The sequence below is a fragment of the Meriones unguiculatus genome, chromosome X, assembly GCF_030254825.1.
Source record: "Meriones unguiculatus strain TT.TT164.6M chromosome X, Bangor_MerUng_6.1, whole genome shotgun sequence".
NCBI classification, from domain to species: Eukaryota; Metazoa; Chordata; class Mammalia; order Rodentia; family Muridae; genus Meriones; species Meriones unguiculatus.
The window spans coordinates 24163053-24235141 of record NC_083369.1 but is presented as its reverse complement, the minus strand read 5'-3'; positions in this window follow the sequence as shown (position 1 = coordinate 24235141).

Sequence of the window (72089 nt, the reverse complement as noted above, 5' to 3'; positions counted from 1 at the left end):
GGTCTGGCATATAGTAAGCATGGAATAACTGTTAGCTACCATTAGTATACATGTTCTCAAGGATATTAGATTGTGTCTTTGGGGCTGGGGTTACAGCTTAGCCATAGAGTGCTTGCCTGCTATACTTGAGGCCCTAAGTTCTGTTCTCAGCATTGAAAACAACATCACAAAAATGTCATTGTTTGTACATGGCTGTCTCATCAAACTGAAAAATCATCAGAACACAACTGCAGATGCATTTGAAAGGACATTTAGAATTGCCTCAAGCTTCAAGAAATGTCTGCTGTGGAGACATTCTGAGGGGTGCAGAGCCTTACACAGGAACTTCCTTGCTGTGGTCCCTTCCCCCAAGACTGAGAACACCCTGGGGGTGCTCCTTTCCTTGACTCACCCCATTCCTCGCAGGCCACAGTATCTTTGGTACTCTGGCATTGAGGTTGGAGGAGGAGGGGCTGAGCTCTGGGTCTCTGAATAGCCTGCTCTCTTGTCAAGTCGTAGGAGATGGCATTAGTACCAGATCAGTGAAGCCCCAGCTGCTCTGACCTGCTCCCTTCTCACCGTGGGTGGAGGAGGGTGGCAGCCTTAAAGTAGACTCAGAGGAAGAGAGGGTTTGCCAGTGGGGAAGATCTACAGGGAGGGGCCCAGGCTCGAAGGAGTACTAAAGCTGGCTGCTGGGAGGCAGCAGGGAAGACTGGCCAGAGGAAAAGGGAGACAAGGCCAACTTGTAAATTGGACCTGAGAAAGCAGTGGAGGCTGGGATCAGGGCTGGATCAGCTCCAGAGCCCTGGGACAGAAATAGGCCGGGCTACTGGGTTTCCAGATCAGTCTTGTTCTGTCTGCCTGGCTCAGTCACTCACAAACAAGGAGCCAAATGGACACTGGAGAAGGCAGTGGTCAGCTCCTTGCTGTGCAGGAAGACAGAACAGTGTAAGGCCCCAATGCCAGTACCTTCTGTCTCCTCACCCTGCCTTGCCTTAATGGGACTTATTACCACTTGCTGCTGTTAGGGATTTATTGAGCATCTGCTTTCTCTGAAAAGAACACTCCTCAAAGACAGGGCTTTATCACTTTTCTTCATTGCCTCAGGTACCTCAAGGCCTTAGAGTAGTGTCTGCTGCAGAGCAGGTGCTTAACAAGGCATTTCTTTCTCCTCCCCTCCTCCTCTTCTTTTTCTTTATGTTTTTTGTTTTGTTTTTTGTTTTTTGTTTTTTTTTTTTTTTTGAGACAAGGTAATCCTGGCTTTCCTGAAACTCACTCTGTAGAGCAGGCTGGCCTTGAACTCACAGAGATGTCCCTGCCTCCTGAGTGCTGGGGTTAAAGTTGTACACCACCATCACCTGGATTCTTCTTTCTTTCTTTCTTTCTTTCTTTCTTTCTTTCTTTCTTTCTTTCTTTCTTTCTTTCTTTCCTTCCTTCCTTCTCTAGACATGGTCTCATGTAGCCCAACTCAACACTATGTAACTGGTGATGACACTGAACCCTCAACTTTCCTGCCTTCATCTCCAGAGTTCTGGGATTACAAGTGTGCACCAGACCTGGTATATGTGAAACCAGAGATCAAGCCCAGGGCCTTTCTCATGCAAGACAATCGCTCTAAAAACTGAGCTACATTCCCAGCCTCACAAATCTTTGAATACACAAGTGAATTATATACATTCCTGCCCAACCTGGGGATCACAAGATCCACAGTGCAGGAGACACTAGTAATTACCATCATTTTGTTAGATGAAAAAGTGGAGGTACAGAGAAGTTAAAGGATATACTCAATATTACACAGTTAGAAAATGGAACATTTTAATTTTAACCCAGGGGTTACTACTCAAATGTTTCTTCCTCTTCTTCTTCTTCTTCTTCTTCTTCTTCTTCTTCTTCTTCTTCTTCTTCTTCTTCTTCTTCTTCTTCTTTTTCTTTTCATTCTCTAGTGATTATGTGAAAGACGGTGGCTATCTCTGGCAGGTGCTACATGGGCAGCCCTGTGGGCACTTGTACTACAAAGAGACGGTTTTAAGAGAACTTGGCTATGGAATTGGGAGACTTCTCACCACCGTTAGGAACACTTATTTAGGGAGAGATTGCTTGGTGTTTTTGTCACTTGGGGCCTCAGGGACTCCTCACTCTGCTGTGGGAGATCTGCCTGAGCCATTATTAATGGTGAGAACTCAGCCAGTCTCTAGGGTATAAAATGAGCAGAAAAGTCTGGGGACACTGCTTCACCTTAGGCTGGGTGACCACACTGCATGGGGGTGCATCCCTTGGTGACTGGGTCACAGCTCAAATGGGGGAAAGGATGTCACCTAAGGACCTAACTGTGGCAGGAGGCAGAAGGAAGGGAGAAGGCATCAGTTTCTAGAAGGAGGCTAAGGATGGTCACTCCCAGGATCCTTCACTTTCATGGGGTTTTGTATCCTCTCCATGTAACTACTGAGTGATCTAACCTCCTGAGAGAGTGACTATGCCAACCTCTTCTCGACAGAGGGGCTACGGTGGAAGAGAGGCACATGTCCCTTTTCCCATGCTATAAAGGACATTCTGGTCTGCCTGCCCTCCCAGGTAATGAGAAAATGGGCTTTGGACCATGCAGAACATCCCACAACCTCTATACAGAGATCTTTTCTTTTCTTTCCTCCTTTCTTTTTCATTTTCGTTTTTCTTTCTCTCTTTCTTTTTGAATCTAAAGCAGCTGTTTCAGCTAACCAGGTCAAATGTAGTCCCCAGGCCCTCTGAGAGCAGTGCCTGTCACCTTCTCCACTGCTTCCACTTGGTAAATGCCTGGTGCTCTGGGGCATACTACTGCTAAGATGGAATACACACACGTGCGCACACACACACACACACACACACACACACACACACACACGCCCTTCCTTCAGCTTAGCCCTAGAAAGTTCAACTCCCAAGTAAACAGAAGCTTTGGGGTCCTATCTGAGCATTGTGTACTGGACACACTACCAAATAGGGGCTGAGGGGGCATTTCTCTACGCCTTGAAGGGTCCTGGAGAACGAATGGGGCCATATATGGCAGCACACACCTAAAAACCCAGTATTTCAAAGGTAGAGGGCAGTCTAGGCTACATAGCAGGAGCCTTAAAAATAAACGAACAAAAATCAGATATCTCAGGACATGTGGGAGGAGTGCCAGCTAAGACAGAGCCTATCACACTGCGTATCTCCTGATGGAGGCCTCCAGTGGATGGCAGAAAAGGGGTTATTGAGCAACCAGAGAGGGTTTGGATGGTAGGAAGAGTTCTCCTGGAAGACTAGAGGCCTCTCCCTGGACTTAAACAAGTGGCAATCATGATGGTTCTGAATACTTGCTCAGAATCCTGGTTTCCTGGGCCCCAAGAGCCAGGAATGGAGAATTGGAACTTGGGGCCAATGGTTAAGTGGTGACAGGACTGAGGCAGCGCATCAGGATGATCTATACCTCAGTGAGAGGAACCTAGCAGAGGTGAGGGAAGCTCATATACAAATCAGTCCAGGAGGAAGGGTAGGTAGCTGCACCTGAAACATATTAAGGGGTTCCTACAGTGCCATCAGCCCGTTCCTCTGTGTGTTGGCTAGTTTTATGTCAACTGGACACAAGATATAGTTATCTGAGAGGAGGGAACATCAATTAGATAATGCCTCCATAAGGTCTGGCTGCAGGCAAACCTATGAGACATTTGCATAATTAGATTGATGGGGCAGGGCAAGCCCATTGTGGGTGGTGCCATCCCTGGCCTCATAGTTCTGGCTTCTATAAAAATGCAGGCTAGAGCTGAAGAGATGGCTCAGCAGTTAAGAGCACTGGCTACCCTTCTAAAGGTCCTGAGTTCAATTCCCAGCAACCACTTGTGGCTCACAACCATCTATCTATAATAGAATCTGTCCCTCTTCTGCTGTGCATGAAAACAGTGTTCATATACATAAAATAAATAAATCTTAAAAAAAAAAAGAAAGCAGGCTAAGCGGCGCTTATTTTTTTCTTTTTTTCTCCAAGCAGCACCCCTCCATGGCCTCTGCATCAATTCCTATCTCCCCAGTTTCCTGCCCTGCTTGAGTTCCTGCCCTGACTTCCTTTGATGATGAATGGTGATGTGGAAGTGTAAGCCAAATAACCCCTTCCATCCCCAACTTGTTTTCGTCATGCTGTTCCATCACAACAACTAAGGCACCCTGTGTCCCTTGGCCTAGAGAAAAGTATCCTGTGTCATCAGCAAGATCCTAGGGATCCCAACACAACAAGAGAAAAGGAAAATTAAACAGGGCTAGGGAGTATGCTCTCTCCACTGTGGAGTAACTCTGGCACCATGGAGTTCTTGGGGCCAAACCTTCCTGCCAAATGAGCTACAGGTCTGGGCCACTCATCCTGTCACCCTCACGAGACATATAGAAAGAAAGGTAGGTCTATGGTGGCTCAGGCCTCCAGGCCCTCAAAGCTCTGATTGCGACCCAGATGGTATTGTTTTTCTTCTGTGTCCTGAATAAGAAAGACTGGAAAGAGGGGACAAAGACAAAGAGGAGGGCCAGTGAAGTGGAAGGCGGAACTGACCATAGCAGTGTAGCCTCAGGCCCGGCTTTCTCCCACTGACTCCACTTTGCCTTTTCAAAACCCTTGTCCTATAGGTTCTGCCATGTCTCTTTCCTGGCTTCCTCCATTATTGTCTTCTTGTTGCCTCCATTTCTCTGTCTCTTTGTTTCTAGGCCCCATTTGTTCCAGCTCATGATCTTGCTGGCTTTCTTATTCTCAATCTGTCTTTCTTTCCCAGTCTTTGTCTCTCTCACTGGTTCTGCTATCTTCCAGACTCCAGTATGTCTCTCTGTTTCTCTGCTTGTCCCTTTCTCTGACAATGTGCTTGTCTCCCTGTTGCTCACAGCCTCTCTGTGCTTGGAAGACCAGCTCAATTCTGTCCCCTTTTTTGGCTGGTAGTTTCTAGACGCTAGAGTCTGGTTGAAAACTTCCACAGTCTCTTCACGGTAAGGGCACAATACCAAGAGCATATTACCCCACAATGTTCCCACAGATCTCTTGAACCCCACATCACTCAGGTTGTGGCTGGAGGCTGACCTCAAGACCAAGACTTACCTCAACTGCCAGTCACAGTGACAAGGCTCAGCTGTCAGGGAGGCTTCTTCCTTCATCCATGACATGTCCTTGGGCACTGGCAGGAGCTAGGCATCTGGATCTGAAATTTTAGCTTTTTGCTTCCTGGGTGAACATAAGGTAGCAAAGGCAGTGCTCTTAGGGGAGGCTTTTATTTTCTTGTTGGGTCTGGAGCCTCCCATATGCGGCCTGCCGCCAGGCTAGCCTCAGTTCCTTCTCACTCTTATTTTTTCTATGTGTTTGTGTGTGGGGGTATGTATTTATGTGTGCATGCACATGAGTGTGTGAGTGTGGAGAGAGAGAGAGAGAGAGAGAGAGAGAGAGAGAGAGAGAGAGAGAGTGTGTGTGTGTGTGTAGCAGAATGCATATGCAAATCCAGCCAGAGGTCAGTGTCGTATGTCTTCCTCTGTCATCCCTCCCCTTCCCCTTTCTAAGGCAAGGGATCACTATAGAAAGGGCTGACTTAGAAATCACTATATAGACCAGGTTGAACTCAAACTCATAGAGCTCTGTCTACCTCTTACACCTGGGATTAAAGAGATGCACCATCACACCTAGCTTTATTATTTTATTTTTGAGACATTATCTTAGCAGGTTGCCAAGGCTGGCCTTGAATTTTTCATGTGCTCAGGCAGACCTTAAGCTTCTGATTCTCCTGCCTCAGTCTCCTGAGCGGCCTGTCTCTCATGCCTAACTCAGAAGGATTCTGAAGATCAAAGAGAAAGGCAGAAACAGGAAGGTTGTGAGGTTGAGGCCAGCCTGGGCTACATGGAGAGACCCTGTTTCAAAGCAACCAAATAGGAGGGGGTGGTAGAGGAAGAGAAAGAGAATGTCTGAAAGGATGTAAGCATTGAACACTTGGCACAGTGGGCAGGTAAACATTCTTTCCTCCTCCTCCCCAAAGCTTCCTTCATACTTACAGTGACAATGTGAAGGTTGGCCTGACAAGGGAGAGAGAGAGAGAGAGAGAGAGAGAGAGTCTCTTTTTGGCTTCTTCCAGGGTGGGTCAAGCAGGAAGAACTAGCTGGGGTGGATGAGACACTGAGGCTGAGCTGGGTGGGCAGCCCGGGGACGTGGTAGTGCTAGGTAGCCCCATCCGGGAGAATGTATGCTGTACCCCCCACGAGGCTTTGAGTCATAGGCAAACAGTTCTGCAGCGCTGCCTCCTCCCTCAGCTTCCAGCCACAGACACACTTGGAATTTCCAAAGTTTGGTTTTTGCTTTTGCATAACTGTGACTTTCAGAAACACCCACCTCCAGAACTAGCCTAGAAAGGACAATTTCTTTCCTCTGGCATTTGAGATGGGGCTTCAGAGGAAATAAGCCTGTCCTTCCCCATTTCTCTGCAGCCCTGATAAATCTGTCCTGGATAGTAGCTCGAAGGAAAGGAGTGACTGGTCCACAGGGACATCTGCAAATCGGTGACAGAGCTTGCTGAGGATAGTGGCCTATTCCATCTCGTTTGCCGCAGCATATTTGATTGCTCACTTTCCCTGTTCTCTCAACCCTCAGCCTGACCAGGCCATCTGTCTTTTTCTCTCCCATCCTCACTATGAAATGCAGCCTTCACACTACAAGAAGAAGCTGAGTGCTTGAGATGCTCAACAAATAGAAACTTCTAGTGGCTTCTGACCCCACACTTCTAGGTTAGCAATGTGCCGCTAAGATGCATACATGAAGGTCTACCTTCTGTGGGGTAGCTTCTCCCTTGTTCCTTCAGATAGGTGGTACCCATGCCAGACTGGGCGACCAGGAAGGTAGAGCCAGCTTCCTTGAGCTCTGCAGTGTTTCAGAGATTTGGCATTAGTGACCTGATTGGACAAAATTTATAATGAAGCTGAAATCAAACAAAAATTTGGGTAGAAGTGGGACTTGCCAACACCCCTACCCAGGGACATCCTGCCCAGGACAGAGACAGGTACACACCTGCTTAGGGCCTGGATGCACAGCTCTGCTCTGTATCTGAACAAGCTCTCATCTCAGTTCTGCCACATCTCTCTGTTGTGGGACTAGTAGGTGGGACAAAAGTCCATCTGTCCCCTTCTAAGGAACCAGGTGGGAGCTCTTGCCTAGAGTAATGCAGGTGGCATATTCAGGCCATGGCCAAACACTCTGTTGTAGACACAGATGCCTTGTATCGGAGGGGCCAGAGCAGGGTCTGCTATGAGGCACATGTCCAGTGGGACCGCCTTGCCTTGGCATGTGGAGGGAGAATTCTTGGCAAGGCATCAACTTCAGATTAGACATATCTCAGTTACAATCCAAGATGCCCTTGTTGAGTGACCTTGGCCAAGTTACTTATCTTTGTGAAGCCATGGTTTCCTCATCTCTAAAGTCCTCCACCTTCACTATTTTAGGTTCTGGAGGTCCGTGCCTATGAAGTGCACTTTCTTGGTAAACATACTTGAAGAAGGAACTCCCGCAGACACTGGTGTGCAATGGGGTAAAGAGAGGGGAGAAACACATCAAGAAGATTGGGTTGGGTTAGCTGATAAGCAACTCCATCTGTGGACCAGGGAACTCCCACATTAATTAAAACTGACTACAGATCAAAGAGGGACAAGGCCCTTCTACCCACCAAGGATCCTCTGGAGGCAGGGTGATGGGGTACCTATTTAGAGAAGAGAAAACAGGAGATTGATTTTCCTGGCCTTCTGAAGTCTTCAGCGTATCACCTACTCACCCGGTGTCATAGTGAAAGCTAGCCAAAGCATCACCTTTGTATGCAACTTTGCTCTGGCCACATGGCCTGGAGAGTGCAATTACAGGCTCAAGTTCAGGTCGCTGGCTCCTGGGCTGGGCCCTCACTGCTCTCTTGAAGTCCTCACCATCTGCTGACCTAATCTTACATTGATGCTGCATAGGTGTTTTGAGTTCCTGGATACTGTGTAAGGGTGTTGGCCTGACCACTGGGGAGGGAAGGCACATGAGATGAGGAGGCTGGCTCAGGAGAAGAGGCTCTAGGCCTTTCCAGTGCTTCAGGTGAGTGATATGTATGGAGCATCAACCAAAGGCCCTCCAGAGAGGTTTTGGCTTTGTTTTATTTTGTTGAGTCATATTGCCTCTTCAGACCTTACTTTCCCCACATGCAAGGGAAGAAGCCAGGTTAGGCAAGGTGTAAGGACTCTTTTACCTCCTCAGAGCCTGTAGGATGGCCAAAGAGAAGGAGGAGGGACAGATACTGGTGTGGTCCAGGGTAGGGAGTTGGAGAGAACCTTAGTGCTCTTTTCAGCTGGAGTCAGAGTCAGCTTTCCCACTTTCTTCCTATCTCTTACTCTGAACACTCTAATCTCACTCACCCTGAAGCCATTGTGGTCTCTCTGGGAACCATGCTTTTGCTTAGGTTGGGCCTTGGGCCTGTAATACCCATCTTCTTTGCAATTCTAGCAGAAACCATATCATGGATGCTGCAGAGGATTCAGAACTAAAGCAAAGGAAGGGGGCATGTTAGACTATATGTTCTCTACTTCCCTCGAGCCCAAAGTGGACAGGTTCTTGTTTGTTTGTTTGTTTGTTTGTTTGTTTGTTTTACCAGAACTGTATCAAGGAGCCATTGCTGTCCAAAAGATTCTGGGAGTAGAGATCATGAGCACAGAAGACAGCCATGGGCTCTGAGGACCCCTCTGCTGCCACGCATGGGGCTGCTCTGAAAGTCTACCTTTAAGGGTGCCTGTTGGCTCATGCCTCTTGTCCTAGTTTAGTTTTTGTTGCTGTGTTTAGCAACAACAACAACAAAAAAGGCATCTTGGGGAGGAAAAGGTTTATTTTATCTTACAGCTCACAGTCCATCACTGTGTAGCCTAGGCAGGAACTCATGTAAAGCTGGAAGCTGGAGGCAGGAACTGAGGCAGAGGCTTACTGGCTTGCTTTCTATGGCTTGCTCAGCTTATTTTCTTCAACCAGACAGGCTCATCTTTTGAGGGGTAGCACCTGCCACGGGGCTGGGCCCTCCCACATCAATCAGTAATCAACAAAAATGCCCCACAGACTTGCCTACAAGCCAATCTGATGCAGGAATTGTCTCAAGTGTTTTCCCTCTTTCTACATGACTCTGGCTCATGCCACATTGACAAAACCTAAACAGCACAGGTCTCGTGTGGACTGAACATGTGCCCCACCCTTCCAGTTTATAATAATGAAAAGTTATCTTCAATATAATGCTATAGAGAGGTGGTGGGGACCTTTGGGAGATAATTTTGGTTCTAAGGGCATATCCTCAAGAATGGGATTAATGGCCTTATTAAAGGAAGCTGGGAAGCTACTTGGGAGGCAGAGGTAAGGAGAAACTTAAGCTACCAAAAATAACCCGACAAAACAAACAAAATGAAAGACAAGAGGGAGCTTTGCTGTCCTTCCATGTGAGAACAGAACTAGAAGGCACTCTTCTGGACACAGAGAGAACCCATCACTGCACACTGAACCTGCTGACACCTTGATATAGGCTGGACTTTCCAGATTCTAGAACTGTGAGGAGTAAGTATGAATGAATTAGCCACAGCTAATTTTGTTATGGCAGCCCAAATGAAAACAGGCTCTGGGATTCCAACCTACACATATCATCTTCTTAACCATACTGTTTTAGCTTCCTCAAGTCTAGCAGAGCTCCAGTATCCCCATCTGTAAAATGGGTGTAATGTGTCCTAACCTTCAGCTCTCAGATGTATGGAACAGTGCCTGTGTAGAAGTTGCTGGACAGTAATGGCTAGTTTCCTCTGTTTGCCAGCATACTACTGAAAGACATGCTGGCACCTTCAGATCCTTCAGATTCACAAAGCAGGAAGTGTCATTCTTTGCTCGGAAAGCATTTGCAGGGTCTGTCCACTGAGAATTCCTGGAAACCTCCTAGCTAGCTCTGCCTTTTGCTTTCATGGGTCCCTTGGCTTTGACCCTCAGCTTTGTGCAGGCACACCGACAGAGCCCTCATTTGCCCCAACAACATTCCCTCCACCCTTAGGTAACCCAGGCTTGGTAAGCCTGGGGTGGGGTTTCAAAAGGCACCCACCCCCATCTCTCCGAGGCCCCGAGTCTCAGGGAGGAAGCTGGCTCCTTGCCAGAGCTCTTTTCTTGCTGCCTGTCTCTCTTCTTAGTGCAGATGGCTTTTATCCTTGCTTTCTTCCGAGACAGATGGTGCAGGGCCTATGAAATAGGGTGGACTCCTAGCTCTGCCACTTTCTTCCTGGGAGACCCAGATCACATGGCTGGGCTCTCTGGCCCTCACTTTACCCCATCTTTCCCATGGGGAACATGCTAATAGTCCCTCTTGCAGAATTTTGTGACGATCCAAAAGCATTATGCACATGACTGCATGCCGCATAGCAAGCACTTGAGTAATGGCAGTTGTCTCTTTGTAAAAGTGCTTCATGTAATGCCAGGCACATTGTGTGCACTCAGAATATAGTCATTGAGCTGATGTTTGACCTTGAACAAAAATCTAGACACAGATGCCTTTGGCCATAGAGCTTTGTGTGGACTACATAGGATTCCAAAGTTAACCTCCATTTCCTGTCCCATGACAGCCTGACCATTCTCTGCCTTCTCACTGGAGTCCATCAGGAGTAACAGAATTGCCCCTGTGTGTGTGGGAGTGAGGCATGGGGGTGTGCAGAGGGCTTTTCAGAGGGCTAGGTCCTAGGGAGCTTGTGATACCAGGAGAAAACTGCCCTTTGTCAGGCCTCTGCCACTCTCAGATCCCCTGCCCTGTCTCTACTCAAGAATCTTACTTGGGACCAGTTGGATGCCTATGCTAAGAGCTGCACAGTACCTACTACTCCTGTGTCCTCTGTTCCAGATGCCAGTGAAAAGTGCTTTTTCTGGTGGGCTTTGTGCTCAAAAAGAGACTAATCCCCTCAAACAATGTTGCAAGCATGATGGGGAGAGGAAAGGGCCCAGATAGCAGGCTGGTTAAGTTGAAGAAGCAGATGGATAGAGTGACCCTCAGTAATATTTGGTTCCCCAGGGGCTCCTGAAGCTATCTGCTTCACCTTGTCCAGTTTCTGACCACACCTCTATGGAATCCTCTAGAGCATAGGCTACTTTGATAACCTAACTCTAGTCAGCCACATCTTCCAGAGCCCTGTGTAGTAGGGGGAGGAGGCCAGAGCCCTCTCTGTGGTGGGAATGTGTTGGAGGTTAGGAACATGCACAGGCAAATGGTGTCTGTAAAAACATCAGCTGTTGACAGCTCCAGCTGTGGGCCCCAGTAGTGCCCCACAAGCCAAATGTTGGCTTCACCCACCTCTGTCCTGCAGGGGCTGATTTGCACCTCACAGCCTGTTGAAGAGCAACATGAGGCCTCAGGGTGACAGAGGCCCAACAGGGACACCCGATGCAAGCTATTGGAAGTCAACAGGCTCCGTCTTCTGCCTCCAAGACTATCTGGACAGCAGGGGTCACTCCTGGGCAGACAGTGTCCCAAGAAATGTGGGTCCACAGCCTCCCCAGTCAAACCTAGGACAGACAAGTGAATATGGAAGTGGAGCTAGTGTTGTGCCTTCAGGCCTCTCCCAAGATGGGGTGGGTGCCCTGGCCCTGAGTGTGTGTAAACTGTGTCTGCACACCCAGAGGCCATGAAAGCAAGGACAGTTAGAGGGCTTCAGGCCTATGGTTGGGGACTTGGCAAGAAAGCCTCTGGTACTACTACCCTTATCAAATGCCTGAATGTATTATACATGTATAATACATGTCCTTGCTTCAAAATTCAGTGTGCCCAGTCCATGCTCACTTCCAGCCCTTTACTATGGCTGGAATCTGCTTCTTCCAAACTCCCTTAACTGAGTGAGCCCAGCTCAAGGGTCTTGATAAACACCCCTGCATACCCCCCCCCCTTCTAATGCATCCTCGCTGGCCGGCTGGGAACCGCAGACGGTGCTGTGACATGAGCAGAGATAAGGGGGCTCTCACATTTCCCCCGGCTGGGCTCCTGGGCCGCCAGCATTCATGCTGGCTGATTTCAACATGAAAGGGCCTCTTGAGAAGGAGAACCCCCTCCTTTTCCCCCTTCTCCCTGCTAAGCCCCACTCTGCTGCTAACCACTGTCTGAGCCCCCTCCCTCCAGAGAACCCACATGCTCTCGCCTGCCTGCCAAGCCTTCCCCCAGCTTCAGTCTCACCTTGCCCCCTCTGTCATCCAGGATGGGCACTCCCTGCATGGGGACTCAGAACTGCCCCTACCAGGAGCCTACTGCAGAGGAGAAAGAGGGCAACACAGTGTTAGCCAATGACTGGAGGCTGGCCTGGAGACACAGGCCATCTGGCCAACTGTAGGTTAGCATGTTGAACAAATCTCTGCTGGGGGAATCTGACAGTCCTAAAGGGACTCAGAGAGTTCTTTAGTCTGACTCCTCGTAGCTAACTGTCCAGGCCTCCCACAAGGATCTTCCTCAAGTGCTAGAGACAGGTACCTTTTAGAACTCCCCCAAAACATCTGCTGGCTCTGCCAGCAGAGGCCCTCCACAGATCTGCCCTAAATCTTTTATGTGGTAACTTTTTCAACCTTTTATTTTTGAGCTAATTTTATACTTACAGAAAAGGTGTAAAAAATAGAACAGCTCGTCGCCATACACCCCTCACCTGGCTTCCCCTAATATTAAAATCTTACATAACTGTAGTACAATACTTCAATTTCACCTTGCTTCAGTACTACCACCTGAACTGTGGAGTTCACTACCCTTCCCCAGATTGCTACAAACCTTCTCTTTCTGCCACAGATCCCTACTCAGGCTCCTACCACTGTGTTTACATTGCTTCCCAATACCCTTCCGATCTGCAACAGATCTTTGTGGTCTTGAATCTTCTGAAAAGCAGGTGCTCTGAGGGCAAGGATAGTGCAGTTCTCAGCTCACTGGAGAGACTCAGATATCGATATGTCTTATGCCCGCTTGTTTACCTTCATCACTTGGTCAAGCTGTGTCCACCACCAAGTTGCCTTGGGGATGATGTTATCCTGTGCAAACCCTGTTTCTCTTTAAATATTCACTCACTAATTGTCACACCTATCTTAGCACACCTCCTCCCCCTATTTCTGTGTAGTCTAGGTTGGTCTGGAACTTGTGATTTTTCTGCCTTGGCCTTTTGACTGCTTCTGGAATTCAGACACGTGTCATCACATGGATCCCTTTCTTTCTTTCTTTCTCTCTCTCTCTCTCTCTCTCTCTCTCTTTCTTTTTATATCATCTGTGATGGAACATTTCTCTTCTTTCCCATTTGCCCAGTTAGACAATCATTTCTAACAGTATGGACAAACAGGCCTTTGTGATAGCCTGGGTTAAAACAGCCTAGGACCTCTGAGGAGGTAGGGCATCACTGCACTCCCCTGAACTTCCTTCTGAAGAGTACAGTGTGTAAAATGGGAACAAGCAGTTTGGCGAAGCACGTCGAACACAATCTCACCCAGGGCATCGAGGTCAGCATCAGCAACTGAGCATACCTCCCCACTGATCTGCATGCCACCTGTGCTGCTCTTCTCCAGACTTACTCCCCACTTTAATCAGGAGAACACTGTGAGTTTTCAGATCCAAACTAAGTACCCCACCATACTATTCAAAACTGTCAAAGTCACAAAGAGGGAGATCCTGGAAGACCCTCTCAGCCATAGGGAGCCTAAGGAGACACACTGACCAGATGTAATGCAGTGTCCTGGGCATAGAGCTGGAAGAGGTAAAAGTCATTCATCAAGTCACTTAAGAGCCAAGAAGGGTGGAACTGAGTGCAGGGCACCTGCTTCATTAGTGCAGGACCCTCGACTCTACCTCCAGAAATGAAAAAAACAAACAAACAAGCAGAAAAATCAAATAGAGCAACTCGAAGAAAATCTGAAGAAAGTATGGGTTTGGTTAACAATGTCTCAAACATGTGTTAGCAGTGATTCATTAATTGGAGCAAACGTGCCATAGTGATGTGACTCGTTAGCAACAGGGAAAAGTAGGTGCAGGGTACTTGAAGGCTTTCTGTATCCTTGCACCTTTTTTTTTTTATAAATCTAAAACTGAACTGAAATAAAAATAAATTCCTAACAATCCAGTACTATCATTATTTATTTTCTGCTCCAGTTGCTCCCGCCTTAGCTAGGAGGACCTCCTTCAGCTTGGCTCTGCGTCCCTCTCCAGCTCCATCCTCTGTGACTGATTCCTTATTCTCTGGCACTGCAAGATGCTCCAGGCTCATCTCAGCCTTTCGTTGCCCAGCCCCCCAATCCGGCCATTTCTCCAGAAGCCCTGACTCCTTCAGTTAGGGAATGCCATGGGAAACCAAGCAGAAAATGCGTGTGAGGCAGCCCTTGTTGCTGCAGTGTCAAATGTTATTTACTCATGTCCATCCTTCAAGAGCGGTACTTGGTTTACTGTCAGTGTCTCATGATGTTTCGTAGCAGGCTTGGAACACAATCTTATGTAGTTCCCCTAGTCACAGCATTATGCATCTCCTTCGTGCTATAAAATGACCTACTATACCTGTGCACAGCCGTGAGCTGATGCTTCTCCGGGGCAACACATCAACCTGAGAATCTCACATGCTCGTGGTAGCTGCCAATGCTAAGGTAGTTTTAAACCTTTGTTCAAGGTGGGCTATCAGGGTCTGTCCTTCCCAGCTTCCAACTCCCATAGCTCTCTCCCATTTCTGGATCATCTCTCACCCAGTCCTCGTAAATTACTTGCCATTTCTCCAGGTCTCTGCTTATGTTTTTTTTTTTTTTTTTTTTTTTTTTTTATTCGAGGCGTACTTAATCTCTTAGCAGCACAATGGACTTCTATTCATACTCCAAAGCCCACCTCAAAGTGCATCTCTTGTATGAAGTCTTCAAGCAGGGAATTGACAACTACTTCCACAGTGTTCCCAGTTTGGCTTCTTGAGACACAGACTAGAATGTGGAAACAGTGGTTCTTTCTCCCACTTACTTGTCCATGATGTACACAGGCTAGCCTAGTCTAAGTCAGGCACAGAGTAAGTCCTGGCAGTGTATGCTAAATGGATGGGTGAGTTTCCCATTGGCTCCAGACAGCCCTTTGCCATGGGGTTCTTTTGGGGATGCTAAAGATTCCTGTCTGCATCTCGGAAGGAAGAATCATTTGTTCATTTGTTAATGGTTGAGGCAAACACCAATAAGGTGCTTTTGGACAGTCAAAACCACTGGACTCACACCCACTTCCCTGTCTCCTGTCCCCACGGTAAATGGTATTCGGAACCTTTCATCCAGCTCCTCATTTGTCTAAAGCAGAAGCCTGGGAGCCAGCTGCTTGTCTTTCTGTCCCTCACCTCCAGTGACACCACAACAAAATGAGTTCATTGTTCCTGTCTGCAGCTCTGCTGCACTACTTCAAGGCTTTCTCATTGGCCCCTCCGCTTCCAACTCTGTTCTGTTCAAGCCAGAAGTCACCAGGGATCAGAAAGGTCACTCTATGCAGTGACTACAATCTTGTTGTAACTCTGCTTGTATCCTCTGTGGCTCATGGGCTAAAGCTCCACTGTCTTCAAGGCACTGTTCCTGGCTCAGAAGCAAGACAGCACACAGCATGTCCCTGTGGCCTCAGTGTCGGGAATGAGAAAGTGTACAATGTAGCCTTCCTGCTTTCACTCAATGGGTATCATCAGTTTCTACACAGGGCATGGTGTCTATCTTCTGCTCTCAGAACACTCTGAGTGCAAACTTTATTGCTACCTGGTCTGGGGGATGAGGTTTGTCCCAAAAAATTCGTGTTAAAATCTGACTGCCTATGCAGTGTATTGGGAAGTGAGGCCTCTTAAAATGGCTTAATGTTTTTGTTTTTGTTTTTTGTTTTTTTTTTTTTTTTTGTGTGTGTGTGTGTGTGAAACTGGATAATTTTTCATGAAGGCAGAGAGCAGGTTCTTATAAAGTGTCTGCCCCTATGTGTCCCCTCAGTCTTCTGTTCCAGCATGTTTTACCCTTCCATTTTTGTGCTATACATGTAGCAGAATGTGACCCCTGCCAGATAAGGCTGCTCAGTCTTGAAGTTCTTCACATTTATAATTATGAGCTAAATATACCTTTACAAAATTAAAATTACTTTGTTTAGGGTACTAAGTTATAGCATCAGAAAATAGAGTAAGACAACTTTCTTTGTTCCTGAATTTCATGGTTTATATCACAGGGCCCAGAGTACAGTAAGAGACTCATCAGTATCAGTGGCTGAATAAATGAATGGATAACAGATAGGTGGCTAGATGGATAGAGAAAGTGTGTGTGTGTGTGTGTGTGTGTGTGTGTGTGTGTTTGTGTGTATGCATGTGCACACATACACACATGCACATGTGCTGTGAAAGTATACATGAGTAGGCAGATGTATAAATAAATGGATGAGTATGTGGACTGGGGGTTAGATGGAGAGGCAGGAAGAATGGGTATAATAAGCTACAAAAGCATAGATTCTGGTTATTATGGAATAGCAATTAATAATGCTGGAGAAGAAATAGGTTACTGATCACAACAACCTTCAATGTTCCATATTACAAATGAACAAAGAATGGTTCAGAGGTCAGAGGTGACCAAGTCACTTCTCAGCGTGTTTAAATCCAAAGGTCATGTTCTTTCCACAACTTCACATTAAAAATATGTGGGATGCTCCATTATGGCATATTTGGCAACATTATGGCAACTTATGAGTGCAAGTCAAATACAGATTTTATGCCCAAGAGACCTGAAGTAGAGCCTTTTTATTTAACCCTTTTGATCTTTCATCTATCCAAAGTATATCCAGCGTGCCTCTAATGGTTCATCTTCATTGTCAACTTGACTAGATTTGCATTCACCTAGGAAATACACCTCCTGAACATGTTTGTGAGCATATTTCTATGGAGGTTTAACTGATGAGGAAAAACCCAACCCTCAGTGTTTTGGCACTTATCCCAGGGGGTCCCAAACTGAATAAAAAAATGAAGTTAGCTAAGCACCAGCCTTCGTTACTCTCTGATTCCTGTGGGTGAACATGACCAGCTGCCTCATTCCTCTATTGCTGTGCCTTTCCAGCCATGACAGACTATAGCTTCAAACTGTGAGCCAAAGTAAACCTGTAAACCTTTCCTTCCTTAAGCTGTTTTGGCCAGGTATTTTGTTGCAACAATGAAGGAAATAACTAATAAGTCTCTCTCTCTCTCTCTCTCTCTCTCTCTCTCTCTCTCTCTCTCAATCTCCAGGTGGTGAGGGCACATGAATGTGACTTTCAGTCTTGGCTCTACCATGTGCGAACCTTGTGACTTCTCAGTGCCTCAGTTCCTCCATCTGTGGATTAACAACACAGATTTCTCAAGTTCTCTGTACACATTAATTACACAGGCCTATAAATGATTTAGCACACTACCACACACACTGCTGCTGAGTGTCATCTGTCTGGGATTCAGCCACTGTAATGCAGGCGTGGCCAATTCTGTGTGGTCCCCGCCTTTCCCCTCAGGGAACTGAGTGAAGAAGACAAAAGTCACAGACCTCAACATTGAGCCCATGGACTGTGTTATAACGAGAAATAAAACAAAACAAGACAGAAAACTTAGAATGGCTAATCTAATTTAGATAGGATGGTAACACAGGGCAGATTCTTTTTAAGGAAGCACATCTCAGCTGTGGCCTAAAGAACAAGAAACTCCTAATCATGCAGACTTAAGACAGAACATTCCAGGTAGAGAGTGCAGCAAATGCAAAGAGCCTGAGGTGGATCTGAGCTTACTGAGTTCCTAGAACAACTTAGCCACCTGGAGCAGAGAAAAAGTAGGGATATAGATGCATAGAGAATCACAAGCATGGTAAAAGTCAGTTCATGTGGCCCCTTTTCTCTTAGTAGCACAGGAAGCCATTGGAGAGTTTGAAACATAAATGTACCATGAACCTGATCCATAATATTTCAAAGGATGGTAAATTGTAAGGGGCAGGGCAAGAGCAAAGTTCCCTGTGAGGATCCCTTTGCTAAGGTACCAGCAGAAGGTTGTGGATCAAGGTGGCAACAGCAGGGATACAGTGTGGGCTTCATTCTGTTTAAGGGATTCCTCAACTCCTTTCTTGCTTCTGCATCCCATATGCCATCTGCCAACAAACAGCTCATCTCTGTCTTCAGACCTCACCCCCAAACCAACTCTTCTGTCTACCAACACACTGCCCTCCTACCCACAGCCCATTTGTGATGCCTGAGGGATCCAGGCTTGAAGGGACCCTACCATTGGTTCCCATGCCTCTTTGACCCACTAAGATGAGGTCTTTCTGTTCCTTCTGCCCTCATATCACATTCTTCTTTCCCCTTTGTGCTCAGTCACAATGGCCTCTGCAGTCTCTCCGTTGACACCATGCAAGCAACTAGATGTTTTACATGGACAGTGTCTGTCTAAACTGTTCTCTCAGCTAGCTGTGTGGTGCAGGAGTTCTGCCTGTCCTTCCAGAGCTAATTCAAGTGTCACCTTCTCAATGTGACCTTAAATTTAGAATCTCCCCCTCAGTCTCTTTCTTCATGCTTCCCTTTGCTCCCACACAACATTTACCAGAAGTCACCATGTCTTTTATTTGTTGTTGTTGTTCCTCCGTTCACTGCAGTATGAGATTCACAAGAGAGGGTCTATTTGCTTCATGACGTTTGTGAAGCACCTTCCACAGTGTTTCCATATAACAGGTGCTCAACAGAGCTTTGTTGAAAGAATAGATCATCTTGAGCAATCAAAAGAAAAGAGAAAGCCCTGCCTGTGTTGGGAAGCTGGGTGTAATCTTTGGCTCCTCTGGCCAGTTGAAAGCAGACTCATTCCACCAGCCACCAGGGAAAGAGGGTGGCAGTTTGTTATGTGCTGCAAAAAGATGTTGATAGAAATGATAGATGAGCCTTCCCCCGCCTCGTGTGCAAAGTGCCAGCTTCAACCGCCATCTCCCTGTCACGCACAGCCAGCGTGTGCGTGTGGAGCTGCTTTCAACAGGGTGTGCATGTGTTCCCAACGAGGATTTGCCTTCGCTGGTCCCACCAGCGTCTCCAACGGGCATTTGACGTGGGTGGGGGCTGCTTTGAGCTTCTCGCAATGGAGCAGCACCTTCCCCACAGACATATCACTGGCCCTCAACCCCAATACCATCCCCTTCGTGAATGATTGGAGAAGCTTTCTGAGCTCCATCCGGGTCACTGTGGGGACACTGGAGAAGTCTCATCCCTTCCTAAGGGTTTGCCGGGAGGCGCTCAAGCATGTGTGAAATGAAGGTATCTCATAGACAAGGAAGCTCTCCAGGTACAGGGGGCAGATTTTCAGTGTTTGGTCCTCAAATCGGATTGGCTTACCATTTTTTTTTTTTTTTCAGTGGAGAACAAATTAGTTGATCCAAGCTTCCCCTGAGGGAGGCAGGAACCAAGCTGAATATAGAGCTTAGATAAAGGCCTCAGGGGCATGGAGTTCCTGTGCATTTGTTGAGTGTTCCTTGGGGCCTTCTATGAGTGTATTTTCATCGGTTTAACTGAAGAGGGAAGGCCCAACCCTGAATAGATGTCTTTAGCTTAGCAATTTTCACTGTAGTTCTGTGAGCTGAGTACTATTACTATCTATTCATCACTGAGAAAACCAAGACTTAGCACAGTGGAATGATTTAGGGATTGTGCTCATCCCACAGCCTGCATTGTTATTCTGTCACGTGGAGTCAGCCATCCCAGAGGGCAGTCTGGGGGTGTCAGAGAGAGGGGGGGGAATGTGGACAGGCAGACTACTACCACAGGAGCAGCGTCCCAGTAGGAATTCAGACAATGCCGGAAACCCCAAAGTAATTTTCTAACCCTGGGAAAATGACCTATATAGTTTAGCTGGCACGCTCAGTGTGGCAGCTGCTGGAGTGGAGTTGTCAGGACCTCCCTCCACCCTGCAATCCAAGACAACCTGAGTGTGTGACAGAACTGGAGCCACAGTAAAGCAGAAAAGCCCTTAGAGAGCTTCCTGACCCTACTGCTCCTTAAAACCTCCTTGTGGATTAATCAGAGCCTGTTCCCCACCCCAAGCCTGGGACCTACCTCCAGAGGTCCTGATGCTATGGGTTTGAGGCAGCAGCTGCCTTCAGCAATTTCCTCAGCTCTCTACTTAAGTCTGTGCTGATACATTGTGTTCTACTTGTCACAAACCTTCACAGTACCACTTTAGAGTTGGAGAGGTAGAGGCTGGTCAGACACACAGAGACTAGAAAGCACTTGTATCATATCTCCTAAATGGGCTCAGCTGCATAGGAGGAGGCACCAGTACATGAAGCAAGAGAGGGTCTCCATGGCTACAAAGCAGTAAAGAGAAGAGGACTTTGTTTGCGTGAGAGCTAAAAGCATCCATTATTGTGCTGGGAGTCAGTCTAACATGCATCTCCCTCCCATAGCTTGTCTTGCACCGGGAATTGTGTGGAGAGTCTGTGCCAAGAAAACCTCCTTACCTTCCTTGAACACCTTTGGGACCTTCTTCTTTCTGGATCTTACTCATCAACAAAATAGAATGAGATTCAAATGTCTGCCATGCCCAGATATGTACCAACTTTGACATACACAGCTCTTAGAGAAGCTAACATTTGGGGGACTTGGGCTATGATTCTAACTCTGCATTCAACATGTCTACTTTGCCCCTTCCTGCAAGAGGCTCCTGTCAGGTGGAGGGTAATCTGCACACAGGCTTTATCTCTCCATTTCAGGTAGCCATCATTGACAGTATTACAGCGTGCGGCCATATCTTCAGCATCCCTTAGAGTTGCTTCCTCCGCCTTTAGTGCTATGCAGACAGTGAGAGCTCTGAAGTCAGCAAGCTAGCCTGTGCAGGAACAGAGAAAGTGTGGAACTGCCTAGCTGTGATGGGAAAGGAAAAGAGTGTGACGCTGGCATTCAAAGTATTGAGAAGTAGGTCTGTGTGTCTGAAGCCAGGAAGGATATTTCTCTGTGCCATGCATGTTAGGTGTCAGCAGTAATAAGAATAATAGCCACCCATTCTCCAAGGAATCTGTGATCTGTTATATGTCTGGATGATAGAGACAAATTCCACCAACAGCCCTGCAAGTGAGGGAGGTCCATTCTTGAATGTAATACGTTTCACAGATGGAACTGTTGAGGCCAGAAAATAAAGAGGACCTGCGTAGTCACAGAGCCAGGGCCTAAAGGGCTAGGATGGAAACTAGGCAGAGGATTCTTAAGTGCCTGTCCTTTTCATCCCACCCAGAGCCTCCAATAGTAAGATTAAGACTGTACTGCCAGGCATGTGGTATGTGTCTCAGATCACAACACTTGGACACAGAAGTAGGAAGATTGCAAGGTTGAGGCCTGCTTGGGCTACACAGTGATATTCTACTTTAACAGCCACAACAAAAACGAGTAACAATAGCAGCTGTGCAGTGCTTCCCATATGCCAGCCCCTGTCTTTCCCATCAGTATATTTACTTATTTACTCTGAGCAATAATGCTATTAGATGGTTGCTACAACAGGCTGCAGACGAGAGAACTCTAGTTGCATTCATTCAAAAAATCTGCTCCTAGGGACCAGGGTCAGACCTCAGAGCCCATACCCACTCCCACCTCAGTAAAGAGCAGGTGTTGCAGAAAGACTAGACCCAGAAGGAGAAAACCCAATGCTCACAGTCCCTGTGTGCCCTGTGTTCCAGACAGCCTTTCAGGGATATGTGGCATTGGATAAACCTGTCACTGCATTCTCTGAGCTTTGGCTTCCTCCTGAATAATTAGATGGCCAGTCCTGGCAATCTGTAAGCTCCCCCATGCCTCTTGTACGGGACAAAGACCTCAGGGTACCTCTCCTCTGACCTCCACCATCCTTTCCTCTTCCATATGTTATTCAGGAAACACTTAGGCTTGGACCGTGCTGGGGCCGAGGAAATCCAATCTGCTCATGTCCAGCTTGGGAAGCTGATTCCCATGACAGGAGGATGGGAATTAGGGCCCTATCAACCTCCCAATCCATCTTCTTGTTTGTGTATGGGTTTGCAAAACTACCCTCTAGTCTCTCCCAGCCTTACAGTTCTGCTTCCTGGTTCTTTTTCTCCAGCTACCCAGGAACCAAGTTCTCCACTCTGTCTTTAGCTTTGATTCTTTGATTAACCTGGAGCTTGGGGTTAGTAGCTGTCCTGACCACCTAAAATATCCCTTCCCCTGAGCTACTAGTGATAGTAACAGTCACTAGCACACAAGAAAGTACCTATTGCTATGAAGAGAACATTCTGGCCTCATGTCAAAGACCACACTTTTAAACTGAAGAATGGCAAACCCTACCCTGGAGACCAGCTTGGCCTCATCTTTGATATTTTAGCTCTGGGCAAATTTCTCAACCTCACTGAACTCCAACTTCCTCATCTCTATAGTGGAAACAAAACAAAATCAACTAACCAACTAACCAATCAAATATACATTTCTAAACCAGTTAACAACTAGGAAGAGTCAGGTGTGAGAGCAGATGACCATCTCAGAATGTGGAGCATAAAGGGAGATATACTGAAAGAACTTAGCTCCTCCCTGCCCCAGCTGCTATGCTAAGGTTGGAACTCAGGGCCTTGTGCATGCTGAACAAGCAATGAACTACACACTGACTGTGCTATATCACCTTGCAGAAAGTAGCTTTGCTTCCCACATCTGTATGGTCTTAGGCAAGTCAATGCATCTCAAATTCTGAGCTAAGAGGAGAGATGTACAAATACTATTCCAATGATATTTTTACAAGGAAACAATGAGATAATGAATGTAAAATTCCTTGCATGGTGTCTGGCAGATGGCAGGAAATAAAAAAATGTTTTCCTGCTCCACCTCACTCTATACAGAGAGATGAAACTATTTGCCCCCAAACATATCTAAGTACACAAAACTATGTGTTTATAGCATTGATATTACACAGATGTGTCCAAAGAGAGAAAAAGAAGGAACATTCCTCAACCATTTTTCTGAGGCTAACCAAATAGCTAGAAAAATCTTGATACCCAAACTAGTCATGAACATTATAATAAAGGAATATTTCAGATAAGTTTGTCTTGTATACATAGACATAAAACCTAAAGCCAAAATATTAGGAGACAGAATTGGAAAACATACTGAAAACTAACTGACCATGAACAAGTGAGGTATATTCCAGGACTTCAAGGGTCAGAGATCAATAAAACAAAAGGAGTCCGTTCTTTGGAAAGGTCAATAAAATTAGTAAAACTTTAGTAAGACTGACAAAAGATAAAAAAAAAAAAGAAGACACAAATTACAAATGTCAGAACTGTAGCAGGGGATATTGATAAGCAGATATCTTATTGATATCCACCTTGTGGATATCGTAAGCTATTTCATCTAGAGCTCTCCACACATAAAACTAACAATTCTGATAAAAGAGACCAGGTCCTCGAAAGGCACAAGCTACTATAACTCATCTGATGTGGAGCAAGTGGTTTAGATAATCTACTAACTAACAAAGAAATGGAATTTGAAAGAAAAGACTGCCCCAAATGAATCTCTAGGCCTTGTTGGTATCACTGGACAGTGTTACTAAGAGTTTAAAGGACACTTTCCCTCAAACTCCATGTAATCTTTTCCAGAAAGTGGAAGGGGGAGAAGAGACTCATTTTATGAGGCCAACATGACACCAACACTGAATGAAATCAATACACAAGCAAAAAACCACAGAGCAATGGGAATAGATGGAAAAACCACTAACAACTGGAAGTCAACAATATATAAAAGGAATTATATATCACAATGAAAAGGAATTGGTTCCAGGAATGCAAGGCTGGTTTAATACTTAGAGACCAAGCCACATAATTCTCCAAATTGGTAGACTAAGAAAAAAATCACACAAACTCATCAATAGATAGAGAAAAGCATCCAACATTCTTCTTTAAAAGAATCCTAGAAATTCTAGTCTGTAACAGGCAAAGCAAAGAATGGAAGACAGCAGACAAGACACACAGACTGGAAAGGAAAAAGCAAAATGTTTCCTATATGCAGAGGCACAATTGTGTATGCAGACAATGTCAAGGAATCTGCAGAAAAGGTTCTTAGAACTAATAAACAGCAGAGTCACAGGATGCAAGATAAATATTTAAAAAGCAATCATATTTCTATATACTAGCAACAAGTATGTGAACATCAAAATTAAAATGCAAAACTGTGTCTAATTTCCACAAACAAAATATGAAAGAATCAATAGAATAAAACATGTAGAACTTTCAAACTGAAAAAAAAAATCACAAAATACAGATAAAGAATGCAAAGAACTAAATAAGTGAAAAGGCATACTCAGGTGCACATGAATTATAAGAGTCAACATAATACAGATCCCGGCCCTCTCAAACTGATACAAAGGTCTCATGCTATCATTACAAAAACTTCAACATGGTTTTTATAGATAAAAGCAAGACATTCTAAAATTTGTATGAAAAGTCAGAGAAATTAGACAAGACAATTTTGAAAAGGAACATAGTGGGAGGAATCACTGCATCTGCTTTTAAGACTTATTACTGTAATTAAGACTATGTGGTACTTGGGGGAGGAAGAAAAGGAGGAAGAATAGTGAACCCAGAAACAAATCCATACATGTGTGCCCCACAGGTTTTTGACAAAGGAGGGAAGAATTGCTGGAGGAAAGAATTTTGAACAAATGAGGCTGAAGCTGTTGAGCAGTCACTGGCACAACAGTTAAGTCTTAACCCAAATCTCACACAAAATTTAACTGAAAACAAATCATACATTAGTTTTATTTTACATATAAAATGAAACTAAATAATATAGAAAGAAATGTGGGCAAAAGAATCTTCCAAACCTAGGCACTGGTAAAGAATTCTTAGCCATGGCCTCAACAACGTTATCCATGAAAGAAAAGACAACGGCTAAATTAGACTCCACCAAATTAAACACTAGCACTCTGCACAGTAAACAGATGAAAAGACAAACTACAGATTGGAAAAGTATTTACAAACCATGTATTTGACTAGGACTCATATCTAGAATATATAAAGAGCTCAAGACTCGACAGTAAAACAAGACAAGACAAGAAAAAACAAAACAAACAACCCAATTAGAAAATGGGCACAAGACACGAAGACACATTTCACCAAAGAGGATATACAGATGGCAAATAAGCACATGAAAAGTTAGTCAACATCATTAATGCAAATTAATGCAAATTAAAACCACAATGAGATATCACTGCATAGCTAGCCAATGACTAAAATTTAAAAATTAGTGGCAATACTAAATGTAGAGAAATCAATGCTTTCGTACACTGTCGCTGAAGATAGAAGTGTCGCTCTGTGAAAACTTTGACTGTTTCTTATAAAATGAAACATGTGACTATCCCATGATGCCACAGCTGCATTCTTAAATACTTATCCCAAGGAATTTAATACTGATTCTCACACAAAAATTTATACATGAATGTTTTCAGTGGCTTTATTATAGCCCCAAACTGGAAACATTTCAGATGTGACTGATGAAACAAACTGTGGTACATCCATACCAAAGAAAACTACTCGGCAATAAAAAGGATCAACTACTACATGCAATTGCTTTAATCAGGACACAGAGAATTCTGCTGAATGAAGATTGAATACAATATGACAGGGTTATGCAAAATTCTTGAAATAAGGAAACTGTAGAAGTGGGGAGCAGATTAGTCGTTGCCGGAGGTTAAGGAGCAGGTATGAGGAGGGAGAGAGCAGCTGGAGGTCTTTGGGGTGTTGAAATGTTGGTAACTTGATTGTGTCAATATCAATCAATATCTTTGCTATGACATACACAGTGTTCTATGTTCACAGAATGTTAGCACTGAGAGAAACTGAGCAACTTCTTGCAGTTAACTGCATATGATTTTCTAATTACAGCAGAATAAAACAGATGATTTAACATATTATCAAATACATCCCATCAACATTTGGAAAAGGAGAATGTATTCACCATGACTGTGACGGTTTGAATAGGAATGGCCCTTCCTAAGCTCACAGATTTGAATACTTATGGTCAGTGGCACTATTAGGAGATGTAGTCCTGTTTAGGTAGGTATGACCTTGTTGGAGTAAATGTATTATTGGGGATGGCTTTGAGATTTCAAATGCTAAAGCCAGCTTCCCCCTCTGTGTGTTTTGTGTGTGTGTGTGTGTCTGTCTGTCTGTCTGTCTGTCTCTGCCTCTCTCTCTCTCTCTCTCTTTTCCTGCTTCCTGCTTATCCATATGTAGAATTCTCAGCTCCTTCTTCAGCACGATACCTGCCTGCATGCCACCATGCTTCCCATGACAATAATGGAATAAGCCTCTGAACCTACAACCAGCCCAAATTATATCGTTTTTCTTTATGAGAGTTGCCGTGGTAATGGTGTCTCTTCACAGAATTAGAAACTGTAACCAAGGCAATGATCAAGTGAGTTTTATTTCAGAAATTCAGAGTAGTTAAACAAACAAACAAAAACACACCAAAAACAACAAACAAATCATTTAGAGTGGGATTGTAGCTCAGTAGTAGAATGCTTTGCCTGTCATGCACAAGGGCCAGAGTTCCATTCCAAACACTGCAAACAAACAATGATATCCACTTACCCAGCCTTTTTCTCTCACATGGAGAGAGAGGGAGAGAAAGAGGGGGGAGTGCAAGGAGAGACCAAAACCACTACAAATACTACAATTCACCTACTTGGAAGAAGAATCATATAAAACATGTACAAGCATTCTACAAAATTCAAGTCCTTCGTGATTTTTAAAAGTCTTGACAAACAGCATAGCAAATGATGAAAATTTAAAAGCCTCTATACAGTGAGACAATTTTTATTTCACAATTTTATTTCCTTGTATTCAAAGTTAGCACACCAAAGAAATAGAGGGTTTGAAAAGAAAAAACATAAGTATTTTCATTTGAATTTAGATGACTATGTTTATAGAAAATCTATAAAAAAGAAGTTCATTTAAGATTTATTTTTAATTATGTTCATGCATGTGTATTTGTGTGGAGGTATGTGCACATGAATGCAAGTGCCTGAGGAGGCCAGAAGAGGGCATCAGATCCCCCTGCCACTGGAGTTACAACTAGCTGTGAGCCCCACCTCATTTGGGTGGTGGGAACTGAGCTCAGGTCCTTTGAAAGAGCAGTATGCACTCTGATTTGCTAAACCATCCATCTGTCCATCTCCATAAAGAACTGAGTTTAGTATGTGACAAGTGAAGATAACAAGACTACTAGAAAAATCTCAACTGTATTTCTGTATAGCAGAGAAAAAAGTAGAAAAAGAAGGTTCTCAAAAGCCCTGTCACTTCATTACAGTACAAATATCAAACACTTAGGAACAAATCCATTGAAAGGTGTGGGAAACTTCTATATTGAAAAGGGGCACACATTATACAGTGAAACTATGGGAGACTTAAATCAGAGGATAAGCTGTATTTATGGATATTATAAATATGACAATATCCCTGAAATTAATAAGAATTGATGTACCTCATTCAAGAACTCAGCAGTACCTACACGTGTGTGTGTGTGTGTTTGTGTGTGTAATTGAAAAAGTAGTCTTAAAATTCATGAAGGAATGAAAAGGGCCAAGAGTTGTCTGGGCAATCTTAAAAACATAGCTGGAGATTCCTAGAAGCCACTATCAAAATGTAGAAAGCTATAGTAATTAAGGCATTTGTGGGATAAACACAAGGATATAGAAGCTGATTAGCAGAAGAAATAGGAAATTCGAAAAACAGAGCCACACACATGCAGGCTTTTGATTTATGGCAAAAAATGATATTGTATTGGGAACTTTGAAATAATGTTTCTGTACCAGTCAGACCTCTGTGTGTGTGTGGAGGGGAAAATCTTCATGTTGACCCTTATTTTAGATCATACTGAGTTATAGATCAACTACAGAGATAAATGTAAGAGGTGAGGGCAAAAGCTTTCAGGAGAATTAAAAAAGGGGAAAGAGAGGAGTAGATCAATGTAGCTCCAAAGCTGTAATTTGACAGGGGAATGTTCTGGAATGGTATGGTACAGTGGGGTGACTACAGCCAACAAGAAAGCAACAAGAGTATTTTCTGTGCTTCCCTACCAACTGAGGGTAATGTTTGAGCTAATGGATATACTAACTACCCTAGTTTGAGCATTATACATGTGTGCACTGGACATTATGTCACACACATTTGTATGATAATTACATGTTAATTACAAATAAAGTTAAGACTAACAGAAGGAGAAAAATGCATAGTTAGTAACTTTGGAGTAAACACAGACTTCACAAACAAAGTAGGAAAAAGCAATCCATCCATGAAGGAAAACTTTGATAATTTAAAGGGTCTCATGAGCCTCCACTCCAGTGGGTGTCCCTACACTCAGGAGTATATGGACAACACAAGTGGAGCAGATGGATTCTTTACAAATGAGGGCATAAAGTTTTGAGGAGTAAGGAGGTAATGGTGAATCTAAGAGAGCTTAGGTTGAATATGACCAAACACATTGCATGACATTCTCAAAGAATTAGTTAAATATTTAAAAAGAAAGAAAGCTAGAACATTAGTTCATCAAAAGGCTGTGTTAAAAGAGAAGTTTTGTTGTTATTGCTGTTGTTTTTAAGCTGGGCATGGTAGCAGATGACTATAAATAAAGCACTCAGTTGGCAGAGGCAGAAAAATCATGAGTTCAAGACCAACCTGATGTACATAGTGAGACCCTATCTCACAAAGAAAGAGACAGCAAAGAGGAGAAAGAGGTCAACTTACAGGATAGGACAAAATATTTAGAATAGATACAGCTGAGAAAATGCAATTCAGAATATTATTGGCAATCCAAGAGGAGAATGTGACAAGATTTTGACACTTCACAAGAAACTGACTACGGACATGGCCAATAAACATATTTTTAAAAAAGCGCTCCACCTAAGTAATTAAAAGGAAACTGCAAGGGCTGGTCATGGTGGTGCACACCTTTAAGCCAAGCATTCAAGAGTCAGAGGCAGGAAGACCACTGTAATTTTGAGTCCAGCCTAGTCTACACAGTGAGTTCCAGGCCAACCAGGAATACATAATGAGATGTCTCAAACAATAACAACCAAAAGGAAAGTGCAAGTCAAAATCATAGTGAAGTGCTATGATAAAACAACTACAATGAGTAAAGCTTAGAGAATGAAACAAGCATGTGTGAGTGATGGAGGAGAACCGTGGAAACACTCCTACACTGTTGGTGGACAATACACTGGCGCAGCTCATTGGGAAACCTTGCTGCAATATCTGCCCAGGCTGCGTTTAGCTACCTCTCCCTATCTATAGACTCTGCATTTCTTCATTCAACCAGCTATTTGGTGGGGGTGATGGTGGTGTGTGTGGAGGGGGAGGGGGGCTCAACTCTTCTAAACACATGGAAGGTTTTGTTTTCTTTTTTAATTAAATTATTGTTTTGTATTAATTACAGTTTGTTTACTTTGTATCCCAGCTGTAGCCCCCTCCCTCATCCTCTTCCCAATCCCACCCTCCCTCCCTCATCTCCTTCTTGTTCCTCTCTAAGTCCACTGAGGGGGAGGTCCTTCTCCCCTGGAAGAATTTTTTTTTGCCAGTTATTATTTCCTAAATTATATAGTACAACTATCAAACAGTGTTTACACTGTAGCAGGTATTGTAAGTAATCTAGAGATAATGCGTGCAAAGGAAGGATGTGCGAAAGCACTATGCAAATACTATGCCACTTTACCATGAGGGACTTCGGCATCAGAGCATCTTGGCATCTGTGGGGTATGGGAGCCGATCCCTCAAGGACACTGTATATGCTTATCTGTGACCCACCAATTCAATTCCAAAAGATATCTACAAGACATCTAGCAGACTTATATGTAATAGCCCAAACTCTGAAATTACCCCTAAGTCTCCACACTGTGGTTGCCTGGGTAACTGTGTGGAGGTAGACTTGGAGATGGTGAAATGAGAGAGAGCAAGCACTACAGGGGAAAATGATGGTGGCACGAGGCTAGAGCAGCAGTAACATGGAGGAGGGCAGGTGAGGAAGGGGGAAGAGACAGAGCTCACGGGACTCTGAGCTGGATTGCATTTCAGAGGTGACAGAGAAACCAGATCCTAGGCCAGAGCTCATGAGAGTACCACAGTTCTATTCTTTCAGGAAAGAAACTGTAGAGATGGGGGTGGGGATGGCGATGGGGATGGGGATGGGGAAAGAGTTTGCTTAGGTCCGCAGTAAGTTGGAGGTGTGTGGTGGGACTCGGCCAGAAGGTAATACTGAGATTTGTGTCATTCCCATTTTCTACCCCTGACTCATTTACCCTAAAGTTACTTGGGGGAGAGGTGTTAATGGGCAACTCTCATGGTGAGAGGAGAAGCAAGCATGAAGTCAGGGGGCACTAGACCTTTGGCTTATTCTGGTGTAGTGTGGAAAGCTCATGAACCACCAAGGTCAAGACTGGGCTCTCTATTCAGCAATCCTGTAGTCCGTGTCTGTCTTCTGACCCAAAGCATCAGTTTTGGCTTCCTTAGAAATTTTCATGTGTTTGGCTTTGTTTGTCTTTGAGACAAGGTCTCCTGCAGCCCAGAGTGTTTTGAAATTCACAGTATTTCTCCTGCCTCAGACTGCCTCAGTGCTGGAATTACAGGCATGTGCGACCACTCCTAGCACAAGACTGGGCAGTCCTCCACCTCTGACCTTTCCCAAAAGCTGCCATTGCCAAAGCAATTACTTTATTCATCAACATCCCTCCTTTGTCTACCCAGCACAGTAGGGCCTTACTTCTGCAAAAAATGAGATCCATGCTCTCTCTTACTCCCTGCAAGGACTGAATGTGAGATTTCATAGCATACATTTTCAGCAGGAAAGTAAAACATTCCACGTGGAGATGAGGATACTGAGGCCCACAGACTGGACAAACTTGTTGAAGTTACAGCTAGAATCCAGAGAGGTAATGGCAAAGGCTGGGTGAGGAGAAATAAGAGCTCCTGATGTCCATGCCTTGATTCCCTTTGCTACTTTCGAGTAAGAAAAAAAGGGAAACATTGAAAGACCTTGGAGATTGATTGCAAGAGAGACACTAGGCACTACTGCGTGGAAGAGGGGTATGGAGGCAGACTGGAACCCAGGCGCATCTGGAAGAAGACTGACAGACAGGGAAAGAGAGACAGAAATACAGTGTGGGAGAGATAGACAGCAAGCAAGACTGTGAGAGGGGAACAGAAAGGGAAAGGAAGAAAACAAAGAGAGAAAAAACGGGAAGAAAAGGGCCAGAAAGAGACAGCAAGCAAGTAGTAGGGGCTGGCCTCCTGTTCCTGCAGGGCTTGCCAGAGCCAAGCCCACAGCCCTGTAGAAAGTAGAGATGGCTGGTGGCCCCAGAAATCCTTACCTGCCAAACTCCATCAAGCCTCAGAGGCCCAAACTAGAACTGAGCAGTTGATCTAAACAGAAAACAAACAGAACAAAATGAAAACACTCTGGCTGTCCCGGGCTGCGGCTCTGTGCATTCATTGGCCCCCTGGAGGCCACTGGGAAAGCAAGGCACGGCTTTTGTAACCTTCCTCTCTCTGTGCGCCCCTACAGCCCCCAGCCACCCCCCACTAAGAGCCATAGACTCTGCTCTGTTCAAGAAGCCAGAGGAAGGGGGAGAACTTTTGAGGCCTGGGGGGTGGGAAAGAGAGGGCTGTAAGGGTAGGGGGTTGTTCCCTGTCCTTGGCCTGCCACAGGAAAAAAAAAGAAAAAAGCAAAAAACATTAAGACTGATGCTGTCCTTAGGCAGGGCTCTATCTCCCTCTCCCTTCCTCCCCCGCACCCACACTTATAAGGCCTGACCTTCCTAAACTGCCTAAGGGCTGCCCTGGGTATAAGGGGTAAGAGGCAAGCAGCAGCCCTGGGAGGGGCTTATGGAGTGTGTGTTAATGGGCCTATTCCTTTCTTTATCCACTGGACTCTGGAGCCAAACACGACACAAGTTCTGTTCCCACTGTAAATTTATTGTCGCTGATAGATGATACAGTGAAAACTAATATTTGCCTTGCTCTTTGCAGTGACCAAGCCTCCTCCACTCTCCCACAAACTCTCTGCACCCTCTGCACCCTACAGTGTGGGTGCTGGGTTGAATTCTTTCATAGGAGAGGACACTGAGGTTGTGGGAGTTAAGTTGGTGTGGCAAGAGGTTGATCCTGAGGATCCAAGAGGTGGTTGGCGGGCTCTCAAGATGTTACCTAGTTGATGTTGACGCTCAGACAAGAGCATGGAGTCGATTAATATGTGTCACTGAGCTTACAGTGATACAGATTAAGTACACAGGCTCTGCAGCCAGACAGCCTGTGCTCAGACCAGACCTTAACCACTTACTGTGTGGCGTTGATACAGCCAGCTATCTCCACCGTGCCCCAGTTTTCTCATCCGTATAATGGGGATTCTGATAGTAAGCATCTCATAGAGTTTGGCAAGATTATGTCTGTTATTCTAAGTAAAGCAGTTGTCAGAGCTTCAGGCACATGACAGGTCTCAAATATTAGTGCCTGCTGTCCTTCTCACTATTGTGATTACTTGCCAAACCTCTGCTGAACGCTAAGAATCGACAAGCAAAAGCGGCTATAGCCTCTGTCCTGCTGAATCTTTGAGGAGTGGGTTAGCAGGGGGAGGTGAGGAAAGTAAAAGAATGCAACCAAAGTAAAATGGCAGCAGTGAGCAACACAGCATGTCTTAGGAGAGGTTCCCAGTGTCATGAAAGCTGACAAATGAGAAGCATGTCTTCACCAAGAAGATACAGGGAGGAGTCAAATGACAGGAAAGGGGAAAGAATAACACCTTAGACAGAGGGCACATTATGTGCAAAGGCCTAGTTGTATTGAGGACCAGGGAACCTACCACAAAACATGGATGAATAGGCAACCACAAGCCAAGAACAAAAAAGAAATGGGAAGATTTCAAAGAGGGTGTTCTATGACTAGAAAAGGCTGTGAGCTAGGCCTGGTGGCACATGCTTATAAATTCCATGTACATGAGAGGCTGAGCAAGAAGGATCACAAATTCAAGACCATACTGAGACACTCTCTGAGTTCAAGGTCAGCAGGGACAACTAATAGAGACCTTATCTCAAAATAAAGGTTAAACACAAGGCTGGGGAAGTATGCAGCTCAGTAGTGGAGTACTTGCTTATCAAGCACACAGGCCTTGTTTTCTTAAAAAATAAAATAAAAAACAAAAAACAGTGCTACCTCTAACATAAACATGCACACACATATGCACATGCAGGCACATACACACAGAAGGGGGGAGGACAGACACACCAGAGAAGGTGGGTAGCATCTAGGTTTCAATCTTGGCCTTGCCGTTGGCTGTTTTGAGCAAGCCCCTTCTCATTGCAGGCTTCATTTGGGAGTTGACTCAGGGTCATTTTGACCTTTTCTGGTCTGCAGAAGCTTGACCCCAGCCCCTATCCTGTCTTCCCTGCCTCTCACACTTCCTAATGCTTCGAACCCCACCGTGGCATGACATCCAGGTTCTCCTGGAAGGAGGGCTGTTATTTGGGACCCAAGCTATCTCTTCCTGCTTTTCTGCATCATGCATGGATCTTCTCTGAGGGCTTCAGGATATCATGGCATGGCAGTTATGCAGCTCTGGCCCAGAGAGGCACAGGAACTCCCACAGAGGCTGCTGGTTGCACTGGTAAGCCCGGAACCACAGCCAGCTGGGAGAGGCTGCCCCCGCCAGGATGATGGAGTGGGTGTGACATAAATTTCTCAGGACAGGCAGCAAAAAACATTTACAGCCCCTCCTTGCTGAGTCTGGTTCCAATCAGGCCCCCGGTTGGCCAGCTCCCTACACCCGCCACACTGGGCTAGCTCCTCCATAAGCCAGAGTCGTCGGATGCTTTTGTCTTTATTCCATTCTCCCTACTGTTTAAGAAACATATATAATATAAAGAAACACACACATGCAGGCACATACACACAGAACTTCCCTCTATTCACTGGGCCTCTGTGTACCTTTATGAGTATATACATACATACATACATACATACATACATACATACTTCTCTCTATGTTCTATACATATGAGCCCAAGATTTTGTGTACCCACAATCACACATAGACTAACAGATAAATTCATAACCCTCCCCCCACATGCATCCTTGAGCCTGACCCTGGGTGGGCTCAGGAACTAGTTATCAGATGTGGGCCTTATCCACTTTTATTATTCACGTAAGGAATCTGGAAGTGCCTGTCTTCAAGAACATCCCCAGGCCACTTCTCCCTGGATCCTCTTCTCAGCCTCTAGCTACCATGGCAACATACGAAGACACAGAATACCTCCCCCATGGCTGTATTATGCTCTGGTCTGGCTCTGAGTAGGCGCAGAGGGAAGCGGAGTCTGACTCAGTGTGCTTCAAAGAGCAGCCTAGACAGGCACTACGACCCATATCCCAAACGGCCCAGTGATCCAGAGGCTTTGGGTAAGCCCTGCTTCAGCTTGGTGTGGCCCTCTTTCCCAGGCTTCTGTTATATTTCACCCTGTTCCTACCCTTAGCCCAGGCCACCAAATGTCTCATTGGGCCACCCAAGGAGTATCTGTTTTTCTTGATACAAGCTGAACCAATTTTTTTTTCCTTTCGTAGGCTTCCCTTGTGTACCTGAATCCTCAAGCCATTTGCTCCACTCAGAGGCCCTCTTGTTTATTCCAAACGCACATGTCCAGTTGTTTCACACCAGGCCCCAGAAGGCATGACCAGCTGCTTTCTACAGGCAGAGTGTCAAATGCACAGGAAGGCTGGGGTTTTGGTAGTGAAGGAGTGGGTACTCACAACACAGCTTGGTAAGAATCTGATAATTTCGCTTTGTTTGTCTCTTAGAACAATGGAAACAGTGGCCTTCAAGGAATGTTAAGAAAAGTCATTCTACGTGTGCGGCAACGAATAGTCCTCCCTTTTAGGATGAGAGGCAGTATTATGCAGTGGAAATGTAGACCTGGGAAGCTGGCCTGGGCTAAAATTCACTGTTTATCACCAGTGTGAACTTTGGCACTGAAGCTGATTTCATTGACGAGTTTCTTCTAAATAAAATAAAATAGCATTCCCGGACCACGATCCCTACCAAGTCAGCAGTGGATGCTTACTTGAGTTGTTTTTCACTAACTCTGCCCTACTGAAAAGCACAGTCCTAGGAAAAGGGTTAAAGGAAGAAGGGAGCTCTTGCATCGCAGCCCTGAATTTCCCTTACTTCATTTTGCACCATATAGGATGGTTTCCGTCAGAAGTACTGGCACTGAAATGTGTTCTTTCTCTGGCTCCAGAGCTCGTGTTAACCCATGCAAGGCAGATGATAAAAATGGTGGGTGGTAGGGTAAATGTTTTGAAAATGTGACAGCCTAGGGCAACAGTTCTCAACTTTCCTAATGCTGTGACCCTTTCATACAGTTCCTTAGGTTGTGGTGACCCCAATCATAAAATTATTTTCTTGCTACTTCACAACTGTAATTTTGCCACTGTTAGGAATCATCAACCAAGTATCCTATGTGCAGGATATCTGATATATGACCTCCAAAGGGCTTGTGACCCACAGGTTGAGAACCTCATGCCTAGGGGAAGACATATTGTCAAGGTATCCCTGTTGCCCCTTCTTTGGGGAAGTCAAACAGACCATCCAGTGGTTAGGGCCTGGCCACTCACTGGCTCCAGAAAGAGCTTGCTGAACAATTTTATGAGGCAGAAAATCTAGCAAGCAGCCCTGGTAGCAGCAATAGAAAAGTGGGTGGAATGACCAGGTAGCCTGGAGCCTTAGCACATCTGGCCACAAGACAATTCAGGTTCCTGGCCAGGGAGCCTCAATGAAGCACTCAGGGGCATGGATGCAACAAAGCCTGGGGAGAGGCAGGGCTCTGTAGGAGTACAACTGGATGCTTAGAAGGGGAGTGAGCTCCATGTCTGAGAAGGTTCGCAAAAAGATGCTTCATCATACCCCGAAGGAAAGCCGGGGGAGAGGTTAGACCTTTCCCTAGAATAAGGCCTCTCAGGCTGTGGCTGTCCAGAAAGGGCTCTATGAAGTTATTCTTTTTCTGAACTGGTAAGTGCCTTGGCACATTAGACCCTTTGGTGGAAGTGGGTTTGTCACGGTGTTTGCCAAGTTGTTGGTGGATATGCAAGTCCTAACATTGTAAAGGGCCTGGAGCAAGTGGAGACCCAGTGTCCTAATCATTATCTTCCTAATACAGAATGTTACTTGTGGAGTAGTCTCAGGACTGCCATGAGATTGATCCCAGTATTTCTCAGTTGGCAGAGAAAGATTCTGGCACCCAGAGAAAAGAAGAACCTACCTAGGTCACACAACCAGCTAGAGGATAATCCAGGACTAACTAGACCCCAGGCCTCTTTATTGTTGCCTCACGTTTCAGGCTGCTCCTGCTCCTTAAAGGGTTGACAAGTACGGTTGCCTCAAGTGTCATGTGATGCTCGGGTTTTGGCTTGCAGGACATCTCCTAGCACCCTCGATACTTTTTTCCTTCTGGGTTTGTTCTGACAATCTTCTCCTCACCGGCCACTCTTTAAAACAAGATTTGGAAACAGTGATATGGGGAAAGATGCGGCATAGACAGGGTGTGGGAGGAAAGGGTGGAGCAGTGGCCATGCATTCCTACTTTAAGGGTGCTTTTTGTTAGATGTGACACCCATGGACACAGGTAGCTTCTTACGCAGCCATGTAGGTGATCTGCCCGGGAGCCAGTGAAGCAACTTGAGGATGAGCTAGGCCGGTTAAGGAAAAAAATCCAGTTGTAGGGCCAAAGCTCAGCTCTCTCTCTCCTTAATATGTTGCTGCCTGTGGGTTAAAGTGAAAAAAAATAACACAGTTGTCCTTTAGGACTTCCTGTGGGCACTAAAGCCTAGATATATTCCATCCTCTCATGTAAGATGCTGTAGTGTTTGCATATAAGGCACACAGGTACTAGAAAGCCTCCTGCAGTGTATCCAATGCAGTGTAAACCCCAGTAAATAGTTGTAAGTTGTTGTTTAGAGGCTGTACTGCCAGCAACAACATTTGTGCATGTTCAGTACAGATGCCATTTTTTCCTGAGTATTTTCAGCCTCTCTATGGATGGAACCTGTGGCTAGAGAAAACTCTCTGAATCTTTGTGGTCGACCTAGAACCGATTCCTGAGGACCGTGTTCTCCTATTCCATGCCTGCTGCCTTCTCCCTGAGATTGCTGATGAGCAAAGCCTTTGCTACTGCAGGTGTGGACAGTGGAGGGGTGTGCCCAAAAAGAAGTATGAAGAGTGGTCCACCTGGGGCAAGCCAGTAGCTAAAAGCAGCAGGGGCAAGGCAGATCATGAGTGGTGGGTCAGAGCTAGGCAGGGTAGACTTTCATCTTCTTGGAAACCCGGAGAAGATCCCAAGGCCAGGACCTGAGGTGCCAGTAAAAACAGATGGGGGGTGGGGGGGAGCATTGTGAGCCAGTCAGCAGAGCACTTTGATTGGCTGATTGATTTAATTACTTAATTATTTATTCTGTTTAAGCTCTCTCTTTCACCCCTTTCTTTTTTTCTTTCCTTTCTTTTCCCCTTTCTCTCTCCCTTTTCCCTCCCTTTCTCCCTCTGCCTTTCTTGCTTTATTGACACAGGAGGAGAAAGTTTACTACTTAGCCCACATGGCTTGGAACTTGAGTGAGATCCTCCTGCCTCAGCTTCCTGACTGCAGGTTTGGGGGATATAGGCATGTACCATCACTTCAGGCTTTTCTTAACCAAGGAAAACTTCTGTGCAGTTTTTGTTCTGTTTATAAAGGAGGAACCGGCAGATAGTAGGTACAAAAGGGGAAGTCCTGTCACCACTCTGCACCTCGGTACAATGAGGAAAATACGGCAATTATCTTGTCACATAGTTTTAAGGAGTAAACATACACACACATATGCATCTATGCGCACATGGAGTGAGGAGAAAATAAGTATCCCACCCTAAATGTCACACAAGCGTTAGGCTTTACTGTTATAATCCACTGGAATCCAACCTAGAGTTAGGTGATTTCAGGAATTAACTGCTCTCCTTCTAGTTTGTCTATTTGAATATCTAGAGTTTGTAAAGAGTAAGCAGAATCATGCTGCATATATGATTTCATCTTGATATTCCAGCATGATAGCATAAACATTTTCCATATCACCTTATGGCCTTCAAGAATTCTCACAAGTTGTTGATTATTTTATTTGATTTTTGTGTGAGACAGGGTATCCCAGGCTTGTCTTGACTTCAGGGTCCTCCTGTCTCAGCCTCACAGTATTCCCAGTTTGACCTAGATCCTAACTATTCTGTTGATTTGTACAACCATATCTGGCTAGGTGATTTTATATACTTAGTTTACTAATGTTGAAATCTTAGCTTATGACTTTTAAGCAAATATCTTTACGTATATTTTAATTCAAACTTGTGCCTCTTTTGCTACGCCAAAGATTTAACCCAGGGGTCAAGTGCTTTACTTTACATATTGACGTAAGTCCGCAGTCTTCTTTTTACTTTCTTCTTTCATTTTGAGACTGGCTTTCACTACGTTGCCCAGGGTAACCTGGAACTCACTCAGTAGTGCAGGCAGCCTTGAACTTTCAAACCTCCTGCCACAGTCTCTGAGTAGCTGAGATTACAGGCATGCACACCAGACCCGGCTACACATAATTTTTCAGTGTAGAGTCCTATAAAGGTAATTAATGGGTCAAAGTGTGTATCTGCTTTTAATGGCTTTGGCATTTCCAGATTGCCAAGTTATACTTCCGCCAGCAGCATGTGAGGTTGCTTATGGCCTTGCAACCTGGGCTGTTATTTTTAATGTTTCCTAAATTGACACATAAATTTACATTCGTAATATTCCACTTGGCTGTAGCTAGGAATGGGACTTTGTAATACCAGCCTGTAAGCTGCTGCTGAATGAGTTGAGCCTGCCAGGTTAAGAGGGTATTGCAGCTAAACCTACCTGCTGAAGGAAAAAGAACAAAGGGCAATGATGAGGTCATGTGGCCGATGTAAGAAATAGAAACAAAACAAAACAAAACAAAACAAAAAAGCCCTGGCTACGGGAATGAGGCCCAGGGGAATGTGATTGCCAATCCCTGTAGTTGTCCAAAAAGCCTCCCCCAAATATGTGCGGAGTCTCCCAGCCTGGCCATACAGGAATAATTCTGATGTAAATTGGGCTTTGGAAATGCAAATGTAAATAACGGGCTGGCTGGATTGACATGGCTTCTGAACACTGGAGGCCTGGGTGGATGGCTCTCCAGGGAAGCTGTCTGAAAAGGAATCCCAGGAGCTTGCAGAAAGAGATACAGAGAGAGAGAGAGAGAGAGAGAGAGAGAGAGGATGTGGCATCCATACTGCTGGAGAGCAGCTGGGCCAGCCAAGCCACAGAAGGCTACTGGGAAAGAATGTGGCACAGGAAAATTGGAAAGAGTCACTGCTCTAGCATCGTGGCTCCCCACTAGGGCAGGAACCACGAAGACCTCCAGGGACTGAGCGGGTGGAGGTGGGGTAGGGGAGGGGCTGAGAGCTCCACTTAGGGTTCAGATTCCCCGTCTTGGCTGCCCAAAGGCTAAGAAACTAGTCTGAGAGGGTTGTGAATCAGGGAGCATGAGCACAGTGCCCTCAAATGCAGATTAATGTTGTCCCACAGTTCTGTGACTGAGTCCCAGTTGTTTGCCAGGCTCCAAGGTGGATGCTATTAACTCTCATTTTAGATGGAGACAGTAAAGCATGATGAGGTAAATGATGTGTTCAGTGTTTCTCAGTAACTGTTGCTAGAAGCTGACTCCAGAGCTCCTGTGTCTAGGCTAGGTCCCTCTCATACCTTCCCCGTGGCAAGTTCTCTTCATTGGAGTGTGGGGATGTAGCCTAAAGGATAGTAAGTGATTGTTTATGAGAAGATCCTTAGGCAAGAAAATGGTTTAAATAACAGGAAAGACTCCAGAGACTGCTTTAACTTTGGAGAAACTTTGACGAATAGTCAAGGAAGAGCAAAATGCCTTTCCTTGATATTCTCAGCAGCTCCTCTACCCTATGCCTTTTTCTGTCTCGATATCCTGTCACTCCCAAAGTCTTTCATTGTGTATGTCCATCAGAAGCCGGGCTGCCTACCACCACCATGCTCGAAATTCTGGGTTACCCTTGAGCAGCAGCAGAGTAGTTAAAATCTAGGTCAAGCTGGGAATAACGTGAATGTTTGTCCTCTACAACCTTCTCCAATTCTGCCTGATGGGTTGACCACTGAACACGGATGGCCTTCCTCACCAGGCCAGAGTGGATTTGAGTAGCATCACAAAAAAAGTTAGGCTGGAGTACAGGGGACAGCAAAAAGAAAATGGATTTAGGGACACATAAACAATAGCCATCTGTGCTACTGGGGTTCTTGTGAGGCTGGGTAAATGCAGTGACTTCCTGTGCCTTGCTTTATGGCTTGAAAATGGAGGGCTAGAATTCTAATTAACAACCTGGGCAGCTTGTTTTTTTGATCAATAATGAAGGAAAGTCTGGTGCTACACACCTGGGACACAGATGAGAGAAGACCTAGGCCCTGACCTCAAGGGGTTTCTGGTTCAGTGGTCCATATAGGGATGTTCCTATATGGAACTACATACCTTGCACAAGCCAGGACCCTATGCAAAGTGTCAGCAATATGTGGCTCCTGACTTTGCCTCACAGATGTGCAGTGTTCACAGTCTATGGAACATTCTTCATGCATCCATGTCATGCCACGCTCATAACAGCACAGGAAATGTGACAAAATATTCTAGACTCTTCATATTGGAGATGGGGAAATGGAGGCCCAGTCTGTTAAATGCCTCCCCTTCAGTGAGACAGATGGTGAGTAGCAGAGGCAGCCAGACCTCAGGGCTCAGAGCTCATGGGGCCTCTTTCCACCTAGTCTCCCTAATACTCCTGTGCCCCCTACAGTCCCATCATTTTCCCTTTAGATAGAGCACTGACCGTTTCAGCCATAGCCATGCCAAGAAGTCCCTGGGACTCCTGGCCAGCCATCTGACCCATGCCTAGCTCAATTTTTAAGAAATCATCTAATCCCACAGGACTTGCTGTATGCAGTGTTTGGAGCAGGGATCAGTGCCTGCTCCATGTCCAACGTCAATGCACACAGCGTCTAGACACATGGGATGAAGTGGTACACTGCCTTCTGGCTACATTCCTATAAGTCCTTGGACGGTCAAAGTGCCAAAGGAGGATGTATCTGCATCCATAGGAAATGTTCTGGGGATTTGGACAAGAGATGTGGAGTTCTCATGAGCTTGCTCATCTGAAGAAGACTGTTGTTCAAGCGCTGGGATTGGTGTTGCCAGTCATCTGTTTGTCAGTAAGATCATGGAATGTTCAGCGTGGCGGACCAAGTGTACTTCTTCATCCTCCTGGCCCTGAGAGAGGATTTGCCTCTGGTTTCCCTGTTCTTGACCTATATGAAACTATTTTGAATGTGTGACGACAGAGAAGCAGTACAGGAGAGGAAATAAGGATGACAAAGATCATGCACAGGCATTTCCATAGGTGATCTAATTTATTCCTTGCACCCACTGAAGGGAGGGAGGGATAGAGTTTGTCCCTATTCTACAGATGAGGCCACCGAGGGTTGTGAATCTGAAAGAGCTAGCCCACGGTCCCAAGGCAGATACTCCATGGAGCAGGAATTGAAATGCAGCTCTCAGGGCTCTGTGAAGAAGGCCTTATTCCTTCCTCTGCACCACAGCAGGGGTGTGAGGGAGCTAGGATGTCAGGATCGCTTGTAAGGCCACTAACAACAGGGACAGCCAAGGTCAGACTGGACAAGGTGCCAGCCAGCTGCTTCCTCACAGTCAGCTCCTTAACTATCTGAAAGCTTCTTCCTTTCACAGAATAAGGTTCAGCGGAAATGCTGCCTCCACACTCCCCAGACAAGTTGGGGAGGCTGAGCGCTTATAGCTACTGGGGCAAAAGAGAGCAGTGACCTCTGCTCCAAGAAAAGCCCCTCCTAGAGACAGGCTGTCTCTGAGGCCCCTCACAAGGCTCCTCTGGAGCCCTTGACAAGCCTCTTTTTTCTGGGGGTTTCCAGAGGTCTGGGGGAATTCCAAGAAGTGATGATACATCATTTCTCTCACACGTCACTCTAGCATCCCACATGTGTGCTGTTTGATCACATTCAACTACAGCTCCTCTTTGGAGCCAGGGTATATAAGCAGGTCAGCACATGCACACAAACAAGCATACACTGTAAGTGATCAGCTAGTTTCATCAGCCATTTACAGGAACACATATCTTCCTGAGGTTATGTTTACATGCCAGGGAGTCATACCTCATACTACCTTGAATGTGTGCAAGGGTCACAGTGACGCTGACAGCAGTGCAGGACAAGGGCAGGACTGACATCCTTTACTCCTTGCTTTCCCCTTCTCTTCTTCTTTCTCCCAGTTACCTTCTTTTTCTGAAAGATCACCTTTCTCAGCCACCCCCACCGCTCACTCAACCCCCACTCCCTCACACACCACTACAGGTCCACAAGAAATAAAGCCAAGAACTGAGTTGGATGTTATGTGTGTGGCCAGAGATCCAGAGAGGCCAGGAGCAACTATTTTACTTGGTAGATAGGTCCTAGAACTATGATGAAATGAAGTGTTTCAGGAGAAGTAGGCCAAGCTGCTGCTCTCATCTAGGTGCCATGGGCCCAGGCAAGAAGTTAAGAAAAGTCTGGAAAGTTCATCTGGAGGCAGTACAGATCCATGCCTGAGAGCACACTGCAGCCAGACTTCCACGCAGCATGAGGAAGTTAGCTAATCTGACTGCTTTGTTTTTCTTATCTGTAAAATGGGTGATGATAGTCATTTACTTCATAGGAAATTTTTGTTGTTTTGAGGAAGGGGGCTCACCAGTTATGTTGCTCCTCAACCTCCTAAATGTTGACATTATAATATACTGCCATCCTCAGTTTATCCCAATTCTAACCAGTACTGATTTCCTCTTGTCACCTCAGCGGCCACTGTTAATCAAGCCAGTGCCTTTTGACACCACGTAGTATCTACTAGGAAGCAAGCCCTTGCTCCTTAACTACGCTAGCACCCCAGTTGCCGTCCTAAATGAGATGAAGTCTCCTGGCAAACCCTTGGCCCTCCCCTCTTCTCTATTCACACACTGTTGCCCCAATGAGCCAGCAGCTTTGTATGTGTCCTGAGCAAGCCATGCTGAAGTATGTGGGGTAGCTCTGAAGAGCAGTGTCCATGGTGAAGCAAGTCCTCCCCATCGCTGTTACAAAGGAGTGACAAGCTTGGAGGGGAAGTAGAATGTGGGGTAGGGATCACCTTCTGTCACTGGCTGGTAGTGGGCTTTGCTTAATCCCTAGAGTAACAGCTGCATAAGGGCAGGTTTTAAGGTTGGTTTGGTTTTTGCTGTATTCCCTGTCCTTAGATCAGTGTTGGCTCATAGTAAGGCATTTAATAATACAGGTTAAATGAACGAAGGAGCAAATTTGTCTGAGGTTTCCCCAAGCGTTAACTGCAAATTTCAAGTATACAAAGAATAGAGTGTGGTTCCAAGCAAGGAGCTTCCCATCCCAGGGGACAGGGCAGTGAGTGTGGCGAGAGCCTAAGAACAGGCACAGGGAGCTTTTGAGCCCTGGTGGCTCTAGGACAAGGGCAGAAGCTCACAGCTGCAGGCCAGAGGAGCCTCGAGCTTGTCTGCACTTGCTCAGTGGGCTGCGCTGGCTGCTGCTGGTGGTGGCCGCCCAAAGTCTTCTGGCCTGAACACAACTCCCACTCCCTCACCCAGCCCCGCCCATCAAGGAAGCTGAAGTGTTGGCTCAGAGAGAGGAGTCAGGCAGGGAATCCCAGCCCCTCCCAGCTCTAGACTGGGTCCAGAAGGGCCTGGCATGCTTCTAATATTGAGCAGCAAATTCAATCAGGCAGATGAGAATTCCTATTATTTTAATATATTTAGAAGAGAGTTTAAGGTGGATTTTGTTCCATGCTGTATATTTTTACAACATGAGGTCAGGCCACTTTGATAAATGCTGTAATGGAAGCAAGAGGGGGCCTTGGGAAAGGGTAAGAGAATGAGCAGGAAAAAAAGGGAGGGGGTGGTGGAGAGAGAGACAGGAACAGAGACAGAGAGACAGTTGTAGAGATGGAGAGAGGCAGAGAGGGAGGGGAAAGAGAGAGACCACATATGTATCTACAGCTTTTCTTTTGCACACATGTCCATGACTTCATGTGTGTCTCTGCGCCTGTTTGTTGTTTTGAGTAGACAAATTCATTTGGGGATAAATAGGATATTTTTCCCACCTGCAGGAAGTGAGGCGGCCAAAGGCTGATTGGGGCTGCTTTACTCTGCTGCTCTCAAAGGCCCTGTGTGAGGACTCAGATTGCTCCTGAGGCCAGCCAGCAAGGCTTTGCTTAGAAATGGAGATGCAGGCTCGCTGCCAGAAAGGCAGGGCCAGTCCAGAGAGCCTGAAAGGCCTGTGCCTCAAGTAATCCTTGCCAGTAGAGGGGCCCTGGACTCCAGAGGCCATGCTGTCTGTCTCACTCTTTGTAACATGTGGTTCTGTCCTCACCTGCCACCAAGCACCTCAATCTGTGCCTGTGCTGGTGGGCAATGCAAGAGCAAAGAGGTTGGAGTCCAGGCTCTCACATGGATTTTGCTATCCGGGTGGGGAAAACCCTCAGGTCTGGAGGCTGTGAGGTAGATAAGATGACCTTCAGAAGACTTTGCAAGCCCAGAAATATTTGTCTAGAAGCTTAGATAAAGTATGGAATGGGGCTCCCCATTTCTGGAGAACTTTACAAGGCTCAGAGTCCCTGGAAAGAACATAAATTGTTGATGCTGACACTGGAAGCCTCCTGGCTCAACTTGTGCCTGACTAGTGACCTGGAATGCCCACTGAATTCAGGCCTCTGAAAGCTGCCCACATGGCCATGAACATACGCCCTGCCAAGGGCACAGGGTGGCATCTGGCTTGGTTTCCGCTCTCTTGCAGCAAAGCTACCTAGGATGTGTGAGCCACTCAGCATTCCTCCTTCCTCTAATGAGGAACAGACAGGGCAACCTGTCTAAAGCATGTACCTCACTCCTGAGCCTGAGTGGGGTAGCCCGCTCATAAGAAGGGACAGGTCTGTCCCAATGATCTCTTTGGTCTAGCTTGGTGGCCTCCAACCCCCACTCTGTTTTGGAGGAGGGCCAGAAAGTGACCACATAAAGAATGAGTGAGTAAAGAAAAGAGAATGAGAGGAGGAGGGGAGGACAAAGGCCACATTGTTATCTCTTCCAAAAAAATTCAGCCACGTCTTCAAAGCAGGATGCCTGGCCAGCGTTGTAATTGCCTCTAACTAGGAGTATAACCTTGGGCTAGGGTTGACAGCTTGGAAATACAGTGTCAGGGTTAGAAGAGGCCCTTTCTTTGCTTGGCAAAAGATTCTGTGGCTTGTTCACTCCCTCTGCTCCCTTACTGACTAATCTCCCCCCCCCAACCTCCCCTAAGCACTGCCACCCTTAGCATGAGCCAATGCCAGGAAACAGCCAGCTCTTAGCCTCTAGGACAAGTTTCTCTGAGTATACCAGGTCTCAAGATGGGGAAATACTTAGCTTTACTGACTCCCTTCTCTGCCAACAAGCTGCTGAGTTCCTATTGGATACATTGAGGGGCACTTAGGCAGAGAGGAGAGAAAATGCAAGGGAAACTTCTCTAGGCAATAACATGACTTGGGACGGAAGTCAAATCCATGGCCAAGTAGAGGGGATCTCCTGAAGGTCAGGGTGGTCATAACAGAATGATTACAGGCTAAATCTACAGAGCTTGTTCCAGGAGTGAAAACATGGCCTATGAGCAGGTGCTATTAGCAGCAGGGGAGACATCAGAAGGGGCTGGTATACTCTTTAGCTTGAGACTACTCAGAAGTTCCCTTTGCTGCCTGCCACTGTGGCATGGGTAGCAGATATGGCATTCCAGGTAGCAGGTCAGTGAGGGGGGTCTATGAAGCATGGCAAAGGTCCAGCCCTTCAGTTTCTACATAAGAGTGCTCCAGAGGCACCCCGACTTCACAAAGCAGTAGCTAGGGACGTTGTTTAGTTTCTAGAATATGTGCAGGGTATGTACACACTAGGAAGAGCACATGCTCTGTGCCAGGGTCTTACCTACATGCTGACAGTGGGAGTGAGGCTGGAGCAACTGAGACTTGCCCGAGTCTCTCCAGTCAATGATGTACAGAACAGAACCCTTCAAGGTGCCTGTCCAACCCAACTCGAAGCTAAACACTTTTCACACACTTGTACTCTAAAGCTGATCCCCCAAATATGGTGGACCCGTCTATGGCCAGACCTTCAGACAGAAATCTGAACTTCAAACCAGACCATGTTTCCTGGAGACCTGGTTTTCCAAGGTTCCTCATGGCTGCCTCCTGAACTTATCACCTTGCTTCCCAGGGATAATAGACATCTAGCCCTCCCTCCCTCTACTGCCCTGCCATTTTCTTTCTTATTCTCTAGCTCAAAGCCATTTTCAGCTGCCATTCAAATGTCAGCTAGGTACCTTGCTACCTTCCAGTTATTCTACACTGGCTCCAACCACTTTCTTTCTTCCTTCCAAGAGTTATCCCTTGGCCTTCCATCTCCCTCCAAGTTTGTCAAGTTCAGTGTCACCAGTGTTCACCAATATCTACTTGGCATGGCAATGACCACAGGTGCAGTAGGTCCTTTGTATTCTGTTCCCTACAAATTGGAGAAGGAAAGACTTCACTCCTAGTGGTGCAAGACAAAGAGCTTTGCACCAGATAGCCCTGCCCCAAATGTTAAAAGCTCTCCTACTGTTGTGCTGCTGTATCCCTCTCTGAGCACCCTGCTTTCTCAACTCTCTTATGCTGAGCTTGGACATGGGTCCTTTCAGCTCTGATGCCAGCATGATATCTACACAGGCATGCTATCTGTTACCACCCAACATCCAAATGCCAATGACACCTGTAAATCTTCTGTGACTCTGGTGAGTTTTGTCCCTGGGGATATTCCTTACCATGGGCCTCAGGCCTGAAGTAGCCAGCTCTCAGCTGTTTCTGTTCCTGCTTCCTGGCTCAGACTTCTCCTGTACATTCCTTCCCCTGCCTTACTCCCCAAGCAGCCCTCACTCCTTTTGTGAACCCCTCCCTCCATCTGGCCCATCTCTCTTCTACAAGCCTTCATCCTTGAAATTCTGGGCCCTGCTCAGGGATGCCTGTGATTCTCCTCCTCCTTCCTGATGTTTCACCAGCTGGGAATGCCTTTGGAAACAGCCTGGAAATCCTCCCTACATTGGGAAGCGCCCGTCTCTACCCTTAGCGACCCAGCTGTGGAGTCCAGGTCTGTGGCAGGTGTGTGTTGGTGTCTGGCTTCTGAGATTTATAACCTGTGGTAAGAAGGAGGTTCTGTCTTTGGAAGTGTTTTTTCTACCCCTGAACAAAAGGCCTTTGACTAGGACCCCCAGGGGAGCAAACAAACAAGACCTCAGGCCTTATGGCTGGCTCACCCCTATATCTGTGACACTAGCTTCCCCTATTTTCACTCTGGCATGCATTTACTTTTTTCTAATGTAGTACTGGGAGTTGAACCCCAAACTATGCATTTATTAGACAAGAGCTATATCCACAAGCCTCACCTGGGTCTGTTTTTGAGGCAGGGTCCCATTTATAGGACAGGCAAGGCTGGAATTCACTATGTAGTCTAGCTGGCCAGGAAACCAAGGCACCCTTCCTGCTCAGCCTCTGGAGCATCTGAGGCTGCAGTCTTGGGCTACCAGGCCTTGTTCGCTCACTCCCACTTATCAGCAGCTGCCTTTTCTGCCATCAGGTACCTCACTCATGTCATGTCACCTCTTGCCCATCCTCCTGTCTCTTCTCTGACCTCCTGTCCTGTACTGTACAAGCATAGCAACCTTCCTTAGGCACAAAGCTGATTCCCACCCTGCTCTGCTCAACAGCCCTGTATGGGGTTCCCTGTGCCAGTGGAGTCGAGTGCCACCAATGAATCTTCTAGTGAAGGCCTGAGCTTCTCTCCAACATCCTCTTCTGTCATCTCAGTGCAGGGACATACTTCCTGGAGGTGTGTGAGCTCTCTGTGGTCTCCAAAGAAACAGGTTTGCTGGATGCCCTCCAGGAGCTTTAGACTCCAGCCAGGTGTCCTTCTCCACCCTTCTTGCATCAGCAAGCTCTGCAATTTTCCTCATATCTGTTGTCTTTTGGGGGACCAAGTGCTGTCAGCTGTCATCTCTACTATGTCGTGATATCTTCCTACCATCTTCATTGTCACCAGCCTAGGACAAAATAGACTGGTCTCCTGAATGCCAATTGCTTCTCCCATACCTCAGTAAGCCCTGAGCAGAGGTTCCAATCAGCTCTGCCTCTCCTCGTAGTTGATCACTAGAGGACCCAGTACCCTCTCAGCCTTGCTTTGCAAGGCAGCCATTTGCTTGCCATGCCGAGCACTTCGCCTTCTCAGAATCGACATACATTGTGCTCCTCCCTGGTCATTGCTTATGCTCCTGCCTTCACCCAAGAGGCCTTGCCTCTTTTATGCCTCTTCAAGCTCCTGTAAGGCCCCTCACAAGAACTGCTTGGGTGGCACTTTCTGGTTGGGTTTGGCAGTTGTGATGGGAAGTCTTTGGAGTCAGGGTGCCGGGGTACAGAATCCCAACTTTCACCATTTTCTATTTTCTGCAGTGCTGAGGATGGAATCCAGGGTCTTACATTTGCTCCCTAAATGCTCTGTACCTGAGCACATCCTCAGCACCAGCGTGCCGGTTCTAATACTTGGTTCCTACAGTGGTTCATATAACTTTTGGATTCAGTTTCCTCACCTGTAAAATGAAGAGACTTATAGCGATTGCCTCTGATGGCCTCAATAATGATAAAATAATGAGTTTGCATATGCTGCTTAGGGTAGGACTTGTCCTGAGAAGGTCTTTTAATGGTCTTATCAGTGCTGGCCACTGGTGCTATGACCTCTTTTTGTAGATTTCTTAGCCAATTTCTTCTGCTATAATAGATTACCAAAGACTGAATGTCTTGTAAAGAAAATTTCTTTTAATTGGTGTTTCAAGCATCTTGGAAGTTTAAGAGCACAGAACTGGTGAGGATCTTTTTGCTGTTTCCAAAGTGAAAAAACAAGTGGGCACTTGCCAAGCAACGAACAAAGGAGCCACCTTGCTTGGTAACAACCCACTCTTGTAATTTACTTGAAAGCTCACTCTAGCTCTGATGAAACACCATTAAGCTATTCATGGCCCAAACATCACCCACTAAGCTCTGTCTCCTCATTGGGACCAACAATGGATTCTAGGGCTGTTGGGGGACACACTCAGGCTATTGCAATTGATTTAACAAATTCTCCCTATCAGGAACTCAGTCAGACCCCTTTTGTCATCCACACATACTTAGAACCAAGGCTGCCTACCCTTAGCCATGCAGGTTCCTGCAGACCTCTGAAGGAAGGAGGGGAGTTGAGAAATAGAGAAAATGGTTTCATTTCCTTCATGTACAAAAGGCCTAGAGAGCTGGCCAACCCGCTAACACCTCCAGACCCCTGTGCAGCTGGTTGCTTCCAAGCATAGGAGTGATAAAGACAGTTTGGAGGAAAGTCAGCAGAGTGAAGTCCCGGAGCCCTTGGGAAAGGCAAGCCCAGCTGAAGAGGCAGATGAAAGCAGTTCTGACCCTGTGGCTTGGCTGAAGCACAGAGCAGGGTGTGGTTAGGGACATAACTGGAGACAAGGATTCCAGAAGAGCAAACAAGCCGAAGAAGGGGTGGCCAGGGAGCCCTGTGGTGGGATAGCACTCCTCAGGCAAGAGGGGCCTTGGAGGTCTCCGGATACCCTGCCCACTCTACAAGGCTCCCCTTTTTTAGTGGCTTAAAGAGAAGACTCTACACTACGTGGCTTTTCCAAGGCAGGCAGTTCCATGTTGCCCTTTGGGGGTTGGGGTGTTGATTACCCCCTCACTGTCTGAAGCCGACCTTGGGTGGGAGCAGCTCTGTTCTAAGGGTTTGTGCAGCCCCTCCTGGAGAGAGGGAGAGCATCACCTGCAAGTCCTTGACAAGGCTTGTAGGTTCAAAACCTCCCCTCCCCTTTCTCTCCATTTTATCCTTCCTTCCTCCCCCACTCCGAACTTCAAACCATTGTTTTCAGACCATAGACCTCTGCCCTCTCCTCCTGGGTACTAAGGGGCAACTCAGGGGCATGGAGAGGCCGGGAGGAAATATTGAAAATGGCCTCTCCATCCTCCCCTCAGATCCGGTTTCGTCGTCCTTAGGCCAACATAAATAAAGCAAGCAAGGGAGCATACTCCACATACTCAGAGCAAATGGCTAAGAGATGCGGGTGGCTAGGCAGCCCTCTCATGGGGTGGGCTGAATACAAGTCTACCCAAGGCCACCGTGGTCACTTAGCAACCCTTCTTGGAGGCATGTGGACTGAGATAGCACAGAAGAGCAAAGCCTTCTTTTGCTTGAGATCGATCTGGTGGGGAGATAGGATATCTCGGAAGAAGGGGAAGTTGGAGATGGGGAGGGGAGGGATTTCACTACCTACGGGCCCAGCTCTTTAAGTTTCCTTTTATGACCTCCCCAGGGCCCTGGGGCTGGAGAGTCGGAAGGTCTAGGTACGGAGCCTATGGGTTCTAAGGCCCAGGAAGAGGGTTCTCTGGATTTTTTGACTGGATACCTCAAACCTTAGCCCTGAATGCTGGTCAGACCACCTGCGAGGTCAGCTTAGCAGAAAGAGGCCAGGCCTTGAAGGAAACACATATAAGTTCCAGTCCAGTCTCAAGACTGCACTGTTTTCCTGCCCTGTATAAACCCCTGACTTCTCTCAGCCTTGCTTCCCATCCTGAGGGAGAGAGCTAACTTTTGCTCTCCAAAACAGTATATACAAAAGCCTCACATGCAGTGTGGTAGGCTTCTCCCTTGTCCCATGTTGTCCTGCAGCTTTCGGAGTCTAGATGCTTTACAGCACCCCAGGAACAAGCTCTTGGCTACAAGTACTTCCTGGTAAACTCCAAAACATCTACTCAGTCATCTTGTAGTAACTATGGAGATATCAAGAACTTGCTACCTGGGCTCAGTGGAAGTAGCTCTCCTTTCCCCAAGCCCATGGGGTTGTCTTTATTCCTGCCACAATGTTTGCGTAAGTCAGCTGCTCAGTTAGCCCTGTGTTTCACAGCCTTGCCTGTGAGAGCTCCCTTAAAGTCCATGTTGCTAAGGCAATTTTTTTTTACTCCTTTACTATTCTCCACATGCACCCCATAAAAGCCAAGAGTCCACTCCTGCGTCTGTTTTGTTAGTTGCTTCTTTGAAGAAGTCACCAGAGCAAAGGACCATACTACGGTGGCAAAGGCTAAAGAAAGAAGCAGGGAAGGGGGGGTGAAGAGTAGGAGAACTACTACGTCTTTAAGTTTCTGTCTTTGCATCTATGGTATAAAATGGAGGTCACAATTCTTGCATGCCTGGGCTATTGGGAAGTTCACAAATGTTAATGGCAATAGGATCCTAGAAAGAATGTTTTGGCTTGAGGACCTGGAATTTAACCTTTCTGCTTGTTTCCACTCGATGGCAGATGAGGATGCATAGAACACGCAGAAACCCCAATCCCAATTGTTGTCACTCAGCTGTTTCCCTTTGGTTAGCTGCCAAGATCACCAGCTCCTTACAGTTCAATGCTTCACCTCAATTCTCAGTAAAGAGAATTACTCCGTGGGTTCTGAATCTTCACTTTAGAAATCCTTTGTGTCCACCCCAAATCCTTTCTGCTGCAGTTTCTACTCAAGCCTCTACAGCTCCAATACCTCATAGTCTGCCTTTGCTTTCTTCTATCCATCTCTCCTGACCCGTCCTCAGAAGAAATAGTAGGTGAGAGGGCAAAGGGTGGCTTTCAGTTTGACCAGAGACAACATATCAAGGGTACGGTCTCGGTTGCAGAAGCCCTTAGCTGCCCCACACCCCTAGTCTCACCCTCATTCACTAGGCTCCACCACGCCAGCTGGAATACTTGTGGTCGCTCACTGTGTGTTGGAACTAGGGCGCCAGCCATGACTTTAATCTCCCCTGGCAGCTCCGTGGCACCGATAAGTCCCAAGTTTATGACAGAGGAAAAATGAAACCCACATTATTACCCCACCAGGGTCCAGCCCCCACTCCACAGAGACAGGGATGCCCAGCAGCTGGCACTGGGAGCCCCAGCTTCCCCTAGGGACACATGGGTGGCCAGTGGCATGATGCCGGTCCATAGCACAGCACTGCAAAGGGGGCAGGTCCCTGGTGAGCTTGAGGTTAAAGGGGACTCCTTCTCCAGGAATCTACAGTCAAATTGCTGAACTGTTCACAGTGACCTGGAGATGATGTTTGGAAATCTGATTTGTGATAACATAATGTTCCTTTTAAGTAATGCTGGCTGGAGAGGGAAAGAGGAAAAAACGACCAAGAAAAACAACCTTATTGAGGTTTAAAAGGGGACGCTGTCGTGGCCGCCTCCTTAATCTCCCAAATCATTTTCCTCTCTCCCGCCTCCTTCTCCTGCCCCAGACCTGCTTTTGTTTATAACAATCTCTTGGAAAGAAGATTGAAAGTGAAATCTGTTTCCTTGCTTAAATATATATGTATTTAAAGGGGAAAGAAAGCACTCTCTCCCTACCTCTGCCTCCCTTCCATGAGTGTTGTGGGTAATTGGAGGGCTCTCTGTTCTGGGCTCGGGGGGTCAGAATGGGCTCTCAGGTGCCCCCTGATTGCCCTGTCACCAAAGAATCATTAAGGCAGAAAAGGAGACTGGGGGTGGGATGGGAAACTGGAAGAGGGCGTCAAGGGTACCAGTGACTCCAGGTACTATTTATATAGTAAGTGGGGCCAGCAGTGTGCTATCTCAAGCACGGAATAAATACTGTATGAAGGGACAAATTTAGACACCAGGTAGGACTTCCACATTCATTGTCTAACGCATAGTGTTTGGACTATTAGGGAGAGAAATCTTTGCTGTATCCTCCAATGAATTAGTGACCCTACTCCCTCACACTTATCCGGGCAAGGGCTTACTTTGTGACACAGGAAGGGTTAAGATGAAACATCTGTGCCAGAGCAGAGGCAGCTGGGTGGCAGCTAATGGGACCTCCCACTGAGGAGGAGGAGCCTGTGTAGAAGGATGGACTCAGCTGAGGAAGATGAGGAGGGTGCCTGATATGTAGAGGTCCCACCCCCACCTAATATGTCTGCCCCAAGGTCTCTGCCACGCCAGGACCCGTGCCTGACATCTCAGGTGGCACTTCATGTGCCACCTAATGGCATGTCATTCCAGGCTTCCGGCCCAGGCCAAAAGCCAGCCAACAGGCCTAGCAGAGAAGGATGGGGCAGGTTGACAGGAGGAAGCTCAGAAAGCCGTCATACCAGCGTGGCCAGCTGCCAGCCTGAGGTGGATTCCTCCAACCGAACTTCTCAGGAACACTCGTTCCCTGGGCTTTAGGGCCGGGATCCCCTCCTGCTGGAGGCTGTGCTTCAGAGCATGAACAGAGAGGGCTTTCTGGCGTGCTTTTCAGGAGGTCTTGTACCCCCTGCCCTCTCTAGGGCATGTTATTACTATCAGAAATATCAGACATTTCAACTCAAATTAAAGTCAGGTTAAATGTCTCTACTGTAGAAATTCCACATGGTTCCAGATGGAGAGAAACTCAGTCTCCTGACTCTCCCTCCCTTCCTTCCTCCCTCCTTCCCCAAGAACAGAACAAAAGCTTCCACTTTAAGTATGTTGTTAGACATTCAGTGAGTGCAATTGTCTCAGTTTACACATGGGAAAACTGAGGCCTAAGGCAAAGAACAGCCTTGCCCAGCTTCACTCAGCAAGTTAGTAGCAGAGCTAGGATGACCCTGATGTCCTGATCGCCACTCCGTGGTGTTCTGTTTTGCCTTTGTTTTAGTTTCTTTTCACTGCACTCTTCAGTCACCCTGTGCTCCACTTGACCTTAAAAAAATGGCAAAGCTGCCATTTGAGATGTCCTAGCAGCTCTGACACTGAGACAAAAACCGAATACTGCTTCCAGTCACATCTAGCCTATAGAAGTCATGCAACATTGCTCACCGTGAATACCATATAAAAAGATGGGCGTGGTGGCAGATGCCTATGATCTGAGCATTTGGGAGGGTGAGGTGGGAGACTCACCATGAGTATGATTCAGCTTGGGTAATTTGGTGAGACCCTATCTTTTAAAAAAGCCATAAAATCAAAGCCTTGTCCTGGCTCTTCTCTGGTCTCAGTTCTTTCACCAAAGAGGAGAAAAACAAAGAAGAGCACTGTTTTTCAATTAGCTCAACATCCATTCAATTCGTCCATTTACAAAGTAGGGATTTGAACACAGAGCCTAGGGCATGTTATACAACTTCTTTTTTTATAGCAGACACTGAAAATTTCTCAGAAAACAGCCTGTCCCTGGCTGTGAGCCCATCTCAGTCAGCTCCACACACAGGCTGATAGGTGACCCAGCCCTTGCCAGAAGGGCATTCTGTTTTAGTTCTGAGACTGATTCATTTGTAGTCCTGTGACCCTGGCTGAACCAATAGAAATCATTTTAAAAAAAAAAGAAAGAAAGAAACCATAATAGCTAGGACAGAGATGCAAGCCTGTCATTTCATCTGCACAGGAGGCTGAGGCAGAACTGTTGCAGGTTCCAGAACAGTCTAAGCTACAGAGTGAGTTTAAAGCTAACCTGAATAACTTCGTGAAAACCTATGTCACTCTAAAAAGTTTAAAAAAATAATTGAGTTGGGCATGTGGCTTACTTGTGACACTGTTTGCCTAACATGAATGAAACAGAAAACACGAAGCTGATTCTCAGTACTGCATGAACCAGGTGTGGTTGTGCAAGCCTGTGTGTGAACTCAACATCTGGGAGGTGAAGGCAGGAGGATCAGGAAATCCATGCCACCCTTAGCTACATACAGGGTTCTAGGTCAGCTTGAGCTACATGATACCTTGTCTCAAAAAAAAAATGTGTGAAACCCTTTGTTCACCCTCTACTAAATACCCCTTCACAGAAAAAAGAATATATGCATGCGCCTATGTATGGAGTCATTAGAGTCAGAACAGGCAGAAAACATAAACTTGGAGTTTCAGGCTCTGTGGAAAAACCTGCCTAAGGATAAAGCTCACTCTGTTTGAACCTAGGACTTAACAGTCACTGGCTACCATTACACCACCATGTGATGGTGAGAGGTAGGCCCACATTGTGAAAACTGCTATACTAGGCAATTTCGTTGTGCAGAGAACAATGTTTACTCATATAGATGGTTATGACATCACTAAAACACTTGGCCAAACATCATGGTATATATATATATATATATATATGTGTGTGTGTGTATACATACATATATATATATATATATATATATATATATGTATATATATGTCATTTGTGGAAACATTATGTAGCGCCTGACTGTTTTTCACTTAGTTGAACTCTTTTTCTTTCCTTATAACAGTTTGAGCTGCATTTCTTCCACTTGCAACTGAAAGAGGCCGCCTCATGTAAGATGGACTGAAGCTTTCCTATATCGTTGAGTGTTAGGGCTGGTAGAGGAGGCGGGGTGATTTCCCAGTGGAGGCTTATCAAGGATGTGGTGACTGAGTGAGTGCCTACAATAACCATGCCCTTAGTGGGTTGGCCCACCTCGGACGCTGCCTGCAGTATAGAGAACTGCTTTGGATTGTCTATGTTTCTGACTCTTGAAGTGTATTCGTAGTGTATGATGAGAAGGAAGCTCCTTAGAGTTGGAAAAGCCATGACCTTTGTGCAGATGTAGCTGGCAGCCACTGGGCTGTGGTCTGCTGAAACTGACACTGTATCATCACTGCAGGCATATTCAGTTTTACTGTTTCTACCTTCAATCACTGGGCCAGCAAGAGCAACATTACCATGAAGCTCTTACTGGAAATATGCTGGAATTAGTATTGTAGTGTGGTGGAGAGGCCCAGCCATGAGTCTGATGGCTGTCTTCCTACCACAAGGCCACATCCACATCTTGAACACTAACTCGCTCTTACCAACTTTACAGAACAAACAGGGAGAAAAAGCTATCAATCACTATGTCATCATATGGCCTCGTAGATGAGGGAGAACTAGAGAAAAAAACATTGAACTTTACCCTGACAACTGATGACTACTGAGATGATGCACTGATTGTAGGTTGTTTCGTCAGTGTTCCAATGGGAAACTGGAATCAAAGAAAGGGATTATAGCACTGAGATTTTCCCAACCTAACCTGTAGGTCCATAGAGAGAGTCAGTGGTGTGAAAGTAAAACAGTGGGTTAACTACACATAAAACATGTTATTCCTATACATCAAGCCTTTAAGAATTATAGATACTATATCTTTAATTTTTTAATAACCATTGTGAAGTACAATTGACAGCCAATGCGAAGGCAATGGAACGTATGAATTTCAAAAGGCATTGTTTTCAGACATTAAAACACCCATACATGTGATCAGGTACAGATTTCCTCTGCTATAAAAGATAATAGATATATTACACTAAGAACCAAGGTGATTTCAAACAGGAAGTAGGATATAAGAAAGAACAAGTAAAGAAAAGAGTTAATTTCTAAGACAATGTATAGATTCAAAGCAAGACTTAAATGTGCAGAGAGTGGAGAGCAGGATGATGGCAAAAGGGAGCAGAGGTAAAAGCACTGTATATTATGTTTCTTGCCTCATTTGGAAAGAGAAAAGACATATGGATTAATGCGAAATGTTGGTAGAAAATACATATGTATAAAACTGTATGATAACCCCCCTTGAGGCTCAAAAGTAAGAAGTATACTTTTCACAGATTACTGAAAATTAAACAAAACAAAGAAAAGTTTGGCCATCTAACAAAGGAAAGTACAGGGAATGGAAAGAAAACAATAAGAAAGCAGTCTAAATTTAAACATGCAAAATGAGATGGCAGGAATTAGTCCAAGCACATAAGCAATCACAATAAATGTGAATGTTTAGTTGCCCTATTAAAAGACAAAGACTCTTAGATTAGGTCAGAAGCCAAGATGGCTATATGCCATTTACAAGACACATATGTAAAACAAAATAACACAGAAAGATTGAAAATAAAAGAATTGAAAAAATATACTCAAGTGCCAACAAAGAGAAAGCAGATGTAGCAATATTAATGCCAGACAAAACAAAACTCAAAGCAAAAACATCAAGAAGGACAGGAACGCTTAATTGATAATATGTACACACCACACCCAACATCTACTTGCAACAAACCTTTACAACATAGGTTTCACATCGCGATCAGCAAATGCCTAACAGCAGTATAAAAACATGCCCGCCTCAAAAATTAGCCCATAAAGTGCCAGTTCTCTATAATAACTTTCTAACTAAATAAGAACGCCAGGATTGAAATGATACAATTAGTAGATTGAACATATGTGTGTTTGTGTGAACAGAAAAGGCACAGAGTTTTCAAATACACACCGAATTCTTACAAAAATTTATAATGCATTAAACCACAATAGAAATTTCCAAAACTTCCTAGCTGGGCCTGATGGAACATGTCCATAATTCTTGCTATTTAGGAAGCTGAAGCAGGAGATTTGGAAGTTCAAAGCCAGTCTGGGCAACTTAGTGAGAGTCCTTGCTTCAAAATGAAAAGTAAAAAGAGGCTTAATAGTCAGGTGTGGTGGTACATGGTTTTCTGTATATTTTTTCAGATTTACCTATTCTATTCTATTCTATTCTATTCTGTTCTGTTCTGTTCTGTTCTGTTCTGTTCTGTTCTATTTTATGTGTATGAGTGTTTTGCCCATATGTATGTATGCACATATTGTAAATGCCTGGTAGCCATAGAGGTTAGAAGAAAGGGTCCGAACTCTTGGGACTGGTGTTACAGATGGGTATGAGCCACCATGTTAGTTCTGAGAATCAAACCTGGGTCCTGTGCAAGAGCAACAAGCACTCTACTGCTGAGTCATCTCCCCTGCCCCATAACACACAACTTTAACTTCAGCACTCAGGAGGCCAAAACAGAGAAATCTCTTTTGAGACTAGCCTGTATACATAGTAGGTTTCAGGCCAGCCAGGGCTACATAGTAAGGTTCTGTCTCAAAAAGAAAAAAAAAATAGTAATTTAAAAGAGGGCTAGGTCTTTTAAATAGGTCAGAGGTAGAGCATTTACCTAGCACGTGAAAGGGAGGCTCTTGGTTCAGTCATCAGTCCTGAAGCAAAGAAAACCTCTAGATAACAAATATCGTAGAGGGCCATAACCATAGGCTCAATAAAATGAAAATATATCAGCAAAATATAATTAGAAATGTATGCCTCTCGATAATAGGCAAAGCTCACAACTTTTTAAATAAGTTTTTGAGAGTTTCATACATGAATACTATATTGCTATCATTTCCATTCTTCCATCTCATTCAACCCTTCTATCTCCTTGCAACCCTTCAAATTCATGACCTCTTTTTTAATTATTCTTGCTTTACACACACACACACACACACACACACACCTATACATGCATAAGCACACACACAATGTTAATCTGGATAAGCAAAACAAAATTCTGAACCACTGAAAGTTCAAAATCAATCAACTTTTCACATATGAAAAACAATGGGATGTAGCCAAGATTGTTTTCAGAGAATGCACAGCCTTAAATACATTCACTAAAAAATAAGAAGACAGTCAAGAGAAACCCAGCAGGTAACATGCTTGCCACACAAATCTGACCACCTGAGTGTCATCCAGAACCTCTAGCCTCCACATGTGTGCTGTGGCATATGGATGCCCCCCCCCCCCATAATTCACAGACAATAATAATAATAAATATACTTTTAAAATAAAATAGTTAAAGAGGTCAAAAAGAGAGATTGGAAGTATAGTCAGAGGTCTACCATTAAGAATTGTGGTACATGGCCTCTAAAATGACACACAGTCATCTCTAGCTCTTATTTCTGTTCATCTTGTTCTGTTGATTGTGAACTTTTCTGTGTGCCGTGCTTCTAGAAAGAGCAAAAGTGGTGGTGTGTTCCTTTCAAGGTTATGCTCCAAAAAGAAAATTACTTCATGCCAGCTTCGTGCCACTATGGTTCTCTGTGCTGGCTTTGGTAAAGCAAGCTACTGTGTGTCCTGAGCTGGCCTATGGAATGACCCAAATGGAGCAAAGAAGCTGAGAGTCCACTAGCTAATGTCCAGTTAGAAACTGGAGTCTTCAGTGCAAAAAGCACATGAGGAAGTGAACCCTATGTGCACAGCCATAGAACTGTGCATGCCCCAAATTGAACTTCTTACTGTCCACAGCCCCACTCAGACTTAGACTACACTAATAAGAGACCCTGTGAGAGTCAGGATTGCCTGCCAAGCCATGCCTATTTTCTTCACTATAGACACTGACATGCCTGGGCCTCATAATGAGTTCAAGGCTAACCCACGCTACATAGTAAGAACTGACTCAAAAAACCAGAAACCAAAGCAAAACAACAAACAAACCTATGAGATCTTGGTTATTTTTGTGGGGTTTTTGTTTTGTTTGGGGGGGGTTGTTTGTTTTTTTTGCTTATTTTGTTTTTTGCAGTACTAGAGATTGAACCCAGGGTTTACATATGCTAGTCAGGCACTGAGGCACACCATAACCCTGTGTTGTTTTAAGCTTCTAAATGTTGGGATAATTTGCCACACAACATTATCAAAGCAATACAAATATAAGCAATGGGTTCAGAAAATTGTCTTTATAGCAGGGATTGTTTGTAACTATACAAAGAGACGGGCAGTTATCACTGTTAGAAACCCTCATGGCAGACAACAACAGGTTACATAAGGAATATTACAAGCTAATCAGGTCAATGAAAACGCCATAAAGAAATAGTAATGAAGTGTGGTAGCATGCTAAAAGAATCACAACCATGCAGAACTGACCTGCAAAAATGTAACAATTTAAAAAATATATTTTATACTTCTATACTGTGCTCTTTTCTAGACTCATCCTATATTAGAGATGCAAATATACAGCATTTATTAACTGACTCATGACATAACTTACACTATGGAGAAAATTGAGAACAGAGGGTTATGTACCTCTTGTTCTTAAGAAATTGCTTTCAACATTAGAAAAACCTATCAAGTAATTCACTGTATTATCACTAAATCATAATTACACCATTATTTTGGTAGATGATTACTTAAAAACAAAAATTAAATACTTATTTCTCATTAAAATGAAACACTTAGAATACTGGAAGAAACCAGAAAAATAGCAAACACTACACTTGGTAATTAATTATTAGATGCCTTCTTCACCAAACTCAAGAATTTGACAAAAGTGCTCACCAGCACCATTCTCTTAAAAATGAAGATGAGTACTAAATAGTCTTCTCAATGGGACTTAGTATGAAATAGAAATTATCATGTATAAATATTGAAAAGATCTAAATCATTATTTGCAGGTGATGGTATTTCCTACTTAGGAGATCCAAGAGAAACAGAATTCATTAAGACTAGTGGAAATTCAACTTTATTGTGTCTATCAAGATAACAAGCCACAGACAATCCTTAAATATAAGGTCTATAATTATAAAGTTTCTACCTTAGTACACTAAGAAATAGAAGAGTCATTTAAGCCTAAAGAAAGAAGAATGAAAAATAATGAAATTGAGGTAGAAATCAATGAGAACAGAAAACAAAAAATAATAGAGAAAATTATTAAATCCAAAAGCTGTGTTTTTGCAAAAATCAATACAATTAAAGAATCTTTATCCAAACTAACAAAAAATAAGAAGACATAGATTACATACATAAGAAATGAAAGAGAAGCTACCCACTGATATCTTGAATGTTATAATAAAGAAATATTAAGCTGTGTGTGATGGTGCACTCTTGTAACCCCATCACTTAGAAGGTGGAGATGGGAAAACGATAAGTTTCAAGCTAGCCTGGGCTTCATAGTGAGACTCTGCCTAAAAACAAGAGGAAAAAGGGAAAAACTATGTGCCCAAAAGTTTGATAGAATAGATAAAAAGAACAAATTTCTTGAAAAATATAAAATACCAAAACTCACATAAAATGAAATAAATAATTGGAGTGGGCATACATTTGTTTTTTAAAAACCAAACCTTTAATTTATCCCAAGCATTTATGGAAGAAATGATACTGATGTTTCACAATCTTTTTTCTAACACAGAAACAGAATAATCTTGCTAACTCCTTTGAGGAGGCTAGAGCACACTAATATCAAAACAGAGCAGTGGAGATATAATGAGAAAGGGAACTGTTACATCTCAGGACACCAGGGCAAAAATCCTTGGCAAATATCAGCACACTGAATCCAGTACTGTTTAAAAGGAATTGTCCATCATGAGCAACTGGGGTTTATTTCAAGCATATATTGCTGGTTCTAAAGCTGGGTGTGACAACACACACCTGTAATCCCAAACACTTAGGATACCAAGACAAGAAGATCAAGAGTTTGAGACCAGAGTGGACTGCATAGTGAGATTCTGCTTCAGACAAAAGTTAAAGAAAAATTGAGTAATTACATCAGTTGTTGCAAGATTGATGTTTGACAAAATCTCGTACTCATTAATCATAAAACCTTTTCACAAAAGACTGAAGAGATGGCTCGCTTGGCCAAGTGCTTGCCACACAAGCATGAATACCCAAGTTCAAGCCCCAGCACCCACTTGAAACCTGGCCACAGTGTTTCATGCCTGTGAGCCAGGTGCTGGGGAGCTGGAGTCAGGTGGATCCCTGGGGCTCACTAGCCAGCCAGTCTAGATCAAACCAGCGAGCTCCAGGTTCAGAGAGAGACTCCATATCCAAAAATATGGTGTAAATGATTGAAAATAACACCGGAAATTAACCTCTGGCCTTCACGTGCATATGCACACACATGAACACGAATACATCCCCCCCACATACTTTTAATAAACTAGGAATAGATAAGTACTTCCTCAGCTGAATAGGGAACATGTACATATTTTGCTAGATTTGATACAGCTCATATCATATGTAAGAATGAGAAACTAAATTTTTCTCCTTCTAAGACTGGAAAGAATCAAAATTGTCCCCTCTCAACACTCTTATTTAATATTGCGCTACAAGTGTTGGCTAGTGTTGTCACACTATGAAAAGGAAATAAGAAGTACAGAAGTGGAGAACAAAGAAATAACAGTGCCTTCATTCACGGAGGACAATATTTTTGTGCAAAAATTACCCAAGAACTGAGCAAAAAAACCCTCCTGAAAGTAGTAACTATTGGAAGGTTGCAGGAAACATTGCTAATATGCAAGTGTTAATTCCTTTCCCATATTGCAGAAATCAAGTATTAGAATTGGAAATGTGTTTTTAATAGTATCAAAATGAGATAGGTAGCTCTAATAAAATATGCACACATCTACATGAAAAAAAAGAAACCATGAAACTGAATCTATCAAATTTCTAAATGACACAGATAGTCTGAGTTCATTAATCAGATGACTCAGTGTTACTAAGATGTTAAAGCTTCCCAACTTTAGCCCACAGATTTAACAAATCACTTTTATTATTATTAGCTATCTAACCTCCTCCGTGCTAGACAATCACTGCACTACAGAGCTAAATCCTGGGCCTTAGATCCCTAGCCCCAAGGTTTTATTAACATCCAGGCAAGCTACTTTACATAGTCAAATTTATGTTAAAAGTTATATATAAAGGCAAAATCTACAGTGGCCAATGTGCAAACTTGAAGGGCTCAGATGGCTGAAGATGAAGCCAGTAGCAACCAAGGCAATCTATTACATATGTGAATAAAAGCAGATGTCAATAGACACAATAAAGAGACCAGAGGAAACCCCATGTAAATGTACTCAGTTGATCTTCAATTAAGGGGTAAATGTAATTCAATGGCTTAAAGAATGGCGTTAAAACAATGGGATGCCCATAATGAAATGAAATCAACAAAAATTCCCAAGTCAAGCAAAACCTTTAAAACCAGAACACAGATCTTAACAACTTTCCAAACATAAAAAAAAAAAAAAACCTAAAATTTCTTGAAGATGATATAAGGGAAAGTCATGTTAACTTTGGGCAAATAGTGAATTTTAAATGTAGCACCAAAGAACAATTCATGACATAAAAGCTTGATGCTATACTTCTTATCCTCCTGCCTCCATCTCCTGGTACTGGGAGTACAGGTATGCACCACAATTCACCTTGCTCTAATTTCATAGAAAGTAACAGCAGATTAATTTACAAAAGAGTAAGTGGATAAAAGAATATATACCATACCCATACAATATAAACCAATGTATACATATGGTATTATGTAAAAAATTAGGCATCATGTACAATGGAAAGTTTTTTTAGTGCTAAAAGAAATGAGCCATCAAATCACAGGGAGACATGAGCAAGCCTTAAACACATCCTGCCAGGTGAAAGAAGTCAGTGTAAAAAGGATACTCACTGATACTGCATAATTCCAATTTTATGACATTCTTGAGAAAGCAAAGCTATAGCAATGATCACACAGAAGAGTCTCAAGAGGACTGGGGAAAGTTGAGTAGGTAAAACCAGGAGGCGTTTTAGAGTGAGAAAACGATCCTGTATAATGCCACAATTGTGGATGCATAACACCACATTAAAAACACAAAAATTTCCAGTATAGGATGGGAACTAATGTGTACAAATATTTAAAACCACTTAAGGGAGCAGGAGTCCCAGAATGGACCCTGTGACACAAGTAATCTAATGCACAGCAAGTGTATGAAACAATTTTAACAAAGGATGGGGAGGGTGAGAATGTACTGACTTAAGTAATTCTGGAACTCAGCATCCTTAAGACTAAAAGTAAACAAAACAGCACATAAACATTGCACTGTGGCTGTTTAACTATTTTCTTCGGGAGTACAGGTTAACAGTTCTCACAACCAGTATATATACATACAAACAAACATACAGGAACTGAAATTAAATGAACAGATATTGGATAGTGGGATCTGGTACCTCACAGTTGAAGTTAGAGTTTATAGACAAACATGAGAAGTAGATTAGTCACTTTTGTGACAAAATTAACTGACATATGTCTGACATGAACTCAGTGGCAGGCTCTCTGATCAACTCCCCCTAATGGGAGAGCAGCCCACAGAGGAAGATGATACAGCCAGCCCTGATGAGACCTGATAGGCTAGGGTCAGATAGAAGGAGAAGAGGTCCTCCCCTATCAGGGGACTCGGGAAATGGGAAATGGCATAGGGGGAGAAGAGCAAGAGTGGGTGGGACTGGGAGGAAACAAGGGAGGGGGCTGTAGCGTGGATACAAAGTGAATAAATTGTAATATATATATATATATATATTTTTTTTTAAAATAAAAAACAGACTGACACAACTAAAATTCATGGTTTCAGAGAAATTTTAGTCCATTGTGGTGCGAAAGGTATGGTAGTGGGAGCAGCTCAATCTGTGGTGTTGGGACTGTGTTGGGTTTTTCAAATGGAGGCAGACCAAGAAACAGACAGCTAGAACAAAGTCCAAGATAGGTCTAACTTTCAAAAGATTGTTCCTAGTAGCCCATTTCCACCATCCAGGTCTCATCTCATAGAGGAAACACAGCATTCAAAATTACACCACAGACTTGGGACCAAGAATTACAAACGTGAGCTTTGGCGGGACATTTCAGATTCAAAGCATGACAGGGAACTGATTAGAACCGTCCAAATAATGACAGATTATAGTTGAAGGTATCAATATAAATTCACAAGCTTAACATGGAGGTGTGGATGGTTACATATAGCCACACTGATGGGTATGTCTATGTACATAGGTTGGTATGGTACACAGATATTGTTTACTTTGTCATCTGAGAAGACTAGAAGCAATGGCAGATCTCGGCTTCTAACCTCATCCTCCAATAAAAGAAACTAGAGATCCTTGAAGAAATGGTTGATTTCAGAACCAGACTATGAAATACACAAAGTAGGCCTGGAACAGTTTGTTATGTCATGAAGTAAATGAGTATTTAAAAATTAAATCACAAAAGCAAAACTAACCAACCAACCATTGCTGAGAAAAATCACCGGAACACAGAAACTAAAGAACTCCCAGTGGCTAGAGTTAGAGATCTAGGAAACAGCAAAGATGTAGGAAATACATGGGAGTTCATACTGATATAAAGAGATAACTCTCAATCAGTTCATAAATGGAGAAGAGACAAGGCTCCCAAGCACAAGACTTCAAAAACCTATATGGATAGATTCTCCTCCCTTAATGTAGCGGGACATTGTTCTGCACTCTTTTAAGTGTGTGGACTGCTCATAATAATCTTCCCAAAGAGTTTAGTTTGAAAGAGCAGGATATGACTTTATATTGGAAACGATGGACAAATTGCTACCTCTTCTAGGCTAGCAGAGTAACATGAGCAGTGGTAGCAAACCATGTTGCTCATACTCCCTTCATGTGACACGACAGAGATGCCACTTACCTCTGAAAGCGTTCTCTTCTCAACACATAACCTCAGTCCAGTCATTAGAAAAACATCCTACAAATCCCAGGTGAGGCACATCCTACAGAATACCTGAGCAGGGCTTCTTGAAACTGAGAAGGTCATCAAAAAACAAAAACAAACAAACAAACAAACAAAACAAAACAAAACAAAACACAAGTCTGAGAAACTGTCACAGCCAAGAGAAGCATTATGGAGACATGACAACTAAGTGCAACATGATATCCTGGAAGGAATCCCAGCGCAAAAAAAAAAAAAAAAAAAAAAAAAAAAAAAAAAAAAAAAAACAACATTAAGAGGAGAAACTGAGAGAATAAGAATAAGTGATGGCCTTTAATTAAAATATTGGTCCTTGCACTGTAGCAAAGGCAACACAGTACTGTGAATTGTTCATAATAAGAAAATGAAGTTTGAGGAATATGAGAGCACTGTAATAAACTCAAAACTATTACAAAATGAAGTTTCTTTTGAAACATATCAAGAGAAAGCAGCAATGCACAATGAAAAAAATAAATAAATAGATAAACTGCTTCCCTTCACAACCAAAGCAGAAATGTAAGATACCTAAAGAAAAAAAAAATCAAGGAAGATGTGTGCCAGATATATGAAGAGGAGCTATAAAATTTTACTGAGAAATGCTTAAAGAGATCTAAATAAATGGCGATATGTGCATGTTTCCTGGATCGGAAAACTCAATATAGTAAACGTATCAGTTTTTCCAGGGCTAATCCATAAACTTAATTCAATCACAGTCAAATTCCCAGTAGGAGTTTTCACAGAACTTGACAAATTGATTAGAAAATTCACGAGTGAGAGAAAATGCTGAGACAACTTTGAAAGGGAAGAACAATGGGAAGAGAGACTTGCTTTACCACACATCAAAATATTTTACACATTTCCAGGAAGGAAAGCCTTGTACTAGAGTGCTATTCAGAGGAGGTAACAATGGGCAGGGCATAAATTCAGGCCAATCAGGATGGACAAGGGCCCTAAAGAGCCAATTTGGCCGGAGGCAGGATTACTGGCCTAATCATCAGACCTAGCATAGGGAGAGAGGTAGAGAACAATGGAAATGAATAGAGCCCAGAAACACATCCATGTGTATGTGGTAATCTGTTATTTAATGAAGGCGGCTTTTCAGATCAGTGGAGGGAAGAATGGTCTATTCAATAAATGGTATTGAAGCAATTGGCTACCCATTTGGGAAAAATTTAGGTCCTTTCTTCACACCATTTAAAAATGAAATAACATACAAATTGAAAGAGAAGATGTAAAATACAAAACATTACACTATAATCAGAAAATATTGAAAAGTATGGTTATGTTATTGATGTAGGACAAATCTTTTAACGACATCACAGAAAGCAAATCCTCTCAATGAAAAGACTGGTACATTTAATGACATCAAAATTCTGAAATGTCTGTATAACAATACACAGCATAAACAAAGTGAAAAACCCAAGTGACAGATTGGGAGAAATGATTGGCAACTTTTCTTTCTATTCAGTGGTCTTCTTTCTGTTTCTCTGACAGTCCTCTTTCTTCCTTCCTTTCTTTTCTTTCTTTCTTTCTTTCTTTCTTTCTTTCTTTCTTTTTCTTTCCTTTCTTTCTTTCTTTCTTTCTTTCTTTCTTTCTTTCTTTCTTTCTTTCTTTCTTTCGCCCTTCCTTTTTTGCTGTCACACATACACAGTGTCTGAAACACTGCATCTCTCCCCACATCTTCATGAGGTGTGACCAACTTTAATTTCATCATCCTCAGAGAGACCTTCCCAAACTCAGCAAGCTGAAGTCACCACTGACCACCTTCTGTCACTCCTTCCTTGTTAGAGTACTGGCTGCTGGGAAAGCAAGTTTGTGCCTCTCTGCTGGCTGTCTCAAGTCGCACTAGAATGCATAGTGAGAGTAAGGACTCAGTCTCTGCTACCTACCACATCCTACCTAGCATTTGGCACAGTGCATGACATACAGTACAACCTCAATCAACATTGGTGAGAAAATTAATGAATGTATTTATACTTTACAATTGATGTCATTCTGGATTTTGTTTTGTTTAGACAGAATCTCATTATATAGCCCAGGCTGGCCTTGCATTTGGGATCCTCTTGTTTCTACTTCCTGAGTGCTGTGATAACAAGCATGTAACAACATGACTAGTACTGCTCTGATTCCTGAGACATTGCAAGCGCTTATTATGGAATCTATTACGATACTTTTGAGAAGTGTATTAAAGTGCACCAAAATCCTGTTATTTGACATCTTCATCCCATGTGGTGGTCAGTTGCTGTGCCTTCTCAATTTTTTAAACATATCTTTTTATTAAATTTTATTTTATTTTTGAGATTATAATATAATTACATCATTTCTTCCCTTCCCATTCCTCCTTCCAAACCCTCCCATATATCTCTCTTTACTCTTGTTCACATCCACAGACTCTTTTTTAATTAATTTTTATTACATGCATATGTGTTTATGTATATACATATACACTCCTAAATACAAGCTGCTCAGCCTGAATAATGTTAGTTCTATGCACGTTTTTCAGGCCTGGTATTGCATAGTTAATTGTCGTGCTCTTCCATGGAGACTAGTCTTCCTGCTCTCAACATTCCTTAGTTGCCTGTACTTCTTTGTGCAGGGTTGAGGCCTTGTGGGCTTTCCACCATCATGCCAATGTTAGCATGTCTATGTTATCATCTCGGTTCAGCTCATGTTTAGGCAGTCATGTTGGTGATGGTTTATGGATGTAGCTTCTGACATTACTAGGGGACACAATCTTACAGCAAACTCCCCGATTTTCTTGCTCTTACCACCCCGCCTCCCCACACACACACTTTTCTGCAATGTTCCCTAAGCCTTAGGCGTAAGAGTCGTTTTGTGGTAGATGTATCCACTGAAACCTGGCTTCACAACTCTGCATTTTGATTGGTTGTAGATTTCTGTGATGGTCTCTACCAGTTGCAAAGAAAAAGTTTCCTTCCTAGGGGTGAGGACTACACTTATCTCTGTATATATGGATAAATATTTTTAGAATGTAGTTAGTAAAGTGTAGTTGTAGCGTCTCCCCTAAGATCCATGACTTTATACCCCTGGGTAGTTGGCTAGGGTTCCAGAACAGGCATGATTTCTCTCTTGTTGAGCAGGTCTTTATTTTTTTATTTTGTTGTTGTTGTTTATTACAAAGTTGAGCAGGTCTTAAGCCCAATTAGAAAACTGTTGGTTACCACTAAGGTAAGGGTACCACTATTACACCTTTAGGGTTATCAGGCCATGTGCGTCATTGTTGGGGTTCATAAGAATAGTATCTGGATGGTCTTCCCTCCTTCGGAAACTTGTGTGGTGGTGCCTTCGGGTGCCATGAAAGCTAATCCTCAGGAAGGATCTTGCATCTGAAGTGTGTGGTGTCTTCAGTAATAGGGACTTACCTTCCTCTTCTGAGGCGTTACTATCCTTCCACCTGAAGGAATTTGTACATTGATGCTTCCTACTCTCTCTTAGCTGTCTCCTTTCTTTCTGGCATTCTTTTGAATTACATATCGGGGCTCTTAGCGCATTCTTTCAATTTTCTGTATTTTTCATTTCTTTGTTCATCTACTTTGTTGCCACTTTTATCTTCTTTGTAAAAGCTCTAGCTTCTTGCTGACTCATTTAGCACTTATGTTACTACATCAGCAATTCATTAATCCCATTTCCCCCTTGATTGCTTTTGCTTCTATTTTGTGGATTTTGATAGATTCTGTACCTTGACTTGCCAGTGCAACAAAATAGTTCCTGCACTCTGGATGCTACAATTAGATGTGTCTCTTGTTTTGGCTTAGGAAATGGGAATGAAGTGACACATTCCATTTCTGAACAGGAGCATTGCCTGTCATTTGCTATTCTGCCACTTTGTTTCCTTCTTTTATGAGTCTAGTGATGTCCCTTAGAAAGCTGCTCCTTCAGCTGGTGTCCTGACTATGCCATAAAGCAGTACTATAGTGGCCACACATTGTACAAGTTCACCTTTGTTGCTGAAACCACCAAAGTATGATTGCTTTGGCTTAATTTTCTTCTACTCACTCGCCTGTGTTGTTTCCTGTGAATTGCCATTTTTGTTTGTTTGGCCTTTGTCTTCTACACTAAAGACTTTCCTCAAATGTCTGGTGGTTCTTGGATATCCACTCATTTTTAAGGGTTGGGAACTGGCAAGAAGATTAAAATTTTTCATGCATATTCTAGCAGTTTTCAACTCTTTTTCTGGCTTTTAAAGGGACAATCAAATTTCACTCTGGGAAGGTTTGGGAGAAGCATGGGTGCTTGCCTTCTGTGGCTGAATTGGGGAAGAGGGCAAAGGTCTTTTAGTTCAGTGTATAGATGATTCTACTCCAGAGAAGCAAGACTGTTGCCCTTGTGCCCAGCCTCCCAGGGAAGCAAATTTCCAGTGCTCTGGCAAGGTGCAAGAAGAACTTTGGAAGGCCAATTCTGTGTCACGGGACTTTCAATCATGCCATGTATTGGCAGCATTGGTACACCATCATCTTTTGTGTCTAGCGTGCCTCCTCTGTGAGGTATGCTTCTGTCCTCCTTGACATGTTAGCTCTAGTTCTCCTCTGTCCACAATTCATCTACCATTTTGTTGTAGTTTACTCTTCTCCTACACATAGTCCATCAATAATATATTTTTAAATCCCTTTACTGAGGTGTTAGTGTGACTTGAGGCTGGCAAACAGTCAGTACTAGTGGTACTTGTTAGTTTGCTACATCTGAACTTGAATCCATGAAATATTAACTAAAACTTTACTATCTTGCCGGCAATATGCTTGATAAGTCTTTATGAACCCTTTTCCAGGCCTCAATGTTAATGGTTCATGTTGTGTGCAGGGAAGGCAGAGAAAATAGGACATCTATGGTCAGCATTAGCCAATCTCCAATCTCTCTAGCTAAAGGAAAGTGAGGCTGCCATGCCGACTGCGGCCGTGAGTGGGTATGTTATACAAGGGATTGGAATCTGGTTAAAAAGAGGTTAACGACATTTCAAGGTTAAGAGGGCATTTGCACGAAATAAAGCAAGGGTTTTCAAATTACCCAAGGACTAGTGGAGAACTCTGGGGGAAAGCAGAAGAAAGGAGGACAAAGAAATTGGGAAGATGAGTTGCTGAGTTATTAAATGAGAACAAAGTTTATAGGAGGCAACAGGACTGTATCAGGAAGATAGGGTGATATAGAAAGAAATAAGATGAGCCCATGCTTTGGATTTTATTTATTTCCCACTGAGATACACTAGCTCTATCCATTTTCTTAGAGTTGCTTCCCTTCTACGAGGGGAGGAATCCTACCCAAGTGGGATCTCTTTCTTATGACCAATAGGAGGAACAGTTACACCCAAATTCCATCCTCGAGACTGAAACAAGGGCTGGCCTGCACCTGCACATGTGTTCTGAGTAAGATATTGTTCCTCTGGGCTTCCTGAATGAGCAGATCACTTGTGTCCACCCATCCCTGCTTTCCTCCTCCCGTGATTAGATTGAATTCTTTACTCCCCTGTTCTTGCTTCCTCCACATTCATTCCTTTGCTGAGTCCCATTGAAGCAGCCACAGTTCTAAACCCTGGAGGATTACTGTAGGGAATACCACACACAAAGGTCTCACAGGAAAAGAAAGGTAGCCCCACAGCAGGACACACTCTATGTTATATTCTCACTAAAGTAGAATGGTTGTCAAAAATCATTCTGGATTTGCTGCAAACTCTGAACCCAGCAGCCAGAGCAGAAAGGACAGTTCTTTTAACTCCCACTGCCACTTAGGTCTGAGACGCATCACCTAGATTACTGTCATAACTTCCAAATTGGTCTCCTGCCTCTCCCTTTTAACTAGTTCTACATCAGCCTACTCGTATGAAAGTAGCCAAAGTGATCCTGCTAAAATCTAAGTAAGTGACTGTCACATTTCTGCTGAAAACCCTGTCCTATCTTCTTATTTCACTTAGAATAAGAGCCAAAGCTGTACCATGGCTTGCCCACCCAGCCCCATTTTCATGTGCTGTCCTCTCCAAATCCATCAATTATGCCTCTTTTGTAGCCTGCATGGTCTCTTTTCTATACTGCAACCTGTTCAGGAGCCTTGTCACCTCAGGGGTGCTGCACTTGCTTGGAATGCTCGCCCTCTGCTTGTCCACATGCCTGCCTTCCTTGCCCACTTCAGCTGTTGATTTCAGTTTCCTCTGTTTTCAGTGACATACTATAATGGTTAATCTTGCCAACTCGATTGGACTGAGAAGCTCCTGGGAGATTGATAAAGCACAGACCTGACTGTGTCTGTGAGGGTTATTTCTCTAGAGATCTAACTAAAGGGGAAAGAGCCAACCTGAATGTAGTTGGCACTATCCCATTGCCTGAGAGCCCCAAACAGAATGAAGGGAAAGAGTATCCACAGCACAATCATCACTTCTCACCTCCATCTTTTTCTCCTTCCTGGTTGCCATGATGTAAATTGCTTTCCTTCCATTATGCTCTCTCTGCTATGGCTTGAAACTGGGGACAAAAGAAATCCTAATTTAAGCTGCTTATGTTAGGTCTTATGACACAGTGGTGAGAAAGTCTGATAAATACCTGCACTTCCTTCTGCTCTCTAAGCCTCACATTTGATCATTATCCTGTTGCACTATTCTCTCTGTTGTGTCTTACCTCTGTGAGAACAAGAAC